This window comes from Lactuca sativa, chromosome 7, assembly GCF_002870075.4.
Source record: "Lactuca sativa cultivar Salinas chromosome 7, Lsat_Salinas_v11, whole genome shotgun sequence".
In the NCBI taxonomy this organism is placed as follows: Eukaryota; Viridiplantae; Streptophyta; class Magnoliopsida; order Asterales; family Asteraceae; genus Lactuca; species Lactuca sativa.
Genome location: NC_056629.2, coordinates 23,711,651 through 23,772,598, shown reverse-complemented (window position 1 = coordinate 23,772,598; position 60,948 = coordinate 23,711,651). Strand labels below are relative to the sequence as shown.

The following is a 60,948-nucleotide window of genomic DNA, read 5'->3' as shown; positions in this document are numbered from 1 at the left end:
GTAAAAGAAAGAATCAGATAAAATACCTACATGAGTGTGTTGAGAACATATTTACAAGATCTAGAAGATGCACCCATCAAGCTGAAGTCAAAAGTCTTTGCCACCTTTACCCTGGTTGTAAGTAACAGTCACTTCACCCTGGTTGTAAGTAACATTCACATATAATTAATTCATAATTCATAATATCATTCAACAACAATTTTATAGATATTATTTTTTTTGTTAAACCTGATGGCCCACAAAAGTTTTTACTCGTTGATTATCTCCAACTTTACAGACATAAATCAACATCAGTAGGAGCTGCAGTTTTTTTTAAGTTTAAATTAAATATAACAAAACAAAAATTATAAAATAAATAGAAAGAAACAATACCTGCGTGAAACTCAATTTGTTGTTTCCATTCTCCAGTCTTAATGTCCCATACAATTGTTGTTTTGTCTACACTGCCACTTAGAAGATAGTCTCTTTTCTTGTTCCATTTTAAAGAGAATATTGGCCCCTTATGTTTTGTTAATGTACTCATCAGCTCTCCTAAAATAATAAATAAACCTAACTTAATTTTATTTTAAAAAAGCATATTGAAAATGCAAAAAAGTAGCTTAATTTGCCATCTATACTCCATATTCTGGTTTGCCCATCATAAGAACCTGTTGCAAGTAGAGTTCCATCACCCTACATTACAAATTTCATTTATAAGTATAAGATGCAACAGTAAAAAGTAAAAAGTTGAAAAAAAATAAAAAAAGACTCACATTCCAGTCAAGTGTTGTTACATCTTTGCTCTTATCATTTGTATAGTGTTTCAAAACAGCAACATCTAAGGGGCCTTTTTGTAAATTTGAGCTACAAGGTCCATCACTAATTGACCAAATTCGAGCTGTGGAATCTCCAGACCTAAATATATAATAAATTCAAGTCAGAATCTCAAATGATACTATTAATATTTTAGTTATAACCATGGTAAATCATATTTCTCTAACACAAAGAATGCAAAATTACCTTCTGTAATCACATTTTCTTCAGGTTGGACTCGTATCTTATCCTCAAGATCCTCATTTTCTTCTCTTTCTCTTTCTGTTTACCCTTATCTCTTTCTCTTTCACTTTCTCTTTCCCTCTCTATCTTCTCTTTCTCCAACTCACGTTCTTTTTCCCTTTGTTGCTTTTCCTTCTCTTTTTCACTATGTTGTTCTTGCTCAATTCTCTTTTCTCTTTCTCTGTGTTTTCTTTCCTGTTCCTTTTCTTTTTCTCTAGAATGCCCTCATTCCCTTTCTCTTTCTCTAGCATTTTCTTATTCGTGTTCTTTCTCTCTTTCATTCACATGTTCTTTCTCCTTTTCTCTTGCATGTTCCTGCTCATGTTCTTTGTTTTTTTTTTCTCTATTTTTAGTTTTCTAAAGACTCTCTTTCTTCTCCTTTATCATTTTTGTAGTTCATAAACATCCTTTGTGATGAGAACATAAAGCCCCTCTAAATTTACAACATTTAATAGTATCCACGGCTGTTCGCAAATCTGATTCTGCCTAATCACAAGATAGAAGTTAGATGTTATGCTAATAATCCCTCAATCACAAATAATAATAATAATAATAATAATAATAATAATAATAATAATAATAAGTTTGCTTCAAAAGATAGTTATAAATAAGTTCTAGCAGCACTAAGCCATTAACATATTCCAATTAGCACAACCATCAAAATAAAGAGGATTGCAATTACAGAAATCTAAACATGGAATAACATATACCTGATTAGAATCAACCCCTCGACAAAAAGCAAAAAAAAAAAAAAAATGTAGACGAGTCCAAATATATTTCCCACCAACTGTAGCAACACAATACCATATCTTCTGAGCAATAGAGAGTCCAGGTCCCTCCAAATGAGAAACTTAAGGAAAGCATCAAGCTCAGCTTCGTACTAAAATAGCAATCCTAGCTAATCCCAAAAGGATAAGATTTGATAAGAAATTAAAGATGGAAACAAAAAGAAAGAACTAGATTATTTCATAATATACCTTCATTACAGAGAAAACCTTGTTTTCAACATCAAGTCTCGCAGTATCCACCTGGTTAACTCTTGATATCACAATTGGACTTGCAGACTGTAGAGAATTCACCAATGAATCAAGTAGCTCTCTGTTAAAAAGGAGAGGAGATAAGGAACCTTCATGAATATGAAAAACCACTTGTTTTCTCCTAGAAAGATGTTGATGAATGTATATGAGGTCCTTGAGCATTAAATTGCCTTGGCCTAGAATGGAGATGTTGAAAGGAATTGGTGTTCATATCTGTTAAAGACTTGAGCATAGAAACTTGTTTTAGGCTCTACAGTTTTCTTGGTTGTATGGGGGTCTGTGTTCACTTGTCTTTTAAGTTAGAGCCAACTACAATGCATGTTTCAAAGAGAGGGGAGATAGAGACACACACTCTTGTACTGTTTTAATAAGTTATGCAACCAAAAAAAGGGGAAACACTGAGAAGGAAAAAATAAGTGAGGGCAAATTTGTAAAATGTTAAGTTCTTTCTTCATTAACCCTATATATATAGCCATCAGAATACTAGATTAAGTCATGTCCATTAACTAAGTGAAAAAGAAATTGTAGTTGCCTGACATCAAGGTTTAAAAGAACGGAATCGCGCCTCGAGGCGTTTTCCCTTCGCCTCACGAGGCGTAAGCCTCGAGGCGGAGCGAGGCATAAGCCCGAGGCGGAATTAAAAAGTAAATATAAAAACTATATATCTTATAAAAAATAGAATACTAAACATATAATTGAAACTACAATAATATATAATTGAATCTCCAAGGATCTGAAATTCTTTGGCTTCCTAATGCACCTGATTGTCTTTGGTCATCATTCTCCTCACCAAGACCGATAAAGTTCTCTGGTGCTTCTATTTCAATATGCTCTACACGAAGTGTAGAATACGCAGAATAGAGTACTAGAAGGAATTGTAGAATACATGGAATAGGAATATAGGATAATAGGAATGTCACTTGAATCCATTAAAGTACCAGGCGAAACATCAAAGCATAAGACTAAGCATCAAAGCATAAGACTAGAATTTTAGTCGGCAATCAATTTCCCGTCAATCTCCAATTCATCATTCCAAAATCCAAATTGACGATCCCAATTGCAATTTGAAGCAATTCCGTTTGGTTAAAACACGTTCCAGTATTCAATTTGGCCATGGGATGGGATCGTCAAAATTAGACTAAATCAAAATAAGTCTAAATTAGACTAAAAATTCGAAGGCGTGCGCTTCTGAAAATCGTTCCGCCTAAACCGATTCCTATATGCTTCACTATTACGAGGCATACGCTTCTAAAAGTGCATAAGAAGCTTTTAAGGTTAATTAACCACAATAAATACAATAAACCATAAACTTGTACCATAATTTGATCACATGAAGTCGATTTCCTCGGTTTCAATATACCTTGCGTCGATGCCATTGTGGAATTCAACTAGAAGCTAGTACAATCAAATCAGTAATCACATAAATGCAATCTCCTCTCTTCTTTCAATGAATCGTATTTCCAATTGAACTAGATCCGAGGAAGAATAATAAGATAAAGATGAAGGGAAAGGTGAATGTGATGGATTGAGAGTGTAGAAGATTGTGGGCTTTCAAGTGTGGAGTTTATGGTTGCGTTGGAAGCGATGAGCTTCCATGAATGGCTGGAAAATGAAACCGCACCTTTTCCAATCTTTACATGGGAAGAAGAAGCTTTTGGAGTAAAAGAAAGCTAAATAAGGGGGAAGGGATTTGGGTTTGCTGCAGTCATGAAGAGGAAGCATGGAGGAGTTAATGGGTCGTTGGACAAGAAGGTAATAGCCACGCTCTGCGTAGGGTCAAGGAGCAGAATGACGAGAAGAGGGAGTACTTATTATATTACCTGCGTAGGGTCAAGGAGCAGAACGACGAGAAGAGGCGGCATGTATGATAATATGATGGGCACATATACCACGATGAAGGCGTAAGAGCCTAAGACGACGACGGTGAGCAGAGTGATGCGATAGAGGCGCGTTCGTGATAGAGAAAAGAAATAAGGATTCGGAATAACATACAACTAGGGAAGGAAGTATGTAAAAGCATATAAGGCAAGACCTAGGGTTCTGGTGGGTTTGCTAAAATTAAAGGGCTGGGTTGAGTGAATGAAGGTGAAGTGTGGATTGAGTTAAGGTTTAATGGCGATGGTGGCGGTGGTTTAGGGTTTACAGAGAGAAGGAAGGAGTGAATGAAAGGAGATACTGAGGATAGAGGGTAGACGTGGGGTTCTTCAAAATTTTAGAATTTCAGACAATTTCATTTTCCCCCTTTAAAAACGTGCGTTTAAGCAAAAAAAATATAAAGCGACATTTGAAGAGGACATACATTTAAGATAAGCGCCCTCCATGTTTGTATTTTTTTTCTTTTCTGACACTAGTTTCAGGGCACGCATAAATGCGCGTCCTTTATCCTTCAAATTTTAGAGGAGATGACATTATTTTTAGGGCGCACACTTTTGCGTATCGTAAATCACTGCGTGTCATTGTTTGCAAGTCGTAAAAGGCTGTTTTTCTAGTAGTAAATCCAAACAACATGTCATGACGAATAGGTTGTGTTGCTAAATGGTATACGTAGAATAAGTGACGATATATTTTTTTTGTCATTTGAGATTGTAGTTTTTTTGTTTTGTTATAGTCGATATTGCTTATTTTATTTTCAAGTTTTCCTATCCCCCACCATAATCCTACTTCTAGGAGTAGCCTTTGATATCCCACCAAATGTTAGTTCAAGACAAAAGTTGCATAATATTAAGATAAATACGTTTAAATGTAAATACAAAAAAATGAAATAAGACTTCTCAGGTTCATCCTTACTAGCATCCCACACAAATTATTTTCTTTTTATGGTATGGATTTTTTTAATCATGTTAGCAAAGGAGTGGACTTTCACCAAGTTATGTTGGTTCGATCCCCTTATATGTCACTGAGATTACTCCTTAGTTCTTAAAAGCTTAATTGTCTTCTTATGATTCAAAATAGAAAAGTATAACTCTTTCGCCTATAGGTAGTTAAAATCTAGAAAAAAAACTTGATCAAGGGTTTTGTGGTTTTCAAAAATTGGATTCCAACTAACACATTTGGGAACAAAAGACAGGCCCAATGAACTACCATTCATTATGATTCTTTTTGGAAAACTCAATGAGTTTGAAATCCCTCAAAGGACCTAATTGAGGCTTAATCAAGTCTTTATCCAACCTTTTCTTATCGGATGCATGTGTTGGGCCCGAAATATATATACTAAGTCGTCGAATGGTCTATGTTAATGAAGTTGATGTAGAATGGTAGTTAACAAACAAAAAGTGTTGTAAAAATCAAGAGAGTATGTAGTTATTGAATCAAATATGCCTCTTAATGCTTACATAAGGCTAGGGTTGTAAACGAACTGAATGAACACGAATGAAGGCTAGTTCATGTTTGTTCACATAAGTTAGTCAAACAAATGAACGAACATGAACAAATTAAAATTATACTCTATTAAGATACCTTATCTTTCACACAACTGAATTTGGTGTATAAGAACAAGTATTTCCACAAATTGCTATGACTAAATCGAAATGAAATCCACAATTTGACTTTTGTGTATTCTTCAAGCAGTCATTAATGTTAATATTCTACCTTAATTGATCAAACACAAAAATACAACATATTCAGATGCAGATGCATCGACAAAATATACCTTAATTACCAAACAAATGACCTAAACACACTCAATTTGATTTCTATAAACATCACACACAAAAAACAATTTTACAAGTGCTTTGCCCACTAAAAAGGTCATGACGGTTTCCCTTTGTTCGAATGTTAAGGTGCTCGTAACAAGTGTTATTTTACAAGATATGAATATTGTGAGATGAGTAGATGAAATAAAGTTATAAGTCACTTTGATTTGATTAATTTTATTTAGCAAAGGATAATTAAGGGATGTTATAGATCTTGTTGAGAGGTTCAGTGGATATAAATATCATCTAAAACGGAGTTCGTATGAGAAATTTATGACCATTTGAAGTTGAGACAAAAGTATGTTTCTATTTTGAGAAAGTCAACAGAAGTCAAAGTCAACGTTCAACTTTTGAATCCGATGAAGGGGATGAATGTTCATCACGAAGTGCATTGAGCATGTCACGACGTGACAATGAGCATGTCACGATGTGAAGAGTGATGGGTGATAAAAACCGTCAAGATTCATACATGTCAAAACAGGGTCTCTTGGTCACCACGACATGGTGCATATATGGCCACGACATGGCATGAGTTAGATCAACGAGACATGTGGCAGAAGAGTACAATACATGTCGAGATTGGAGTGTATTAGATCGTCATGATGTGAAACTTATAAGGCCACAACATGACATCCCAGGACGTAGTGATGCTGGAAGTTTCGCGGATCATTTAATGATCCCCACATCATGACATCTATTAGCCATGATGTGGCGACCCTCTATCATGAAAATCCTAATTTATTGAGTATTTAAAGGATAGTGGGGAGGCTAGGGTTGCCCATCTTCAGCCTCCATCATTCTCCAACCCCAGAAACCTAACCCTAACCCACCTAGAAGCTTTGAGCTCTTTTTCAAGACTTTTTAGTGATTTTGAATGAAGTAAAAGAAGATTGAGTGCAATAAGCAAGCAAACAACACTCTCCAATCTATGGAATCAATTTGCTAGATCATTCGTAAGGATATTTAATTTAGCTTTTCATCTTTTCTCTATGGATCTAGACTTATCTTGCATGATTGAACACTTTAATGGATTTTCAGTAAAACAAAGTGATAAAGTTTGCATCTTGATGACTCTTAGGAGTCCCAAGGACTGTATACATTGTAGATCTGAGAAATGGTTGTGGTTTGGGATCCTTGCATGATTTTAGGTCGCTTTTCTACTCTTTTCGACCAAGATTTGATGAAGGAAATGCATGGGGGCATGCATGTCCATAAAATTTAAATTTTTAGTAGAGGTGGCAATCGTGTCGGGTTCGTTTCATGTCGAAACACTAAATGGGTTGAAAGTGCTTGACCTTAACTCGACCCATTTAATTAACATATCGTGTTGTGTCAACCCCTTTATTTTCGTGTCGAGTTCGTGTTGGGTTTTGGGTTAGGTCTATACCTTGAAATATGACGTGTCATGTAAGGTTAAAAGATTATGCATGTTGAAAGAGTAGGAGTTTGGTAGGCGAAAATGAAAAACTAGTTGTTTTGAGGCAGAATAGATGAAGTCATAGCAAGTTTAGATGACCAAATTAAAAGAATGGGAGTTGGGGAGGCGGATGACAAGGTCATGAGGATGTGAGAGTGGTGAAAGAGACTGGGTAGTTTGGGAGAGAATGGAAAAACTTAAATGAAATCTTGATCTAGATGGCTAAGTCATTTCAACATTACAAAAAAATTTAATTCGAAGGTTTTCTTTTACTTATGCTTTTGGTTTTATATCTTTCTAGTTTATTTAAATAATTCAAAAAACTTGCATATAAATAAACGGGTCATTTTCGAGTCATATTCGAGTTGAAATTCTCAACCCTAACCTTACCCATTTAATTTTTGTGTCGTGTCGTGTCAACCCATTTATTTAAACGGGTTGAAATATCTTACCCAAACCCGTTTATTTTGTGTCGGGTTCGTGTTGGGTTTCGTGTCGTGTCAACTTTTGCCACCTCTAATTTTTAGGGATCAATAGGACTCTTAGATGATTTTTGGAAAGTTTGTGAAAAAGACTTTACGGATTAAGAACCTTGGAAAGAATTCTGCCTTCAGACGTTTTCCCACGACGTGGCAGTAGCGTGCCACGACATGGCGATGGGGTTTTCCACGACTGTTTTGAGACTGTATCTGCCATGACGTGGTGCTTTGGGCCCATGTAATGCATATTTATTTTGGTACAAATATGGAATTATCCGAAAACGGGTTCGAATCGGGTTGAACACATCGACCTCGGTGTGGCCGAAGGATGGCCACAACATGGAGGTCGACTGAGGTTGACTTTAACTTTAACTTTGACTTTGACTTTTTACTGTTGGCTTTAACCAAGTTCAAATTAGGGGCATTTTAGGTATTTTGAGTTTAGGTGACTATTTATTGTATAGGTGACTAGTAGAGTCAGCAGTTCGAGCATTGATATGTTCAGCTACATTTCAGGTTGTGAGGTGAGTCTTCCTCACTATACTCATAGGTCGAAGGCACCAATGCTAACCCATTAGGTTACGTATCCTAGTATGTAGGATGTTTATGTGTTGTAGTGACCTGTAGATATATATTATTATTTGTGTTGGTATATGTTTTATCTGTTACATATGTCAACATACTACGATATGGGTTGAGGTTTCACTGCTATGTGCATACGCCATCAGATTGGGGCATTGCAATCCAATAATTGATTAGGCCGAGGCAACCCAGTCTGATGACTATGGGTTGGGGGTAATCCAACCTGATGGTTGTAGATCCGAGGGTAATCCGGTCCGATGATTGTGGACCTAACATGCATGTTTGTATATGTTCTGTTATGTGGGGTATTTTGGGGGAAACTCACCACGTTTTGGCTTACAGTTTTAGTGTTATGTTTAGGTACTTCTGATGATCGTGGCAAGGTGAAGGTGTAATATCCCGTTTCCTATCATTTCTCAGCCATGGAACATAAGTCATTTGTGTAAAGTTTTGGGCCTTAAGGAGGCAAAGTTTAGTCCTTGTTGAAGGAGGTAATGATAGTTAAAAGATTTTACCCTTGAATTGTGTTTTGGGCCGAAGGGTAGAAAGGGAAAAGTCATAGGCTGGGTTCTTGCATGAAATATGTATTTTTTCTCAAGAAGTTTTTAGTCCAAGATATTTACATAATATTGTAGACGCCTTCAACACCTTTCCGTGGATATAGAGAACATAGAAAATGGAGTTGGAACGAAGAAGTTACGACTGTGTAAAGTTAGCATGATTTTTGGGTTAGCCGCGTATGCAGGGTGTACGGGGAGTACGTTGGGCGTACTAGGGAATCCCTAGTACGCTAGGTGTACCAGGTGTACACAAAGTGTACGTGATCAGTGCCCAAACCCTATTTTCATGGTTTGAGCCATATTTAAGCTCATTAACTTCCCTAAACCCATTCCATTCTCAGCCTCTACCTCTCCAACACCCTCTCTTGATACGCTATCCCTATATTGAGCCTTGTGAGCAAAAAGAAGGTGTTTTTAAGTGCTTTGGAGTGTTCTTGGTACACCTTGGAGAAGAAGGAACTCATTGAAGAAGTGTTGGTTGCATTGGAGCTTGTAGATCCAGACTTTGTTCACCTTGATCTTTCTTCTAGAGGTATAAAGTTTGAATCTTTATGATAAAATTGGTAGATCTAGCTAGTTTTGGGTGTTATGAGCTTTTGGTCACTTTAAGTGCATAAAGTTTTGATCTTGAAAGTTTGTTACCTTGTTATGGATAAAGTTGGAAACTTTATCCATCTAAACATCATTTTGATTCAAATATGAAGGTTGGAGGCTTGGACTTAATGGATTAAGTTGAAAAAGATGCACTTTTGTGTCCCATTGAGACTTAAAAACTAGATCTTGTTTGTTGGGGCTATTCTAATGGATAAAGTTGGAAACTTTATCCATTGGAGCTATTATTAACCATAAAAATGTGATCTTGGCCCTTCTATCCCTTCCACGCAAGAGTTGTGACGTCTTAATGGGTTAAGGAGTTAGGGCTTTTAGTTTTGAGCACTTCTTAGCCATTAAAAGTCATAAATTTGGAAACTTTATGACTTAAGATGATATTGGGGGCTAGATCAACATTTGGACGAAAATACTTAGTAGAATAAGCCCTTAAACGAAAGGATTTCATTAATCCAACGTACACTGGGCGTACATGAGCGTACGCCGCGCGTACACAATGAGAGCCCCAATTTTGGACCTTGTGTATGCTAATTGTACAAGATGAGTACACTGGTCGTACTCAGCTGAGTTGACTCGGTTGACTTTTTGACTTTTTGGACTTCGACCAGGATTTGACCAATTTTGACCAAAGGGTATTTTGATATTAAGTTAAGTTGGGCCATGATTTGAATAATAGGTGATAGGTAAAGTTGGTATTCGGTGAAGCGATTTATTCAACTATTTGTTTGGACTGAGAAGTGAGTTTTCCTCACCGTACCGTGGGTCGAAGGCACCAATACCGGTCCACTGGATTATGTATCCTAGTTATAGGATAGTGATAAGCTAGCATATGACTGATTGGTAGATTTGTATGATTATCTATATTTTTTGGTTCTGTGTTTATGTTAGTTTGTTATATATGTCGACATATTGTGGTTGAGTTGAGGCGCTCCTGCTTTGTGTTGTAGGCCAAGACACCTGGGGACGACTGCATAGGCTATAGGCCCTACGAGGCAGTCCAGTTAGGCCGATGGCCCGTAGAGCGGTTTAGATAGGCTGTAGGCCCTACGAAGTGGTCCAGTCATGCTGAAGGCTCATAGAGTGGTCCAGATAGGCTGTTGGTCCTGCGAGGCGGTCCAGTCAGGTTGGCTGCTCATATTGTATGCTTGTTTTCTATGTGGTGTGCTGGTACTTTAGAGGAACTCACTAAGCTTTGGCTTACAGTTTTAGTTTATTGTTTCATGTACTTCTGAGGATCATGGGAAAGAAAAGGCTTGATCGTGCACAACTTCCTCTTTTATGTCACTGGGTCGTGGGAAAACTCTGATTTTGAAATAATGTTTTTGAAACAATGACTCCTTTTGTAAACAATGTTGGTTAATGGTTGATTTTGGAAATTTTAAATTTCTTTTATTTCTAGAGTGTTACAAGTTGGTATCAGATCCTTGGTTTGAGAGAATTGGATGTACATTCGTGTGAATCCAGACTAGAGATGAGATTTAGAACCGGAAAACCAGACCGAAACCGGATTCAGACCGGAACCATAACCTTTAGAACCGAAATATATAGAACCGATTCTGGTTCCGGGTTTAAGAATTTGCTTTATCCGGGTTCCGGGTAATCTGGGTTTGGGTCCATCGGGTCCGGGTAAACCAGGTCTAAAAACCAGAACCGGTGTTAGGAACCAGGACCACTTTTAGGGCCAAAACCAGTTTTTGTGAAATGTTTAAAAGATGCATATTTCATTCGTCTCAACTCCGATTGACATGCGTTTTTTTTTTCCAACATGTATTTTAGAGTTTGTACATAATTTTAGACTATAAATTTGTCATTTTTAGTTTTATATTCATTGACTTACAGTGCCTCAAGGTCGAGATATGAAAGCTGAAAGTTTTTAGTTTTTTAGTTTTTTTGTATTCTATGAAAGTTTTAAAACATGTATATCTAATTTGTTTGAAGCCGGATTGACATGTGGTTTTTTCTAACTTGTAGTTTAGAGTTTGTTAGATTATAATTTTGTCATTTTTGGTTTAATATTCAATGATTTACAGTCCCCCGAAGTCGGGATATCAAAACTGAAAATTTTCAACATTTTAGTTATATGTTTTTGTACTTTGTATTATGTGAAAATGTTCACAAATGCATATCTCATTCGTTTAAAGTCGGATTGACATGCGGTTTTTTCCAAAGTGTAGTTTAGAGTAGATGAAATAAAGCTTCAGGTATTTTTAATTCGATAAATGATTTTTAACAAAGGATAGTTAATTGATGTTGTAGATCTTGTTGAGAGGTTTCTGCGGATATAAAGATCATCGAAAACGGAGTTCGTATGAGAAAGTCATGATTGTTTGAAGTTGAGACGAAAGTACGTTGCTATTTTGAGAAAGTCAATGGAAGTCAAAGTCAACGGTCAAATTTTGAATCCTACGACGTGGATGAATGTTCATCATGATGTGGAATTGAGTATGTCATGACATGATAGTGAGCATGTCACGACGTGAAGAGTGATGAGTCATCAGAATGTTCGAGATTCATACATATCAAAATCAAGGTCCCTTGGTCACCATGACGTGGTGTATATATAGCCACGACATAGCATGAGTCAGATCTTCGAGATACGTAGCACAAGAGTACAATACGTGTCGAGATCAGAGTGTGTTAGATCGTCACGACGTGACACTTATGGGGCCACGACGTGACATGTGTTTAGCTATAAATACAAGAGTCTTCGTGTTATTTGGGAGAGTTTGGGACACGGGGTAGGAGATGCTACTCGAGAGTCGTTTGCGGGAGATTACTATGGTGAAGTTATTCCCAAGTATTATTTTATTCTTTATTTTTGGGTGATTGTGAGGAGACTCGGCGAGTTGGAGTCCAAACTCGCCGAGTAGGATCGCGGTTTTGTACGCGGGTTCGTGTCAGGACTCGGCGAGTCCATGCTGTTTAATGAAACCCTAATTTCCAGGGTTTGAGACCTATTTAAAGGGGCTTATGGCCGTCATTTGCGGCCACCAACCCCAGAGAGAAACCCGAAAGAGATTTTGAGCGTTTTGGGAGAGAGAAGAGGCCATTGTTGACCTTTGAAGCTTTGTTTGGCAAGGCAAAGGAGATTCTAGCTAAGAGGAGGCAAGGGAGGTGGACATCCTTCGATTTTGGAGCTCAGAGCATCATCTTGGAGGTATATTTTGGCTTCCTTTTCTGTTGTCATGATAAACATGGGGGTTAGGGTTTCTTGACCCCCTTTGTTGGTTAGATTTGATGTCCACTTCGTCCCTATTGGAGATGAGGCTTGGGATGAGATCCATTGAGGTCCAGCAAAGCTTTATTCCTTAAGCTTTATGAGGATTCATGGGAGTTTTGACCTAGAGTTATGAGATATGGGGCTAAAACATCATCTAGGAGCAAATAGTTGTTGTTTGAGCACCAAGGGTTGGACTTTTTATGTGATTATCATGCCTGAGGAGGCCAGATCTATGATTGTATGGAACAGATCTGACCTTAGAAGTGAGTTTGAGTTATGCATGGCATGGACTTGCCGCGTCTGAAGAACAGGCTCGACGAGTAGCATGAAGTTTGCCTGTAACCACTCAGCGAGTGGTCTTGTCGAGTTGAGGGGTCGACTCAGTGAGTCAGGGAGAGTCAGGGGGGACTGAGTCAAGCCGGAACTCGCCGAGTTGTTCTTGAGACTCGGCGAGTTGAGTCGTGGTGGCCCCGCGATTTATGCCAGGAGAAACTCGTCGAGTCAGAGAAATACTCGACGTGTCAAGAGAGGATCCAAGGGAGTCAGTGGACACGTATAGACTCGCCAAGTCGCCCTAGTGCACTCGCCGAGTCCGGTCAAAGTTGACCGTTGACTTTTGTTGACTTTTAGGGTTTGGTCAGCGATGTGGCCTTTGGGCCAAGAGAGGGGTAAAATGGTCTTTTACCCTTAAGAGGGTGCCAAGAGAGGGTTGATTCTAGTCTCGAGAGTTATATTCATGAGAGTATTTTCCTTATGTGTTAGGCGGTGGCGAGTTCGAGATTCAAGTGTAGGGATATCTGCTTTCTGCTTGCCAGGTGAGTCTTCTCACTATACTTTACCTTGAGTAGGTAACCAGAGTTATGTGACAGAGTATTTGTATGCTATGTATGTGATGTATTGTACTGCATTATTTCTATGTGATTTATGCTGTGCATGTTTACAGAGTTAGAACCGGAAGGTTCACAGAGTTAGAACCAGAGGGTTCATAGAGTCGGGTCCACGGACCCACAAAGTTATAGCCTCGAGTGGCTAATATGTGTTATGTGTGGTATTTTGGGGAACTCACTAAGCTTCGTGCTTATAGTGTTTTGTGTTATGTGTTTCAGGTTTCTTTCAGGATCACGGGACGGCACCGGTTCGATTGTACACACCAGAGAAAGAGTCATGTTTTGGAGGATCCTGGTTTATTATGCAAGTGAAAATGAGGTTATGTTTTGTAATTCGATTATGAATGAGATTTTAAGCAAAGTGTTTTTAAGAATTAAACGATTATTTTTCAACAATTATTTTTCAATGAAAAATTGTTTTGAAATTTTCGGTGTTACATATACGAGTAATACAAGGGTCGATTTACGGGATACGTTGAGGTATCTTTTACCGGTTAAATTGTATTTACAATATGTGATTATTATTTAGATTTGATAGACCTAAGTATATTACATATATTCATGATACGATGTTACAAACCCTTTGGTAAGAGTTTGGTTAAATCTTATGATTTTAGATTTGTCGAGACTTTCGAGGTTATGCACCCCAATATTTGAGAATTACCCATTATGAGAGATTTAGTTAATGACTTACAGGTTAAGCCTATTAATTTTTATATTATGGGATTTGATTGTCATTATGTATAGTGGTTATAGAGTATACTTAGTAGTGAGTTGAGACTGTTTGTGAGGAACTTGTTATGTGATGACTAGGTGTTACCATGTGACGAACTGATAGGTAGATAGGCACTGAATGAAGGAATCTAATTAGTCTGTCGAGTGACAAGAATATGAGGAACTTTTGCGTCTTCTTCAAGCAATCATTAATGTTAATATTCTCGCCATACTTGATCAAGCACAAGAATACAACATATACAAATGCAGATGCACCGACAAGACATCCCTTATTTAACAAACAAATGTCTGAAACGCACTCAATATGCTTTCTATTAACATCACACACATAAAACAATTTTACAAGTACTTTGCCCACTGAAAAGGTCACGATAGTTGTTCAGGGTTTTGTGTATTTTATTGTAAAAGTACTCTATTAACATCACACACATAAAACATTAAGGTGCATTTTATTTACTTATTTTTATAGTTTAGTTTATATTTTTTTTAATTAATAATCAAGGGTATTTTTATTGTATTTATTCTATATCTATATCAAATACTTTCGAGTTTTCTGCTTATTTCAGATTTTTAAAAGACTCGATGCGGTACAGATTTGTTCAGCGTTGGTTGGGAGTTTCACGGACCTTTTATGGGCTCGAGAAGTTGAAGATTTAGACCTTAATTTGGGGTGGCGAGGGAGAGTTAGATGCTTGAAGAATGAAGATTTGGGCTAACTTTTGGTGGATAACTGGGCTAAAATTCGGGTCTTTAAGAAGCTGATGAAGAGGGAAAACATTACGTATCACGAAAAAACAAAGACTTATTAATCGAAATGATGAAAAGAACTAATGATTGTGTAAATAAAAGGATAAAGTAATCTATACTTCTCATAATATTACAATTTTTTTTTAATAAATTTTCTCTTTGATAAATCAAATATCCTCCTATTTTTTTGTACTTACTCATGGTTATATCATCAGATCAATGTAAGTGTCAAAATCAAAAGGGGATTAAAAAAAAGAATTAATAGATTATATATGTGATTATTTTAACAAAAAATAAAAAAACTTTTTTTTTTGAGCTTTATTTTTATTTAGTTAAGACATTGTAAATGGTATAAAAACGGAGCCTTCTTGAATTCAGCATTTCATTTCATTTTATAAGTCTCGAAAATGATGATGATGTTCATCATGTGATATGTTCACCAATATCTTCGATCAATAACAAATAATTCCATGTGTAAAGAATTTTTACTTTATTGTTTAAATTTCATTATATTCTCTGTTTGTCTTTTAAAAAACAACTAACTATTTGTGTTTTAAGTTGGATTTATCCTCTTATACCATATTATCATATGTTAGCAATATTAATGAAATTAAATATCTAATCAAATCTCATATTTTAATTTGCAAAAAAAAAAACAAAAAAAAAAACAACAAATTCGTTAATATCCCCTCCATAAATAACTAAGCGCCAGCTTCAACCCTTCCGTTTCGAGAGAATTCCATTCGACAATGGAATCAAGTTTCATAATTCCATGTCTTCTTCTACTTCTCTTGCAGTTTCTTTGTCTCGCCGCCGGCCAAGTAAACTATTTCCCCATTTTCCGATGCAGAGACGACGGCAATTTCACGAGAAACTCCACATACGAAACAAATCTCAAAACCGCCTTCGCTTCCCTCTCCGCCACCGCAGCAACAGGCTACGGCTTCTACAATACCTCCGCCGGCGTAAGTCCAAACGCAGTCACCGCCATCGCTCTCTGCCGCGGCGACGTTGGATCGGAAACCTGTAGGGATTGTATCAGAAACTCGATCGTCCTGCTAAGACAGAACTGTGCTAACCAGTTAGAAGCCTTAATTTGGAGCTCGAATTGTTCAGTACGCTATTCAAATCGTACTTATACTTCAGTTGTCGATGTTCGACCTAACGCCAGAGTGTCGAGCTCTATTAATGCATCCGACATCGACGTTTTCGATAAGGCGTTGAGAAATTTAGAAGGAAGATTACGGGTGGAAGCTGCCGGAGGAAATTCCCTTCGGAAGTTTGCAACCGGAGATGTTGGTTTCGGGCCAGATTCGTCGAAGATTTATGCTCTGATGCAATGTTCTCCGGATTTATCTTCTTTTGACTGCAATTCGTGCTTGTCGGTTGTATATAGGGAATCTCAAGGCTGCTGCGATGGCGAAATTGATGTCGGCGTTTTTTATCCGAGTTGTTCAGTTAGGTATTCGAATGCGTCGTTTTATAATGATCCTCCGGCAATCAAGCTGCCGTCTCCGCCTCCGTCTTCACCAGAATCGCCGGCAATTCCGGGTACGCATCGCATATTTCATCATGGCAAATTACACACACTAGAATAATATTTATGTTAAAATTTTTAATTAAATAAAATATTTGATTATTTGTTTGTATGCAAAATTAAAATTTAAATCTTACAACATAATTTACTAAAATTGGATTTTGATAATAAGTTTCTCACATAATTAACATCTATAAAATGTTAATAAATTAAATTTTAAGTGCAATATTCAAACGTATTATTTATATTTGATCCAGAAAGTAATAATTGCGACAATAGGATAACGAGCAATCTGTCAACTCGTCTTAGTGGAGTTAATAGCTTTTAAATAATTAACTGAGTTTTATTATATAGAGGATATAACAATAATAATGTATTCGGTCAATTTCTTAAGTTGTCTTATTAGGTGGAGTTGATAGGGTTTAAATAATTAATCGAGTTTTATCATGTAGAGGATAATAATAATAATGTATTAATTTGATATATGTTATAATAAAAACAAATTTTTTAATAATCTTTATTAATATTCTATAAGGACTATAAACAAACATCTCACGTAATGTACTTATTATATAAAATCATATTCCAAATGTTGAAAAGATAATAAATAAGTCACCAAAACATAAAAAAATAATAGTATTTTAAAAAAAATTACATATTTGTAGATAAAAATTTTATACAAATTAAATTCGTTGATATCAAGCAAACAACGCAAGAAATATTAATAATAGTATACAACATTTGTTTGTTGATAATTAAGTAATGTTGTTATGCATGCAGGAGGAACAGGAAATTCACGAAAGAGTATTTACGTCATCGTTCCTGTTGCATGTGTTTTGGGTGGGATACTCGTAATTATCGGGTTATGTTTATTTATAAAAAGAAGGCGAAAGAATAATATTAAAGATGCTGCCAAAAAAGAAAGTGGGACTGCGTTTTCGTCTCTAGTTATGAACGAAAACCAAAACAACAGCGCTAATTTAGCACAAGCTGGGTCAGGTAATACATTAATTATAATTTTACTGGAAGCTACAGGGGTAAAGATTTACATTTATTTATGATTAAATATATGGAAGTTATTGTTGCTCAATATATAATAATTGCATGTTATATATATATATATATATATATATATATATATATATATATATATATATATAAATGTAGCTGAAATGGAAATGGGTGCAGTAGGATCTTTACAATTCGATTTGTTCACCATTGAAGCAGCCACCAATAGTTTCTTTGATGGAAACAAAATTGGTCAAGGCGGGTTTGGTCCAGTTTATAAGGTACACTATATATTCTTTCGTATTTTGTAGTAGTCGATATAATATATTCTGTATGTTGTTCTTATATTAATATAATTAGATTTAATTAGCATGTATATTTTATCACATCTTATGTCTCGTTATATATTTCATTCAATGTCATAATAAGTAACCTTACTCCAAATGTTACCTCTTGCTTATATAATCTTGGTTATTGTTGTTTTCTAAAGAAATGTTATCACTATAACATTGCAGGGTGTTCTAGCCAATGGGATGGAGGTGGCAGTAAAGAGACTATCAAAATCATCTGGACAAGGTTCACAAGAGTTTATAAATGAAGTCATTTTAATGGCAAAGCTTCAACATCGAAATCTCGTGAGGCTTTTAGGGTTTTGCCTTGATGCTGATGAAAAATTACTCATCTATGAATACGTATCCAATAAAAGCCTCGACTACTTTCTCTTTAGTAAGCCAAAACACCAGATCCGATTTATTTTTTACAAACTTTTTTGTACGAATTTGTTTGTGTCTAATGTATATTTTTTTAATACAGATCCAAATAGACATGGGCAGTTAGATTGGCCGAAACGATATAAAATCATAGGAGGGATCACTAGAGGAATGCTTTATTTACATGAAGATTCAAGATTAAGAATCATTCATCGTGATTTGAAGGTTAGCAATATTTTGCTAGATTTTGATATGAACCCTAAGATTTCTGATTTTGGTCTAGCGAGGATTGTTGGAGTGGATCAAATTGAAGTAAACACCAATCGAATTGTTGGAACATAGTACGTTTTCAACTCCTTTGTTTTTGTTCGTAATTTTAGTGTTATCAAATATTAAAGGGGTTACAAAGTTGATTTCTAGCAAAAAAAAAAAAAAAAAAAAAAACAACTCTAACCCAACTTATTTAATTAAATGGGTTAAAAAATTTTGGTTTGAGTTCGTGTTAGATCACTTATGGTAGCTCTAGGTACATGGTTAATATTTTGAGGTGTCAAAAACTTTAGATACCGGTCTCCCTATTTAGGGTGTATTTGGTTGTGATTTTCTTTTTCAACTTTCAATGAAATTTTTTAAAATGTATTGATTGATTCAGTTTTTAAAAAATTTTATGTTTTTCAAATTGTATGTAATTAAATTAGATAAATGACTTTTATAGTTTTCCAAAGTTTCTTAATTTCTAAAATGGAAATGAAACTCCACCAGATTCAATTATACGCGTTTTCTGAAAACTAAAAATGAAAACTCCACTTTATTTTCAAAAACGTTTTCTAGAAAAATGAAAACATTTTTCCACAACCAAAAGCACCCTTAGTAAGAGATTCTTCTGTCCATATAATATTAGATTCTTTTGTAATGACAAATGTTTTTTCAGTGGTTACATGTCCCCTGAGTATGCGATGCATGGACATTTCTCTGTGAAGTCGGATGTATTTGCTTTTGGCATTGTGGTCCTTGAGATCATCACTGGGAAGAAATGTTCACGCTTTTATAATGAAGATGATCACCAAGATCTTTCACATTTTGTAAGTTTTACCATTCTTCCATGCCCTAATTTTCCTCCCATTAATCACTCCATGAAACTAAAAAGTCATATTCTCATGCTTTGTATAGGAAGGAAAAGGAGTAACATGAAATCATGAAACCTTGTTTTTTAGTTTCTTATGGATATATCTTTCATCTAGAACATGATTAAATATATAACTTTCCTTTCCTTTTTTTTTTCATCCGATTATCTTTAAAATCAAAGAAAACACAACGTTACATAGTACCTTTCTTATACAAAAAAAATTCATATCTTTATGTTTGATTATGTCCCTTGAAGGCTTGGAAAAGCTGGATTGAAGGAAGAGCAATGGAGCTTGTGGATCCAACAATTGTCGAAACTTGCTCTGAAGATGAAGTTATGCGATGCATCAACATTGCATTGCTATGTGTGCAAGAAGATGTGGATGCAAGGCCTTCAATGGCTTATGTTTTAAACATTCTCAACAATTACTCCATCGATCTTCCAACTCCCACAAGAACTCCACATTATCTTCCTAAAAGACATGACTCATATTCTTCAAATAGTAAGTCTGTTTCTAAGTCAACGGATGAATCACTGATCACTAATGTATATGCACGGTAACAATTACTTGCAAGTTTTTTACTATCAATTCATGCCATTCTTTATACTTTCATGTTTATTTTAATTACATAATCAGTATTCAATTATTACATCAAATCACATAACATCTTTTTGTTTTATACGGGTGGTTAGATGTGTTGCAGATTACAATTTTAATAAATCTAATTCTATTTATTAGGGAGAAAATAATTATTTACCAAAAAATAAATTAATAAGAGTTTTTTTTTTGAACAAATAGAAGAATATTAAAATCCCACAAACTAGGGAGAGCCTAGAAAACTAAGCAACACCAAACAGACCAACACCTAAACAAATCAATGCTAGAGAAACTAACATAAAAAGAGCAACAAATTTTACCTTTTTTTTTTTCATCAATAACCGAAACATACTTTAGTGTTATATCCATAATTGTAGCATACTTATTTTATCTATAATACATAATATTGTTGTATTTCTTAACCCAATATATACAATGCACTTTATGTTTTATCCATAAAAAGTTAAAAACACAATGCATCAATATTTTCCGTCATTATTTCATTTCAAAGCTAGTAATCTTTGACAAAGTTGCTAAATCAATTTCATTTCAAAGCGAGTAATCTTTGACAAAGTTGCAACAGATTTAGCGATGAAATTTTAGTCACTATTTTAGCAACCTTTTTTCATCCCATTGTATTTCAAGAAAAAATTAGCATCAAAATAGCTAATTGGTAAACTAATCATTCATTTTATGGTTCATTTTTCTTCTTCCCCTTGCTTCTTCTCTTTTTACTGTGAGTTGATTCTATGAATGATTGGCCATGCTAATTGTAATGGTCCTGAAAAGTAATGCAAGAAGTGCTTCAACTAAAATGAATGGATTCATACTATACTACTGATTCATTTTACAATGAAGTTCATTATCTCTTATACCATGAAAATCAATTTAACTTCAACCATTTTCATTACACAACTGTTTTGCGCGCTTCATTATGTTTCGCTTTATTTCCTCTACTATATTTTCCAAGTATTCAAACCAATAAATTGTCACATTGCCGAACCATCCGTTGGACATCTCTCTCATGTTTTCAAGTGATCAATGGAAGACATTGATATTTGAATTCTATTTGCATCTTGTTTGTTTGAAGTAGAACAGCTACAAAATATTTTTTGTACAAAGAACTACACATTCTCCTTGATCTTCGTTTTCTTCTTTGTCCTCTATTTCTTCAGTGGTTTGTTTTTAAGTTGGGAGGAAACATAAGAGATTATTGAGGGAGAACATAAAGTGAAGAAATATTCGTTTCAGAAATTACAGGGATATCATCTACTTATTCTCCTATTCATATAAAACAATGACACGTGAAATCCATTAATTCACTCTATGAATCTTCTTTTTTAATTTTGACACTTATTTTAATCTAACGAGTAGGAAGATGGATAGGAACAAAACTAAAAACATATTTGATTTTCAATGGATATACAAGAGGGAAAAAAATCATGGACAAAAATATCGATTAGCGATGGCATTAGCTATAAGATGTATTTGTCAATAATTTTGAGATATGTTGTCAATAATTTTGAGATATGTAGGACAACCGAAAATTTCCTTATGCAATAATAATAAAATCAACGCATTTTTTGATTGAAAAAATAAAAATAAAAAATAAAAATAACTTCCTACTCCTATCACCTTTGATTAAAGAATTAAATTCGTATACAAGTTATAATTTTATTTTGAGGTACCTAACCATTTATAAAAAATCAAATAAATATATTAATAATACGTATTCTACTTAAAGATGTGTTACGTTTGACAACGATTGATTCTAGTAATTTGGTGTATAAGAACAATAACCTCCACACATTAATCACTATCATCAACACAAACGGAAATGGAATTGATAAAAAACGTAAAGAACATATCAAATGACAACATCAATAGATCTTTTATTAGGAACAACAAGATTAGTTGGTTTGCAGAAACTTACAACTGAAACCAAGCCTACAAGAAATCACTCTCACTCAAATGAAAAATTAAAACAAAATAAGTACATAACTATGAACAAGATTTACAGAACAGAACAAAGAAATCCTAATCCGAATTGTAACTCTAAAACGAAGAAGACGAAAGAGAACAGGTGAGATGAGAGGGCGTATGTGTGTGTATTGATCTGAGAAGTCACCCTCTCACAACTGAACCAAACAATGTATACTCCGGGTTAAGAACCATGGATCAAATTCAGACTTTACCCGACTCAAACCTGTCTAAAAGGTCAGTGTGTTTTCTTAGTCTAACGAAAGCGAGCCTCGATCCCTTTAAAATAACAATAACCCTTCAAAATAAAAATAATACAAAACAAATCCAACACAACGAAAATCTCACACCATACTCTCAACAATACTTTTCCGTGTTTACAGATTATACCCCAAACTCGAAATTACTCTCAATGTTAATCTTGCAATAAATATTTTATATATTTTTAACACCCCCTCTCAAGATGAACATTTAGAGAGGAAACAAACTTATTCAACCTTAAATGGATCATACAAACTCAATTTAGAACATAAGAAATCATGTAGCTTTGTTGATAAAGATTTTGTAAAAATATATGCTCTTTGATTTTCTTTTTTGATGCAATTCTACTAATCTTCAAAATTCCTTTTGAAACTCTATCTCTCACAAAATGAAGATCCACTTCAAAGTCTTTAGTTTTCTCGTGAAAACAAGATTAAGTGCAAGTTTTATCGCAAAATCCATAAAGATAATTCAATTTAATTAATCTTATAATCAAATCCACAAGGATAATTTTTATAATTAAAAAATTATCTATCCCATGATTATCTCCTAGTATTTAGGGTTTTATATTTAATCATATAAGACATTCAAAATTTGTATTTCAGCAGAATGAAAACCAACCAATCACTAAAAATAAACCTACTAATTAGATTAGGCAAAAAATTCCCGAAAATCGAATTCAGGCGTCTGTCATGTGTCATGTCGTGGGAGTAGGCATGCCACGTCATGACAGATAAAAATAGATTTTTTTGTGTTCAATTCAACTCATGTGCAACCAATGTTAGACAAACCTATGCTCCGATACCACTGATGAGTTTTATAGGTTATAAAATAAATCTACATGCGGAAAAACACTTAACATTTAAGCACACATGCAACCTATAAGGATATATTTCACAACAATTTGAAGGTAACATACAATGAATATAAAAAACCCTACAAGAACCCTATAATATTCCAAATTAGTAGATCTAGGGTTACATACCTTTAAATTGTTATAGTAAACAATTCCTTGAATCCCTTCATTTGTTGGTGTTGGAAAGTAAGCACCAAAAGTATAATTTCTCTAATGGCTCACACACAAACCATAGAACCAGAAGACAATAGAGGAGAGAGAATGAGAGGTAGAGAAATTAGAATTCTCTAGGCAAAGGAGGTGGTCAAAAATCAAAGGGTTGCAACCCTTTACATAGCTGCTAGAAAACCCTAGAAACTTTAAATTTAAACATAAAATAATATTATTTCAAATTTAGTAATTATCTAGTTTCCTAATATGAAATAGAGGCTTCCAGAAACCTTAAAATAGGGAACCAAAAGTGTTCACCTCATGGGAGGTTCTAGATCCCCTCTTTTTTCAACTATTGAACAATTACAACTCAATCCTTGCACGTTTAATAGTAACACATGTTCCAGGTATTGATTAAGTTATATGATTTTTAGGGTTTTGTGCATGGACTACATGAGTTAGGGTGCTCCAACTCGTTGAGTAGAGAATATTATGAGGACGCAGGATTTGGGTTCTACTCGACGAGTCGGAAGGCCCCGATTCGACGAGTAGGAGCTGTAAAGAGAAACCCTAATTTTTAAGGTTTTCACCATATTTAATGAGCATAATCCACCTCTTGTGGCCTCCTTTATCACCCTATTAGCCAGAGAAAACCCAAATTCGACATTGTACATTCTTGAGTGAGAGTAAGAGCTTTTGTTAGCAATTTTGGGGTATTTGTAAAGGATTCTAGAGTTTGAAGAGGGAGGTACAAGGAGAGAAGCAATAGATCCGACATCTACTCTGTATTGGCCATCATCTTGAGGTATAAAGTCGTCACATTGATCTCTAGTTGATTAGATCCCTTTTCTTGGAAGTAAATGACCATTTTGGTGCAAAACGGAGTCAAACCTGGTTCTGGACTTATAACTGGGATATGGTTCTATATCTGAACCTCTCTAGGTCCCCAATTACATAAAGTTGCTCACTTTATATAGCTTAGCCCCTTTCCATGCACAAAAACTTGTAAGAAGCCTAGTTTCGATGTTATGGCCTTGTATGCACGTAAAGTTTGCAACTTACGTGGTATTTACACTAGGAGAGTTTAGATATGGAGTTTGGGGCCTTAGATCCCACGGAAAAGGGCTGTACATAAAAATGACTGAAGGAACTCGTCAAGTCCCTTAGTTGACTCGACGACTCGGGGTAGGATTTTCCCGTTTTTAGTTTCTGATTGAGTGCAGTGAAGGATTAGGGCTTTGGTCTGAATGGACTTTCGGCTTTTTAGACATTTGATGAACTCGACGAGTCACTAAGGTGACTCAGCGAGTTGACTCGGGATTCAGTGGAGTGGACTCGGGAGGAACTCGGCGAGTTGCTGGATGCACTCAACGAGTTGAGGCCAACATGAACTGTTGACCTTGACTGTTGACCCTGAATTTGACCAGGGTTGACTTAGAGGGTATTTTTGGTATTTCGGGATTGTAACAAGTTAATTACATGTCGATTATAGGTGGTTGAGTTAGAGCAGAGTGTGGGATATATCTGATCTTATCTTGTCAGTTCAACATTCGAGTGATGAGTCTCCTCACCATACCAATGGGTCTAAGGCACCAAGGCCGGCCCATTTTGTGATATGTGGTACACTTGTTGTTGTAGAGATATGTGATGCGATAGATAGATATGCTTAGTATTATGCTAGATATATGTGTGATATTTGTAGGGAAGACCATGGAAGGAGCCCATGGCACTCAGATGTGAGACCATGTAGATTTTCAAGTAAATACCATGGGAGGAGCCTTTGGCACTTGGATGTAAGACCGTGTGGGGGAGCCCATGGCTTTCCAGCTAAAGACCATGGGGGAACCCATGGCACTTAGGTGTAAGACCATGTAGGAGAGCCCATGGCATCCTGGAGTAAGACCTTGGGAGGAGCCCATGACATCCTTATATGCTTGTATGCATGGCTTATGTGATATATGTAGATTTTATAGCTAATATGATATGTGTTATGTGGATGGTGTGTGGGGTATGCTCTGGGGAACTTACTAAGCATTAGCTTACAATTTGTTGATTTGTTTCAGGTACATCTGAGCCTAAGGGCAAGGGCAAGGCTTGATAACGCGACATGCACTCTCCGACAATTGTTTTAATGGGACACTCTGACGTTTTGAATAAAAATGTAATATTATGAATTTTGAAAACAATGCTTGATATTACTTCACACTTTATGGGAATGTTGGTTAATTAAAAATGAAAAATTTATTTGAAAAAAATTTGGTCGTTACATTACTTAATTCTAATTAATCCCTAAATTAAATCTAATTAATTATGATTAAGTCTAAATTAATTCTTATTAATTTTGTATTAATTTATTAATCATATAAATTAACAAATCAATTATTTAATCATTGATCTCAAATTACTTTAACTCCAAAGATTGCTGAGAACCGCTGAAAGTGGGATGAAAGGAAAGAGTGTTGCCTCCACTCCTGCTGCTACTGCTCTTGTCTTAGCTATAGGGCAAGGGAAAGGAAAGAAGAGGAAAGCTCCCTCGAAACAGAATTGGAAAGGAAAGTCTCAAGCCGGGTCGTCAAGTAATGGCCTAAAAGCAAATCTAGTTCTGTAGCTACCCCTGCCTTTGATTCGTAGGAGACTACTTCTTTTACTTCCATGACAAGGTGCATTGGAAGAGAAGCTACCCTAAGTACTTGCAAGACATAAAGGAAAGCAATATTATGCCAACCTCAGCAGGTATATACACTATTCTATTAAAAACTCATCACATTTGAAATCTTGGGTTCTTGATACAGGGCGTGGTTTTCACATTTGCTCTGACTTGCAGGGACTAAGAATTAGTGAAGATGTGGAGCATAGGAAGATGAACCTAATTATGGGCAATAGGAGATCGTTGCCTGTTACAAAGATTGGCGTTTATTCTTTAGTGCTTAATAGTGGGTTATGTTTAGATTTAAATGATTGTCGCTACTCGTCAGAAATGACAAGAAATATTATTTCATTTCATGGTTTATATAGACAAGGTTTTAGATATTCTTTTGATAATGAGAATGATTCTATTCATAGTTATTATAAATAATGGCGTATTTTATTTTGAAGCATTACCTTGTGATGACATGTATGAAACTGTGATGGTTATAGACAATTTAGGAAATAGTGTGTTGCAAATTGATTAGTCTAATGGTTTAGACAAGGCATGCTTGTGGTATTGTCTTCTTGGACATGTTAACAAGAAACGTATTGCCCAACTCCAAAAGGATGGAGTGCTGGAATCATTTGACTTAAGGTCAGATGATACATGCGAGTCTTGTTTACTTGGAAAGATGACTAAATCACCTTTCATGAGTTCTTATGAAAGATGTGAAGGATTGTTGGATCTTATACACACGGATGTGTGTGGGCCCTTCAGATCCACCACAAGCGATGAAATTTGATTTTATGTGACTTTTACCGATGATTATAGCAGATATGGATATATCTACTTAATCAAGCATAAGTCAGAAACCTTTGAAAAGTTCAAAGAATTCAAACATGAAGTTTAAAATCAATTGGGCAGGAAGATCAAGATGCTCAGATCTGATAGAGGTGGTGAGTATCTTAGTATCGAGTTCCACGACTACCTCAAGGAATGTGGAATTGTTACACAATTGACACCTCCTAGGACACCACAACTTAATGGTGTGGCTGAGAGGCGTAATCGAACCTTGTTGGACATGGTTCGTTCCATGATGAGTCAAGCTTCACTACAAATCTCATTCTGGGGGTATGCCTTAGAGACTTCCGCCCATATTCTTAATCTTGTTCCAATAAAGAAGGTTGCCAAAACACATCACGAGATGTGGACATGGAAGGTTCCCTCGTTAGCACATATCAAGGTTTGGGGTTGTGAAGATTTGGTTAGACGAGAGACTCACGACAAGCTTGAACCTCGAAGTGAGAGATGTATTTTCATTGGCTATCCACATAAGTCCTTTGGATACTTGTGTTGGATTAATGTCTAAGTCCATAACTATAATTGGTAAGACTTGACCCGACCCGGCATGGTCCATTTGGGTTGCATACCATCATGCACTTGGATAGACTATAATGAGAGAAATAAGACACTTATGGTTATTAATATATTATAAGTTCTAGTATATTAATAATAAGAATAATAAGATTATTTAATTAGTATTGATCAAGAATTAATCTAGGATTAATTAAGTGATCAAAAGAAGACTAATTAAATATATGGGTTGATTGTGTAAATCATCCATACTTGTATAGTGGGCTAATGCTCCATGGATAATCAAGTTGGGCTAAAACCCATAGGATGGTCCATGGATGCTCCATGGTGTATTTGTACCCATGGATCATGGAAATGAAAGGCCATGTCAATTAGGGTTTACATGGTGTAACCCTAACTATATAAGCTTCTTATTCTTGACCAAAATTGGCCACTAGAGTGTATAGTGAAAGGGCTAGCCGATTTCATGAGTTGTAGAATTCTCTCAAGCTATTCTAAGTGTTTTGGTGATTGTGATTCCACTTGAGGCTTCCACACTATTGGGGCTAAGCTCTTAAAGCTTGAAGACATCAAGCTACATCAAAAGGTATGTATTCTATCTTGTTACATTCATTGATTTGTATGCTAGATTAGGATAATACCTTGGAAGTTCTTATTTGCATGTATAATAGAGAAAACATAGATCCAAGGTATTTAGGGTTGCATGTACACTTAGGAGTGTTAGAATGCTCAAAACCCAACAGTGGTATCAGAGCCTAGGCTTGTTTTCTTGTTATACCTGCAATAGAAGCTGAAAAAACGAATTTGTTGCTGTCTGATCATCAGACTCGGCGAGTCCATCAGGAGACTCGGCGAGTCCATGCCTAAAAAGTGATCAAATCGATCCAACTCGCCGAGTTGGTTCATGCACTCGACGAGTTGGACCCCCAGACAGCATATTTTCGAGTTTTTTTGGCTAGAAATGGACTAGGAACATTATCCTAAGTTGTTTTTGAACTTATAAACTTGTTTTTGATGTGGTAATGTTCATGCTAATCCATTTTCAAAGATAATTGTCAATAGATTCATGTCTTGTATTAGTTTAAGGTTTAGACTAATTACATGAAAAAGTTTGATTTGAATTATCTTGTTCTTATAAGTTGCTTAGATTAATAGAAATGTTGAGTGAAATAGTTGTTTTCAATCCATTTTAATCTAAGAGTTGAGTATAAAATGTGTTTGTGTAACTTGTCCTCAAGTTACATGAAGAGTCACATTAAAGACTCATAAAACTCATAAAAGTTGGCAATGGTTACAAAATGAAGAGTCTTGTGTCATTGAATAATTTTTATGACTCCATAACTTGTCCTCAAGTTATGGAAGTTCAAGAGTCACTTCATTAAAAGAAAAATATGTAACCATAATTAAATCCATAAGTTATAAAATAAAGAAAAAGTTAGTTCTTTTATTAGTTTAAAGTCTTCCATAACTTGTCCTCAAGTTATGGAACTTGAAGAGTTTTTGGATTAAAACTACTTTAAACACATAAGTTATGGAATTAATTAGTTTTGAATAGTTTCAAAACTTGCCCTCAAGTTTTGGAATTTGAAAAGTTTTCACTTATGAATACTTTAATTCCAAGTTAGCCCTTAGAATTTTAAAAGTTAAAATTCAACCCTTATACTTTATAATATTATAAGTTAATAATATATATATGTATAAGAGTAAAGTCAGTCTTACCGCTAGTACGCCTCATTCACGAAGCTGGTCTATAAGGTGGGTATAAGGTTGTTGCCTATAAAATGGCAACTTAATGGGTGTCCACTCTCACCCACCGCTTGCTTGACTGGTGGAGGGTCGTTAGCCGAACGGGTTTGACAGGACTAGAATTCTCCCTTCATTAAAAGTATTAATGATAATACTAAGTAACTAAACTCTTAATAATACCCAATCTTAGTTACTTAGGAAAAATGTGAATAAGGTGCTAACCCATGAAATTACACTTTACACTTTGTCTAAGTCGTTAGTGGAGTGTGTGTGGTTAACCGGCACACTAACTTGGAATTAACAAGGTAGGTAAAGGGTGACTTAATATTTATCATAGTATCGATGGAGCGTGTGTGGTTAACCGGCACATCGATTGAGGGGTAATTTATTAAGGGTACCAAGTGATTTGCATGGTTACTTCACACCTTGTTTTGTGATCCTCGGCATCCCAGTCACAAAACCTGAAGGGCACACTCGAGATTGAAACATGCCTTTGAAAAGTTCAATGAATCTCAAAGATCTAGGATTTTCAAAACCAATTAAAACCTAATAATACATTTTGTTTATCTTGGTGGAAATTGGTGAATCGTCATTCACCTACCTTCAAATATTTTATAGCTTGGATTACGGCATACCTCTTCTAAGTTATAAAATAGGTTGTTGGGTCCTAGCCTTAATATTTCATATTGGGTGTCATATTAAGGACTTTAAATCAACTATCTTGAATATCTCCCAAAAGATGTCTGTAATAGACACCTATGATCTTCCCAAATCTCTTGAAACAAGGTTTCCTAAATGAAGATGATGTCCCTTGGAAATCATACTTCTTTCTCCTCCTCCAACTATTCTCCCTAACCCACAAGTTCTTGAAAAGTTTAAGGTCACTCAAGCCCTATTGGCAAGGCAAGGTCTAGGTGTGGTCACATCTTGGAGATGTAGTCACATATTGACAAGCCGGGAGAGTTGGTTGTCAAAGTCTTGAGAAAGTTGGTGGTTCAATCACTTTCTAAGTCACATAGTGAGTTCCTTTGGGACACCTATGAAACAGACTATGACAAGACCCTTAATGATCTTATCTATTTGCTAAGATCAACTTCCTAAACTTTATGGACATTGATAATGATATCTAGTAAAGCTCTCTCTTCCCAGTGGAAAGGGATTGGCCATAGTCAACTCGGTTGACCAAATGGTAAAGAGAAAAGCTAAGTCTATGATAGTCTCGTGTACCATTATCAAAGGGTCCATATGTTTATATTGCCAAAGAAAGGGGCATTGGTTGCGAAGCTGCCAAAATTTACCTAAGGATGTTAAAGTCAATAAGTTTGACTCTACGTCAGGTAATGTCCACTATCTAACTCTGCTAAGTTTCTATTCTGAGATTCTTGATACATGATGTGACTGGGTCACATGGTGATGTTTTAAGAATCAAAGAAAAAGTGAAGAAACTTAAAGAAAGAATATGCTGAATCTGATCGCATAGATGGATTTCTATCACATAGTTTGAAAAAAATCGGATTCTTGAGCTACTTCTTAGGAGTTATGAGATATTGCTTAAGGAATAGATAACAACAAGTTTTCATATGGGTTGTAAGGACAAGTTTTTCCGCAAAGTTTTAAAATAAAAGAAAATTTTTGATTTTATTTATTTTAAAATATCCTTACAATTGCATTTGAGGAAAAATTGTTGCTTATATGATTCCATTAAGAGCAAGAGTGGAAATATAAAATTGATTCTTTCATTTGTGGTAATGTCTAGATTTACCAAATAAGGAAAGATTCTCATCACCCAAGTTTCAATTGGACCGGAACTTGGAATCATGCAAGTTGTATAGCATGATGAATGAGAACTTTCTATTATTGGAAAAATTAAGACTAATTACTCGTTCACATGGATGTGTGAGTCAAGTAATGGACTAAGGGATCGAGTACACATTCTTGTGCACTGGTCAAGTCCACCACAAAAAGATTGATAAAACTATTCGTCATAGTTTACTAAAGCACAGTAAATATGATTATACTTACAAGCTTAAGTGTAATTTTGAGACATTGGAAAAAAGGTTCCAATGTAAGGCAGAGCGAATAAGAAGAATCAAATTAGGCAGAAGGATAAAAGTTTCTCAAATCTGAAAAGGTGGGAGAGTACTTTAGTATCATTTTTGTGATCATCTTAATGATTAAGAAACCATATCAAATTAGTTCTCTAAGGAAAATCTTAGTGCATTTTTATGACTAAGAAAAGGAACTTGAATTGTTGAAATGGTTAAATCAAGAAGATGAGTCATACTTCATTCCAATACAAGTCTTAGAGTCCTACTCCAAGATTGTAACTTGAGTGACATGTCTTAAAGAAGGTTTAAAACACTTGTCAAATGTAAGAGTAAAAGTTTTCTACTCCTGTACATTTGAAATTGGTAAGTTGTGATGTTTTGGATAAAACAAAGACCAACTAAGGCCAATTGTGTGAAGTGTTTGTCTTGATTAGAATCCGCACTATATCTTGGATGTTTGACAAGGGAGTCTTATATGTCAAGAGGACAGTGGGAGTCTTAAAGGTCTTAAAAGTCTCAAGAACTAATCAAGAATAGAACCTGAAGTTCTTCACTAGCACAGGACTTGCGGTTTATAACCTATCGTGTTGACATATTCTGTGCCCATTCCAGTTAAAGTTGGCTTTTCATATGAGTTCTTAGAGTTCTCAATTAGTTGCACAACAACTTGGAAGCAATGGCAGGCCCTTGAGCTGCCAGGTGGCAAGAAAGTTAGATTGAGTTCAGTCCATATGAGTTTGGATTTGTCATTATCCTTGTCTTGTGATTATGGTTTTGACAAATTCATATGGGTAGGAACTCATACACCATATAAATCTAAGTGTCATAAGGTTTCTCTCCGATTCATGAAAATGATGGTGAGGAAACACTTTCACTAAGTAGATTTTAGCTAGATAGCAATTGTGATATTTGCATTCTCAAAGTCGTTAGTGGAGCGTGTGTGGTTTACTGGCACACTAACCTGGACTTGTGAGAAGTGGCAAAAAGGTCTAACCATTATGATTACGGCATACCTCTTCATAATTGTTTAGACACACAAGTGTGCTATCTAAGGGAAGGTGTATGTTTTTGATAAGGTCTTATCAAAACAATCTAGTATCAGAAATCTGAACTTTGGAAGAAAGTCAGCTGATTTCTGAATACATGTCAGAGCTAGTGGGAGCATAAGTGTTATGCTAATAATCATCATGTTAGTGGGAGCATGATAATTATGATAAGTATTGCAAGATTAGCAATGTTAATTATAGAAAACAAAAGGTTTCAATTGGGAAAAGTTGTTTTGCTATAATTAAGGGAGAGGAAATTATACTTCATCTCAAATCTATAAGCTTAGATCGTGAGGTTTTAATCATTTAGTCAAGGATATATATATATATATATATATATATATATATATATATATATATATATATATATATATATGAATTTCATGTTGGAATGGCTCAACATAAGGAAATTCTATATATGGGTCCATTATTTGCGTTCTAAAATTTGATTATGATTACGGCATACCTTTTCATAATCTGAATTATGAGAACTTGGCAAATTGAAATGGAAATGTTATAGCAAAAGACTGGTTTAGTCTTTATGTGAGACATCATGAATCGATTCCCATATGCTTCGTATATAGGATCGATTACATGTGCTATATTCATCCTTTCTAAAATTTTCCAAATGCCTAGGGCATTAAGAAGGGAAAAGGTTTAGAACTGGATATGACTAAAAGGATTAAACAATTGTCGATGACAATCTAAGGTTTACCAAAGATTGGTTGCTCAAGGACAGTTGGAAGTATAGTGATAATTCTGGAAGGACCATATTGACATAATTTGGAAGGAGGCAACTCTTGTTCAGAAGTGATAGTCAAAATGGATTCTGGAAATGTTTCAAAGTTAGAATTTTCAATCTGTGTAAGATTAAGGAAACTTAATGCAAGAAGGATGTTTCCAAGGAGCTGATCTCCTTTGGAATACTCTGTAATGTTTGTGGTCAAGTCTTTATGACTTTGTGCATAATCATTACAAGAGGATCAATGCATATAAGTTTAGAATCTAACAGATTTCAGTAAATGGCATGAATTTGGAATTCTTGCATTTGCAGTAAGGATTTGGGAGTGTGAAAAGAGAATCATTGAAGTTATGTTCAATTGATCTAGTTCACAAAGTAAAGATCATAGACAAACATAGTATGCATACTTGGTGTGTGGCATGACTAGTGTTTAAGAAAACATAGTGTACATGCTTGGAGCATGGGACAACTATTGTTTTAAATTCAAGAATAAAGTTGATAGCTGAAACAGTATACAATGAATAATGTGTAATCATATGGTGATAAATAAAAGGTGTTTTATTTATGTTCAAAGGGTTGATACCATATTGGATTCAATTATTATTGTGTTTCATTTTGCATGTTTTGACTTCCCGAATAAACTGGGTTATTCTTCCGGAATGACTAAGTTATTCAAACCATCCACAGTTGGTCATATGTTGGAAGTAGATATGAATTAAGACTGTCATGATGGGTTGTAGAGGTCTAAGGTGTTGGACAAGGCTACAACAATCATGAGTGCTCATAAGTTCTGAGTATTGGATTCAACCCGCGCTCATTGGAATCACTTCATGGATTTTATCACGAGTGATCATGAGACGATAATATCTTATATTCTTCAAACCTAGAGATATGAGTTGTTACTATGAGTTGATAGTACATTGATTGCACGTAAATGCATACGGTAAATCGGTGTTATAAAACGTGCCTTTGTGTATGATTCAACAAGTAGTAGAACATGCCATATGAGTCGAAGTTTATCCGTTCCTTTTACCTTCGGGATAAAAGCGATATCTGTGGGCCCCTCGATGATTTGATGATGACAAATAGAAGTGCTCGGCCGGGCCAGGACTGATTTGATTTGTTCAATTAGTCAGTCGTCATAAATCGGAAATCGGGAAACAACAAATGGACAGAGAGAATGATTATAATCTATGTATCAGTCCATATGATATCTAGAATGGAGGAATATATGATCCCTTATCTAATGGACAAGTCACTGACAAAGGTCAGAGTTCATCTACAAGGTCAGAGTTTGACAGAAGCTTTTGAGAGCTACGATTGCCGGTTGGTGCCTGAAGTCATACGCAATAATAGTTTTAGACTTATCCAAGTGGGAGACTGTTGGATTAATGTCTAAGTCCATAACTATAATTGGTAAGACTTGACCCGACCTGGCATGGTCCATTTGGGTTGCATACCATCATGCACTTGGATAGACTATAATGAGAGAAATAAGACACTTATGGTTATTAATATATTATAAGTTCTAGTATATTAATAATAAGAATAATAAGATTATTTAATTAGTATTGATCAAGAATTAATCTAGGATTAATTAAGTGATCAAAAGAAGACTAATTAAATATATGGGTTGATTGTGTAAATCATCCATACTTGTATAGTGGGCTAATGCTCCATGGATAATCAAGTTGGGCTAAAACCCATAGGATGGTCCATGGATGCTCCATGGTGTATTTGTACCCATGGATTATGGAAATGAAAGGCCATGTCAATTAGGGTTTACATGGTGTAACCCTAACTATATAAGCTTCTGATTCTTGACCAAAATCGGCCACTAGAGTGTATAGTGAAAGGGCTAGCCGATTTCATGAGTTGTAGAATTCTCTCAAGCTATTCTAAGTGTTTTGGTGATTGTGATTCCACTTGAGGCTTCCACACTATTGGGGCTAAGCTCTTAAAGCTTGAAGACATCAAGCTACATCAAAAGGTATGTATTCTATCTTGTTACATTCATTGATTTGTATGCTAGATTAGGATAATACCTTGGAAGTTCTTATTTGCATGTATAATAGAGAAAACATAGATCCAAGGTATTTAGGGTTGCATGTACACTTAGGAGTGTTAGAATGCTCAAAACCCAACAACTTGTTCTACAGACCTAGTAAGAATGTGGTATTCGAGTAAGAGAGCTCATATGCAAAGAGGACAGTGGGAGTGTAATTGATCTTGAAGAAATTCAAGAGCCAAGCGATGAAGGAACCTCTAAAACTAGCACTCAACTCGAGGAAGAAATTCCTGTTGAACCTATTGATGAATTATTACCTCTGAGACGTTCCACTCGAGTTAGAATGACACCAGAGTTTTATGGTTTCCATATAACTACAGATGGTGATACATTTATCAGTGATAGTACACTGGTAAATTTGGACGAACCTTCTAACTACAAGTAAGCCATGGCGGGCCCTGAGTCTGCTAAATGAAAAGAGGCAATGGACAACAAGATCCAGTCCATGCATGACAATCAAGTTTGGAACTTGGTTGACAATGTACCAGGTCGCAAGACAGTTGGGTGCAAATGGATGTTAAAGAAGAAGACCGACATGGATGGAAAGGTGCACACCTTCAAGGCTCGACTGGTTGTGAAGGTCTTTACTCAAACCCTAGGGGTTGAGTATGATGAGACCTTCCCACCGGTAGCCACGATTAAATCTATTAGGGTTATGTTAGCCATAGTTGCATTTTGTGACTATGGAATTTGGCAGATGGATGTCAAAACCGCTTTCCTAAATGGAAAGTTGGCGGATGATGTTTACATGAATCAGCCAGAGGGGTTTGTAGATGCTAAATACCCCAATAGAGTGTGTAAGCTTGAGAAAACAATATATGGATTGAAACAAGATTCTTGCAGATGGAATCTTTGCTTTGATGAGAAATTCAAAGAGTTTGGTTTCTCTACAAGTGAAGATGAGTCTAATGTGTATGTCAAAGCTAGTGGGAGTATAGTCACGTTCTTGGTACTGTATGTTGATGACATACTACTTATAGGAAACGACATTCCAACCTTGCAGGAAGTTAAGTCCTGGCTTGGAAAGTGTTTTGGTATGAAGGATCTGGGATAGGGTGCTTATATTATAGGAATAAGGATTTTGAGAAATAGGAGTAGATAATTAATAGGACTTAGTCAAAGTACATTTTTGGATAAGATGCTAAAGCGTTTTAGCATGGAGAATTCAAATAAAGGGGAGTTACCTATCCAAAGTAATACCAAGTTGAGTAAGACTCAGAGTCCGAGTACCAATGTAGAGATAACATGGTTAGTCGATATCAGGGAAATCCAGGTAAAGCTCATTGGATAGTGGTTAAAAATATACTTAAGTATCTACGAAGAACTAAGGACTGGGTCCTTGTGCTTGGTGGCAGTGATGACTTAAGGGTTACTGGGTATAGTGACGCCAGCTTTCAGACAGATAGAGACGAGTTCGGTTCTCAGTCAGGTTGGGTGTTTACCCTTAATGGAGGAGTAGTAACTTGGAAAAGTTCCAAGCAGGAGACTGTAGCTGATTCTACTTGTAAATCAGAGTATATTGTCGCAAGCGATTAAGGAGCCGATGGAAATTTTCTACGATAACGAAGGAGCCGATGAAAATTTTATGCGATAACGAAGGACGGTTTCCTTAACCAAGGAACTAAGAGATCATGGTAGATCTAGGCATATCGCCAGAAAATATCACTTTGTCAGACATCATGTAGAACAAGGAAGCCTCATTGTTAAGAGGGTATCATCATAAGAGAATCCTAGAGATCCCATCACAAAGAGTCTGAGTAGGATTAAGCATATTCATCATACAAGGAGCATTGGTCTGAAGGATGATATTAGTTTTAGTGATTAGATAGTTATTTATAAACTTGTAACAAATAAATGTAATTGACATTTGATGATTAAATAATAAAGATTTATTTATGAGTATCGTTTACTATCTTTTGTCAATTATTTATCATTGTGTTTCTTTCGCATGTTTTACTTCCCGAATAATTGAATTATTCAAATATCTACAGTCGATCATACTTTGGAAGTAAGCAGTGAATTAAGGCTGTCATGAATAATTCAATGGTTTGTTGTATCATTCATGAATGACTTTTGAAATGGGGATTTAAGTATTGGTTTAACCCACACTCAGTGAATTACTTCATGGAATTTATCTAGAGTAATTCTGAGATGATAATAGCATATAATCCTTAAATCGAGATATATGAGTTGTTGTTTACGAGTTGGTTGTGCATTGATAATGCGTAAACACATCAGTAACTTGATGTTATAAAACATATTGTTGTGCATGATTTGATGAGTAAATAGTACAAGCATATGAATCAAAGTTTATCTGTTCCTTTTTCCCTAAGGGGGACATGCGATATCTTGGGCCCCTTGATGATTTGGTGTTGACTTATGTGCCAGACCCGGTCATAACTAAATTGATGTGTTTGATTGAGTTCTTTGTCATTACAAATCAGAAATCGGGAAAAAAAATTGTTGGACAATGAGAATGATATTATTCCATGTCATTTGTTCACATGATATCTTGCAGAATGGAGGATTATATGTGTTGGGATTTGAGCAATCTAACACTCCTAAGGTGTTCATGCAACCCTAAAACCTTGGATCTATGTTTTACTAAGAATACATGCAACTTTGTTTTTCCAAGGTTCATAACCTATCTACCATGGCATGGGGAACATTAAACGTAATGGCTAGAAGAATTACATACCTTTCAATTTGTGGGTTGATTCCTTGGAGTTTGAGAGCCTAGCACCAATAATGTGGATGCCTCAAATGGAAATCACAAATCACCACAAACTTGGAAAAACCTTATAAGAGTGTATGTAGCTTATAGAAATCGGCCACCACTTTTTACACACACAACTAGTGCAACTTCAATCATCACAAGCTCCTATATATATATAGTATGGAGGATTAGGGTTACATCCATGTAAACCCTAATACCCATGACTCTTTCTTTCCAAGGATCCATGGGTTAAAAGATCCATGGACTATCCATGGACTCCCATGCATGCCAAGCCCATTCCAAATGAGTATTAGCCCATACTTATATAAATACAAGAGCCCATATTTAATTAGTCACTTTTTTGATCACCAAATTAATTCTAAATTAATTTATGATCAATACTAATTAAATAATATGATTTCATATTAATATATTATAACTTATAATATATTAACAAATTATAAACATACAATTCTCAAAGGTTTAACCACAAATAGTTCGGGTGAAGTGCAACCCAAATGGACCATTCCGGGTCGAGTCAAGTATATACCAAATAAAGTTATGGACTTAGATACCTTATCCAACAGTCTCCCACTTGGATAAGTGTAATAACTATATTTTCCTATATTACTTCAGGAACCAATCAACAATCGTAGCTCTCAAAACTCTGTTGAACTATGAAGCACCATTTTAGATAAGTGATCATATAATCCTCTGTTCTAGATATCAGCTGGACAAATACATGGAACAATGTCTTACTTATTGTCCAGTAGTTTGTTTCTCGATTTTCTCGATTTATTTGACATAGAACTTAATTGAACACATCAACTTAGTTCTGACCGGGCCCGGTACATGGGTCAACACAAAATCATCGAGGGGCCCAGATATTGTTTCTAATCCAAGAAGAAACAGATAAAATTCAACTCATATGCTTGTTCTACTACTTATTGAATTATACACAAAGGCACGTTTTATAACATCGAGTTACGAATGCGTTTATGTACAATCAATGTATAACTAACTCATAGGCAATAAGTCATATCTCTAGGTTTGAAGACTTATATGATATTATCGTCTCATGATCAGTCGAGATAAATTCCATGAAGTGATGACAGTGAGCATGGGTTTATTCCAATACTCAGAACTTATGAGCACTGATGAATGTTGTAGCAACCATTGGTATGGCTAAACACTTTTAGTCATCTACAAGCCTTATTCATGACAGTCTTCATTCATACCTACTTTCGACGTATGGCTGACTGTGGAAGTTTGAATAAAGTAATTTATTCTGGAAGTCAAAACTTGCAAAGCTGAAACAATAGTAAATAATTGACAAAAGACAGTAACACCTTACTCATAAATAAATACACCTTTTATTCATCATCAAATGTCGATTACATTTTACAAGTTTCAAAATAACTATCTAATCTGTAAAACTAATATCATCTTTCAGCCCTATGCGTCCCGCATGCTGTAAGTGCCTAACCCTCGTCAGTCCCTTCGTAAGGGAATCTTCATGATTCTCTTATGATGATACCCTCTTTACCACAAGGAGTCCTTCTTCTATATTGTGTCTTATGAAGTGATATTTTCTGTCAATGTGTCTGGATCTGCCATGATCTCTCGGTTCCTTGGCTAAGGCAACCGCACTATTGCTGTCACAGAAAATCTCCATAGGCTCCTTAATAGCTGGTACAACTCTAAGGTCTCCGATGAAGTTCTTCAGCCATATCGCCTCCTCTGCCGCTTCACTTACTGCTATGTACTCTGATTCACAAGTCAAATCAGCTATCGTCTCCTGCTTGGAACTCTTCCAAGTGATTGCCCCTCCATTTAGGGTAAAGACCCAGCCAGACTGAGAGTGGAAGTTATCCCTATCAGTTTGGAAACTAGCATCACTATACCCTACTACTCTCAAGTCATTACTCCTACCAAGGGTAAGAATCCAATCCTTAGTCCTTCATAGGTACTTGAGAATATTCTTTACCGTAGTTCAATGAGCCTTGCCAGGGTTCCCCTGATATCTACTGACCATGCTCAAAGCAAAGGCCACATCAGGGCGGGTACAACTCATAGCATACATGATCGAGCCAACAGCAGAAGCATATGGAAGTCGACTCATCTCGGCTATCTCAGCCTCTGTACTTGGGCTCTGAGCGTTGCTCAGTTTGGCATTGCTTTGGATCGGTAACTCTCATTTCTTGGAATTTGGCATGTTGAACCTTTTCAACACCTTATCCAAGTAGGTACTCTGACTAAGTCCAATTAGTCTTTTACTCCTGTCTCTTAGTATCCTTATCCCTAGGATATAGGCAGCCTCTCCAAGGTCCTTCATAGCAAAACACTTCCCAAGCCAGGACTTCACCTCCTACAAAGTTGAGATGTCGTTTGCTATGAGTAGTATGTCATCCACATACAACACCAAGAAGCTAAATAAACTCCCACTAGCTCTGACATATAGACATGACTCATCTTCACTTCTCGAAAAGCTAAACTCTTTGACTTTCTCATCGAAACAAAGATTCCATCTACGAGGTGCTTGTTTCAATCCATACATGGCTTTCTCAAGATTACACACTCTATTCGGGTGCTTTGTACTGACAAAACCCTCTGGACGACTCATGTAAACATCCTCATCCAACTTCCCATTAAGGAAAGCGGTTTTGACATCTATTTGCCATATTTCATAGTCATGAAATGCAGCAATAGATAACATAACCCTAATAGACTTAATCTTTGCTACTGGTGAAAAGGTCTCATCATATCCAACTCTCAGATTTTGAGAAAAGCCTTTTGTAACCAGTCGGGCCTTATAAGTGTGTACATTACCATCCTTGTCGGTCTTCTTCTTGAAGATCCATTTGCACCCAACTGTCTTACGACCTGGTACATTGTCAACGAAGTTCCAAACTTGATTGTCATACATGGACTGTATCTCGCTGTCCATAGCCTCTTTCCATTTAGCAGCCTCAGGGCCTACCATGGCTTCCGTGTAGCTATTAGGTTCATCCATATTTACCAGTGTACTATCACTGATAAGTATATCACCTTCCATAGTAATATAGAAACCATATTAATGCTCAGGTGCAATCCTAACTCTCGTGGAATGCCTTAGAGGTACAGACTCGTCAGTCGGATCAAAAGGAGTTTCCTCCTCAGGTTGATCGCTAGGATTTGAGGTTCCTTCACCACTTGACTCTTGAAGTTCTTCAAGGTCAATTTGCCTCCCATTGTTTTCTTGGCTCATGAACTCTCTTTCACGAAAGACCCATATCCTTTCCATAAAGACCACATTCTCACTGGGTTTGTAGAAGAGGTAACCAAAGGATTTCTATGGGTAGCCGATGAAAATACACCTCTCACTTCAAGATTCGAGCTTATCGTGAGTCTTGCGTCTCATAAAATCCTCGCAACCCCAAATCTTGATGTGGTCCAAGTTGGGAACTTTCCCAGTCCACATCTCATGAAGTGTTTTGGCAACCTTCTTTGTAAGGACTAAATTAAGGATATGGGCGGCAGTCTCTAAGGCATACCCCCAAAAAGATATTGGTAGCGAAGCTACACTCATCATGGAGTGAACCATGTCCAACAAGGTCCGATTCTGCCTCTCAGCCATACCATTAAGTTGTGGTGTCCTAGGAGGTGTCAATTGTGAGACAATCCCACACTCCTTGAGATAGTCAATGAACTCTATGCTAAGATACTCACCACCTAGATCGGATCGAAGCATCTTAACGTTGCTGCCCAATTGATTTTCCAATTCATGTTTAAACTCTTTAAGCCTTTCAAAAGTTTCTGACTTATTCTTGATTAAGTAGATATAACCATATCTACTAAAATCATCAGTAAAAGTTAGGTAATAGTGATTAGCATCCCTTGTGGTGGTTTTGAAGGGTCCACATACATCAGTATGTATAAGGTCCAACAAACCCTCACCCCTTTTAGAAGAACAAGTGAAGGGCGATTTTGTCATTTTCCCAAGCAAACAAGATTCACAACTATCATCTGAATTTAGGTCAAATGACTCCAAGTCTCCATCCTTTTGGAGTTGGCCTATGCGTTTCTTGTTTACATGTCCAAGACGACAATGACACAATGATGCTTTATCCAATCTAGTAGAAGAATCAATACACAACACATTATTTCCTAGTTTATCTACAACTGACACAGTTTCATACACACCATCATAAGATAATGCTTTAAAATAAAGAATATTATTAAAGAAAACATTAATACTACCAACTTCATTATCAAAAGAAAAGGTAAACCCTTGTTTGTACAAACTATGAAAGGAAATAATATTCCTTGTCATTTCAGACGAGTAAACACATTTATTCAAATCTAACTTTAACCCACTACTTAGCAACAAAGTATAAAATCCAATCTTGGTAACAAGTGAATCCTTCCTATTCCCCATGATTTAGTTTATCTTCCCGTGCTCCACATCCTCACTTCTTCTTAGGCCCTACAAATCACAACATATGTGAATACCACAACCTGTATCAAGGACCCAAGAGTTAGAATATGGTGAGTTATTAGAGAATATAATGTAAATACCTCTGCATGGGATGGTTTTACTTTCCCATCCTTGATATCTTGCAAGTACTTTGGGCATTTTCGTTTCTAGTGCCCCTTATTCTGGAAATAGAAGCATTCAACATCCTTAGGGATGGCAAAAGGAGTAGCAGAACCACCTTTGGTTTCACTTGATGAGGAGCTATCAAGAGACTTTCCCTTGGTACCCTTCGAACGAGTCTTCCTCTCCTTCCATTTTCCTTGCCTGATAGCCAAAACAGGGGTAGCTGTAGGAGTAGGAGTAGTGACAACCGACTTACCTTTAAGACCACTTTCGACGGTCTTCAGAAGTCCTTGAAGCTTGCTGAGTGTGACTTCTTCCATGTTCATGTGGTATGTCATGCGGAATTGATCATAAAACGAAGGTAAGGAGTGCAAAATGATGTCAATTGCCAACTCCTCAGGGAAGTTCACATTCAATTTCTAAAAACGGTCCACATACCTTTGCATTTTCTGCATGTGGCCTGTGATGGGTTCACCATCCTTCATTTGGGTAGTTATCAAGGAGGAGATGATTTCATATCGCTCTTGATGAGCACTCTGATAGTAGTGGTCCATCAAATCCTGGTGCATCTCAAAGGATAGTAGTCCTCATAGGACTTTTGGAGCTCGACTGTCATAGTGGCCAACATGATGCATGCCACTTTGGTAGCATCTCTTTCATGTTCCTCATATGCAGCGATCTCCTCAGGAGTAGCAGTCGGCTCAAGATCCTTAAGCTCCTTGTTGAGGACATATTCCTTGTCCTCATAGCAAGTGACCATCATGATGTTCTGGATCCAATCCATAAAGTTGGAACCATCGAAGATGACTCCCACAAAGGTTCATGAGAGAGAAGGAGCCAATAGGGTTAGAACCCGAAGCATTGTTGGAAGACATCTGAAAAGAAGAAAAATAAGTTTAGATTAGATATATAGAGTCCTCAATAAGAAACCCAAATGTAATATTAAGGCTAGGACCCAACACAATATATTATAACTTGGAAGAGGGATGCCGTAATCTAAGCTATAACATATTTGAAGGTAGGTGAATGACGATTCACTAATTTCCACCATGAAAACGAAATGAATTATTAGGTTTAATTGGTTTGAAATTCCTAGATTCTTTTGAGATTCATTGAACTATTCAATGGCATGTTTCAATCTCGAGTGTGCCCTTCAAGTTTTGTGACTGGGATGCCGAGGATCACAAAACGAGGTGTGAATAACCATGGAAATTCACTTGGTACTCTTAATATTATCACCTAATCGATGTGCCGGTGAACCACACACGCTCTGCCGATATATGATAAACATTAAGTCACCCTTTGTTATTCTTACTAGTCCAAGTTAGTGTGACGGTTAACCACACACGCTCCACCAACGACTTGGTAAGGTACAAAGTGTAAATTTCATGGGTTAGCACCATTTCACATTTTCCTAAAGTAACTAAGATTGGGAATTTATAAAACATTTAGTTACTTTATAATAATCATTATACTTTTAATGAAAATTAAAGTCATTGTCCTACCCGTTCGGCTAACGACCGTCCACCGATCAAGGAAGCGGTGGGTGAGAGTGGACATCCATTAAGCTGCCATTTTATAGACAACAACCTTATACCCCCTTATAGACCGGCTTCGTGAATGAGTCCTACTAATGGCAAAACGACTTGATCTTATACATATATATAAATACTAACCATTAATCTTGTAATAGTATAAGGGTTGAATTTTAACTTTTAAACTCCTAAGGGTTGGAATTTAAAGTGTGTATGTCTATACAAATTCCAAAAATTGAGGGCAAGTTTTGAAACTCTTCAAAACTTTTCATTTCATAACTTATGAGTTAAGGGTTCATAAAAGTGAAGACTCTTCATTTTTATGTAACTTATGTGTTTAAATGTTCATTAAAAGAGGTGACCTTTGGAAATCCATAACTTGAGGACAAATTATGGATTCCATTAAAACACATAATTGATCATGAATTAATCATTAAACAATTTAGCAAGTAAATCCTATGATCTGACAATTACTCATAAGAACATGAATATCCATATCAAAATTTCAAGAACATATGCACACATATAAACATGGAATTTTGATATTATCCATTGTAAATGAAATAGAACAACCATTACACCATCTAAAACTGATTTTAAAACATCAAAACAATTTAGGGTAATGTTTCTAGTGCATTTCCAACAGCAAAAGTCAAAAAACTGCATTTTGTGTCTCCTACTCATCGAGTGCATGAACCTACTTGATGAGTAGGATGAATTTGTGCTTGGACTTGTCGAGTCCCCCCATGGGTGAGTCCACTGCCCAGACAACTCAATTTTGTGACTTTTCAATAGTTTACATCAAGTATTCAAGAAAACAATCCTAGTCTCTGATACCACTGTTGGGATTTGAGCAATCTACCACTCCTAAGGTGTTCATGCAACCCTAAAACCTTGGATCTATGTTTTACTAAGAATACATGCAACTTTGTTTTTTCAAGGTTCATAACCTATCTAGCATGGCATGGGGAACATTAAACATAATGGCTAGAAGAATTACATACCTTTCAATTTGTGAGTTGATTGGTTGGAGTTTGAGAGCCTAGAACCAATAATGTGGATGCCTCAAATGGAAATCACAAATCACCACAAACTTGGAAAAACCTTATAAGAATGTATGTAACTTATAGAAATCGGCCACCACTTTTTACGCACACAACTAATGCAATTCAAATCATCACAAGCTCCCACTACTAGAAAAACAGCCTTTAATGACGCGCAAACAATGACACGCAGTGATTTACGATACGCAAAAGCATGCGTCCAAAAATTAATGTCATCTCTTATAAAATTTGAAGGATAGAAGACATGCATTTGTGCGTGCCCTGAAATTAGTGTTAGAAAAGAAAAAAAAAGAAATACGGAGGACGCCTATTATAAAATGTGTGTCAAGTAAGTGTGTCGCTTTATATTTTTTTAATGAAACACGCGTTTTGAGCGGGAAATGAAATCCCCAAAAATTAAAACCCCGTCTTTGTGAAAAAATAACCCCCCCTCCCAATCAGCAAGAAAGAAGCCTAGGTCTTCGTCTTCCTTTCTCTCTCTCTAACCTAAAACTCATCTTCTTCGTTGTAGCCACCACCATGCCGCTCTATCTCCCTCCGTTTCTCACCCGCCTATTGGATCCCCAAAATTAAAACCCCCGCCTCTTCCAATTAGCAAGAAAAAGCCCTAGGCCTTCGTCTTCATAGCATAATTGCTCTTGATTTTATGATCAAATGCATCGAGACGACGATGATAACGATCTGCATAAAGAATCCAAATATGTGAAATAGAGGCAAGGGACGATTCTACTTCTTTTTTCAAGAACCCTATTCAACATATGCCGACTCTCACACACGCATAGACTTATCACTATCTTTATCTCTATCGTAGTTTTTTTTTTATGTGTGGCGGTGGTTCCTCTGTCCGATAATACCATATAAGAACCCTAATTCTATTTCTTAATGAGCTATATATCACATGTTGGTGAAGAGATCCAATGGCCTTTGGCGAGACACGAGGCTTGCGTTAAGTTAGACCAGTCTCATTATTTCTTCTCGTTACGCGCTCCGAAGGAGAAAGAACACGAAGCTATGATGTTAAATTACAGACTGACATTTGCTTCAAAAGGACAAGAGAAGTTGTTGAAAGAAATGGATGAGTTATTAGAGCATTGCAGTAGTTTCTCGGTGCAGAAAGAGGAGGAGAAGAGCGGCGCTTTGGATTTAACAATGGCGGAATGAATGAGTCCATCAGAATTGTAAATGGAAGCAAATAAGGAACAGATGGAGCATATTTGTAGAGATTATTGGACAACATTAGCCCCAAATGTGGAGGATTACAGTACAAAGGCTGCAAAATTAATTGTTGCGGGTTCAGGGCAACTTGTTAAAGGGATTCTCTGGTGTGGAGATGTTACAGTGTATAGATTGATCAAGGGTAATGAGATTTTGAAGCTAAAGATCGGACCTGCTAGCAACAAAGCAGCTAAAGAAGAAGAAAGGCGAAAGGAGGAAGAGTCACATATTAAGTTAGAAGAAGAGCAAGTGAGACTGTTTATACGTTATAGTTTATAAACTTTGTTATAAATGACCATTTTTCCTTATTTCAGGAAATCGACAAATTACAGGTACAATGTTTGCAAATTTACAATTTTACCCTTTTGTCTCATTATTCATCAATATCACATTAAAAATAACTACTATAGTATTTTACTTTTTTAGTCTGATTTTCATAACCTTTTTGATCCTTATTCCAAGTAAAATGACTCTCCATAAATAAGGACTAAAATTGCAAAATTCAAATATACTCAGGGACCAATATTTAACCAACTATCAATTTACACTGTTACTTATGTTGGGGGTAATCCTTTACCTACATTCTTTCCATCTCTAATTTTTAACCAACTATCAATTTACATTGTTATTGTTATGGTAAAGTTTAATAGATATCACCAAATCATAACATTTTTTTTTAAATTATAGGTCCACCACTTTCAGCCTCTCACGTGCGAAATCACACAAACTACTACCAGGTATCTCTCTCTCTGTCTCTCTCTCTCTCTCTCACACACACACATACACAAACGGTGAAATGATTGAATATTGGTGGTTTACTTTTTTTGTTTGATAAATGCAGGGTGGTGGTGGGAGTTACAGTGGAGGTGGTTACAGGGAAGACTTTGACAGGGAAGACAATAAAGTTGGAGGTGGAGAGCTCAAAGAACATTGATACTGTGAAGTCAAAGATTCAGGACATAGAGGGGATTCCACTGCATCAGCAAATGTCTTCTGCCTATTCTTTCCTCTAAATGGTGTACCACCATACAACATCTCATATAATAAAATACATGAAATAAAAAAAAGAATATAATAAAAAATTAGTTAAAGTATTGAAATGGGTAAAAGAAGGTAATTCAAATAAATGGTGTATATTTTAAAGAAAAATTTTAATTCATGAAAATTAATAAGCTTACCCACTGCCCACCAATCAATAGCACTGGAGTGGCCAGCTCCTGTTATGACTTCCTGAAATATCATCATAATTTCAAAGGGTAAAATAAAGAGACCATAAATAAGTGAAATTACGTAAATGCCCTTTGAGTACTTTTCATACCAGAGGTGGTGGTGAGCCCTCCTTTTGTGTTTCTTACCTCTGTTAAAAGTGAATTGAGGCCTGAAATCCAAGTTGCAGCTCAAAATTGTTGGGTTAAGAAGGGTGGTGCATTCACCGGTGAGGTTAGGTATGTTTCAAAGTGTCATTTATCAAATTACCATCTTTTTTTTTTTCTAAAACTTTTCAATTTCCTATGTCTGATTTCTTCTTCTTGGTTCTTACTAAATACTGAAGTTGGTTTTCTATATTTACAGTGCTGAGATGCTTGCCAATTTGGGTGTCCCTTGGGTCATCCTAGGTCACTCTGAAAGGAGAGCCCTATTGAATGAAACTAATGAGGTACCCTTTTCCTTGTGTAGATTTTACTCAGCCTATTCAAATCAATTCACACTTTTCCTTGTGAACATCTTAATCAGTGTTGTATGCAAGTTACTGAAAAAGTTTTTTTTTCTTTTTCTTGTTTCATTCAGTTTGTTGGAGACAAGGTTGCATACGCACTATCTCAAGGTTTGAAGGTTATTGCTTGTGTTGGGGAGACTCTTGAGCAACGAGAAGCTGGAACCACCATGGAAGTTGTTGCTGCACAAACCAAAGCAATTGCTGGTAATTATTTTAAAACTAAACTTACTTCTACTGTATGTCAAAAATCAAAAATCTTGTTTTATCTTTGATATAATAAGTAACTTGCACACAAAAGTTATGATTTTGGTGTTTAATGCAAGAAATCACAATATGCCTTTTCTATGTGATTCTGATTTTGGTAATTTTTTGTTGCAAGAGGAAAAGAGGTAAAGAAAGCTCAAGCCGAAAGAGATAAGATGCTGCAAATGCAAGTGTTGCATTCTTCATTTCAATTGTTAGTATGAAACACAGAGTAGATGGGCCAATGTACACTTCTTATCCATATAACATCTGTTTGGAGCATTAGTCTTAAAGAATTATGAAAGGCAAGATGCAACTTTACTTAGTTGGAATTTGATGTAGAGAGTAGATTAGATGCAAATTTAGATATTGTAAAAAATAAAATTGTATGACATTAAATTTTATACAATGGATTGTATTTTTTGTATATGATATTTTATTTCTATTATGAGACATTAAATGCAAATTTAATTTAAAAATTAATAAATATATAAATATTTTTTTAGAACATGTAAAATTATGATACGCAAAAATGTGTGTCAGCTTCATTTATGACATGGCCTTTCTTGACAGGGGCTTCCTTGATACGCATTGCGTGTCATAAACATGTGCGTCGTAAGGTTATGACACGCAAATGCGTGTCGTCTTCCTTTATGACAGAGCCTTCCTTGATACGCATTGCGTGTCATAACCGCGCGTCGTAAATGCGCGTCGTAAATGCGCGTCATAAATGCGCGTCGTCTATAGACGACGCGCAAAAGCGCGTCGTCTCTCTTTATGATAGGGCCTTCCTTGACACGCATTTGCGCGTCGTCTGAGCGTTTTACGACGCGCAATGAGCGTCGTAAAAGGCCTTTTTTCTAGTAGTGTCCTTTATATGGCTTGGAGGATTAGGGTTACATCCATGTAAACCCTAATACCGATGACTCTTCCTTTCCAAGATCCATGGGTTAAAAGCTCCGTGGACTATCCATGGACTCCCATGCATGCCAAGCCCATTCCAAATGAGTATTAGCCCACACTTATATAAATACAAGAGCCCATAGTTAACTAGTCACCTTTTTATCACCAAATTAATTCTAAATTAATTTATGATCAATACTAATTAAATAATATGATTTCATATTAATATATTATAACTTATAATATATTAACAAATCATAAACATACAATTCTCAAAGGTTTAACCATAAACAGTTTGTGTGAAGTGCAACCCAAATGGACCATGTCGGGTCGGGTCAAGTATATACCAAATAAAGTTATGGACTTATACACCTTATCCAACAATATGATCTCTTATCTTAGGACATGCACTGACTAGGTCAGAGTTCGACAAAAGCTTTGAGAGCTGCAATTGCTTATCAGTGCTTGAAGTCATACTTGAAATTATAGTTATTAGAGTTATCCAAGTGGGAGACTGTTGGATTAGGTGTCTAATCCGATAACTATAATTGATATGTACTTGAATTGATAGTGGCATGGTCCTTTTGGGTTGCCTTCACACGTGCAACTAGACAGGATGATTAATTGAGAAAGAGGAAGAATTTATTAATTGATTAATAAATTGGAATAAATGATTTATTAATATGTTATAGAAATAATATATTAATTAGTAATCATATTGTTAACTAATATTTAATCAAAAATTAATTTACTTTTAGGATTAAAGGAATTAATTAAAACTGCAGGGACTAAAAGTGAAATTGTTCAATAGTTGAACAAAAGGGTCCAGAACCTTCCTAGGGGAAGGGTGGACGGTTTTTAATGTGTACATGTAAGAATATTTTATAGTTTCTAGAATATCTTATCATATATGGATCACCAAAGGAGGTGGATTAATTACCATATTTGAGATTAGGCTTATCCATAGCATCCTTGGTGCACTATAAATAGAACCCTTAAGACTATGATTTTCGGCCACTCTTTGGAAGAAGAAATAGCCGAAAATTTACTCTTCTCCTCTCTCATATAATTCTCTTTTATTGTGTGTTTGTGAACCATTAGAGGTGTTACACTTGTGACACTAAGTTCTCAAGCTACAAGATCTACAAGGGAATCATTGTTATTACAATATAACAATCAATGTATGTAACCTAACCCTAGTTTTATACGAATTTCAAAATTTTAGACACTTCCTAGGGTTTCTCCTTTTGTGTTCAAGTTTGCATGTTCAATTAGAGAAAACCTAGATCCAAAGCATTAGGGTTGCATGCACACTTAGGAATTGTTTTTATGCTCAAAACCCATTAGTCCCGACTTCCCATGGTACACTTTTTGAAGAGTAGCGGGTCCAAAATTGTTAGCATAATGGAATGGGAAGCTTTTATGGATGAAAGAACACAAGGTGCATGTCCCAACTGAAGTCAACTAGTCATGGATGGAGCAAGTTGGTTTTTCAGAAGCTATTGAACCATTTTTGGTTATCCTTTGATGGCATGCAAGGGAAGTTCTTATGTATGGCATGGAGGAGATTATTTTAGATTCAAGAAACAGTTTGCAAGGAGTTGGTGGTTGAGTTCTAGGCAACAGTTGTGTTCCAGAGACAAATTGCATCCATGACCTAAAGAACATTACATTTTGTTTGGTAGGAGCGAGGTGCTAATTGAGCTTGTCCGAATTTGCAATGAGGATGGAACTTTAATTACCATCTGAAGTTCATACCGAGTCATATATTGAGTTTATCTCTAGTTGTATCCGAACCACTAAGGGTTTCAAAGATGACACTTATTGGCCAAATATTGCAAATGGTACTTACAATGACGGGACCGTGCAAGAAAGTGAGATCCGGTGACAATTACACTGCTTCCTTCACAGATTGATCACCAAGACCATAAACCCAAGACAGGAGGGGGAAAAAGTCCCAACATTGGATGCCTTTTTCTATGGGCCCTCATCATATTGAAGATCTGTATTGACATTCCATATCTTGTGGCAGAATTTTTGGCAATTCGGGCAGGCAAGGATCGACGTGGATCACCTTTTTATAGTGGGATGTTGATCACTTGTTTGGCATAGTCCTTTGGAATCCTCGAAAAATGTGAAGCCACTTTCTTGACAATCGAGCTTGACAAATATTTTTCTCCTCTTTTGTACAACCATTCCGGTATTGTCATTGACAACGGGTATGGTAATTTCTCCATTCTTGATGATACACTGAGAAACAAACGCAGGTGGCGGGTGAGACAAAGAGTTGGCGATGCGGGTAATGATGAACCACCCGTAATTCCACCCGAAGACAAGCTTCCTATGGACCCTTATAATGTTGCTCAAAGGAGGTATCAGGATAACTTGGGACGAGGTATTAATTACACTAACATGCATTTGGATCTCCTTATGAAACATATGAACCTTCAGAGACCCAATTCTTATACAGTCACATTCCCGTACATACCAAGTTGGGACGATTTGTGGCGTGGACAACAAGGTAAAGCAAGTGGAAGTGGAGGTGGAGCCAATGATGATGATGTGGAGTGATTGATTTTTATCCTTTTATTTGGAAGCGAATTTAAGACAATTTCTTTTCGTTTTGTTTGTTTGGTTTGTTTTGTTTGGTTTGTGTGTTTTGGATAATTGTAACTTTGGATTTGGTTGCTTTTATTTGTTTCCTTGTTTTATCATTTTTCTTGTCTCTAGATTCCCAAGAAATCTAAGTTCAAGTGAGGAGTTATTTTCGAGAGAGATTGATGCATTTTAGAGAAATATTAGAAAAGCGGAGAGAGATGCGAGATTTGAGCATATCAAGCACTATTTTGACCCACCGAGTGAAGAGTCTCGTTTCTAGTGTAACGGCCCAATTTTCAGAAAATTTATAAACTTTTAATTTCATAAACATCATCATAAGAAGTACAAAAATCTCATTACATATCCATATTATTTTAGAATTCAGAGTACAAAAAACTAAATGTGAAAACACTGGAGAATGCACGTCACGCCATGAAGTCGGGCCCTTGCCCTTATCAATAGAAGTAACTGAAACATTAAATAAAACTACAAGAACAAGCGTAGTGAGTTTCCCAAACACACAAATCATATAATCACATAATTCCATGCACACACATATACATACAAGTTTACCATGGACTCCCTCCATGGTCTTCAATGGAATGCCCCAGGCTACCCCATGGATGGTCTTGCCAAGTGCCATGGGCCTCCCCCATGGTCTGCACATAATTCCACATATAATTCCACTAACAAACGATTACATATTACCATACGAAACATTTCATAATCAGTAATGGGCCGGCCTTGGTGCCTTTGACCCATGAATGTGGTGAGAAGGCTCACCTCAATACTAAACGGTAGCTGACTAGGTCTCGACTTCGAATATCAGCTCCACTCGACCCCTAAATAGAAAACGTCCTTAAATAAAACTCCAAATGCCCTAAAACCCCTTAAAAGTCAAACTTGATCAAGGACTAAAGTGAAAGGTCAAAGTTAATGGTCCAAGTTGACCCAACTCGCCGAGTTGTCCTTCAACTCGTCAAGTTTCTCCATTAATTGCAGAGATCGAGAAAATTCGCATCAACTTGCCGAGTTGGCCAGTAATCAAACAACTTAATGCATTAAGCCGTTTCCATCGAATCTAGAAGCTTCCATTCTCAGATCTCCTCCCAAATGATGTCTTGAAGGGTAAAGTTTCCAACTTTATCCTTGAAAACCACCACAATGAACCCAAACCTGGATCCTTGACTTAATATAGTGAGGGTTAACCCACTAAGCCCTTAAACTCTCAAAACATAGTCCCAAAACACAGATATGGCATCCCAAGGCTGGATTATCACATGAAGTTTCCAATTTTACGTCCATGCATGCAAGAAAGGAATCCTAGGGCCCAAAATGCCTTAATAAAGGACTTAATGCATGGATGGGACTTAGGACTTAGAAAATCTTGCAACTTTATGCCAAGAGAGGTCATAAAAGGGTCAGATCTAACATAATAACCCATAGAACCCTTAACCTTTTGGACAACCTAACCATAATCCAAAAATCAAGCTAAAACATCCAACAAAGAGATCTAGAAGATAACAACACAAGATATCGACTTTATACCTCAAAAGAACTGCAACAAATGGAGAGTTTCTGGATCCAATGCCTTCCTTCCAAACTAAGCACCTTCAATCTTCAAACTCCTTCCAAAGAACACCAAAAACCAACTGTCCAAGCTCACCACAAGCTCACATACTCAACCTTGATGGATAATACATGAAATTAGGGTTTCTGGACAGACGAGGCTGGTAAGGAGGCCAGCCAAGGGAGTTAAGGTCTTTAAATAGGATGGAAAACCCTAAAATTAGGGTTTTCTTCACAGCCGCCAACTCGCTGAGTTGGACCAAAAATGTCTGCGGCCAAAACGCCCCTTGACATGACGGGTTGGAGCCTCCAACTCGTCGAGTCCCCATAGAAAATACGATAAATAAGGGTGTTTAACTAATACTAATTCCAAGAGTTACATCTAGAAATGCATATCTTTGTTGGTGACCAATGACTGAAGAAATATGCTACAGATTGTAAATATTTTTGCATTTTTACTCCCACCATGACGTAGTATCCCTTACCACCACGTGATGTTGCGAACAAAATACAATTTTTTTTGCACCCATTCACCTCAACGTGATACCTCTTACCACAAGGTGGTGCTTTCTCAAGTATGATTTTCGAGTCTTATCCTATACATTACAAAGTATAAGTGTCCAATTGCTAAAGTCAAGTTCTCTAGCGGTTAACCACTTTCGTTTTCACACTTATGGACGAGCAATCCTTGTAACAACCCGTTTATTAAATAAATAAATAAACAAATTAATGAATGAATAGTAGCCCTAAAATCCATAATTATATAGCAAGGTGTTGGTATCGAGGAGCTAACTGTCACAATTTTAGAAGCCGACGGTTAAAATTGTAAGTTTCGGATTGGTTTCGTAAATATTTATGAAGGTAGGAACTACTTGGTAACTTCTGGGACTTCATTTGAAGAGATTTTGGTGACTAAGGGGTCATTTGGTAAATTATGGATCGAATTTGAGAGGAATTATGGAAGCTGGGGTGTAAGTGGTAAATACTGGAGCTAAATTGGAAACACTTTGGGGAGGAGGGACTGATCTTGTCATTATGGAATAAAGTTTGAAGGAGCCGGTATATAACTCCCATTCCTGAAACCCTAAACCTAGCAAAAACCATGTCTAGTCATCACCCTCCTTATACCTCCCACCTCTTCCGGCCGCCGCCACCATTCACCTCGTTCGTTCTCAAGCCACCAAGCGCCATCGAGCCGTCCTTGTCTTAGAGATTATTGAAGACCAACGATGAGTGGTGGGCAGCCTCCAGGCGCCGCTATTTCATCACTCGCCATTAATAACCACCGTTGCCGAACCCTTGCCGCCTTGCTGCTGCCGACGCTGTCATTTTCGACGAGAAGAGAAGTCGGGAATCGGAGCTGGACGATAAGGAGGTTACTGTGGCATTCATTCCATCAGAGAGGGTGACTCCTTCTCTTCCTTTCTTGGTTGTGGTTATGATGACTCCAACCGCCGCCGTTAGCCACCATTGTGACCACTAGGACTGTTGCTGCCGTCATCATGCACAACAAAGTGGTGGTTGCGTCCAGATTACCAAGCAAGGGCTTACTGGTGTGCGTTGCTGCTTGACCGGGAAACAAAAGAAATCACCACCACCACCGTGAGGTGGTGACTGCCATCACTAAATCATCGCTGTCTCCGCCGTGAGCCACCAGGTGGGTGGCCGAAGTGTATTTTGCAATATTGAGTGTGTGGCTCTCTGTGTGTGTGTGTCTTTTGTGGCTAGAAAACCAAGGAAGTCACCACCACCACCGTGAGGTGGTGGCTACCACCATGTGCCACCGCTGATCACCACAAGGGTGTGTGTGTGTGTGTGTGTGTTTATCCATTAGTGTGTGTGTGTGTGTTTATTTTTGGGGTTTTGCTTTGTAATATTGTATTCAGTGCTAGAATAATGAAAAGAAACTCATAACACCACCGTGAGGTGGTGGCTGCCGCCTCCTGCCACCACCAGCCACCGTGTTGGGTGGCGGTGTGCTTTTGCTTATGTTTAGTTGCTTTTTTGGATGCTTGGAAAAAATGGACTAGAAACCATAACCACCACTGTGAGGTGGTGGCCGCCGCCGTAAGCCGCCGTTGACCACCAGTATCCGAGGTGGTAGCGGGTGGTGCCCGACTAGCGAAACCCTAATGGGCCTAGTGAAACCCTAATGGGCCTAATGAAACCCTAATCGATCTAAGGACTTATATTTTGGGCCTATTAGGTTGGGATTAGGTTGGAAACCCTAATTAGGGTTTAGAAACCCTAATTTTGGATATATTGGTTTGGACTTATCCAGACCCGCATTTTCGGCCATTGGAATGGAATTGTGAATTACACCCAATCACACCATATGATTTATCTAGTAGAGTGATGGAATTAATGGATTAAGTCCTTAATGGGTTAAGTAAGAAACAGTTAACCCTAATCGCCATTTTATTTGAAAACCCTAATTTCACATGGGCCTAAATTGGGCCTTCTTATTAGGCCTTGGCAATTAGGCTAATGATGGGCCATCTAAGAATAATCATATGGACTAGAATATTTAGATGGGCTTTAGGGTAAGGCCTATATGAGGGGTTGGGCCCAATTTGGAAAATTGGGCAATTAGTGGGCCATATTTGGGCCTTTATGATTATGAGATATTAGGCCATTAGAAATGCCAAATGTTTGGACTAGACTAAATGGTTGGGACGTAGAATAAGACCATGTAAAGGACTGGGCCCAATTTGGAAAATTTGGGCCATATGTTGTGCTTTGACTCATAGTTAACTTTTGGGCCTTTGAATTGGGCCTTGGGCTTGAATCAAGATATGATATGGGTAAAGCAGTCTTTTACCCCCAAGCATTGAGTTATGGGTATATGTTGGGACCCAATTTTTGATTGGGTGTTATTTTGATGATTGACAGTTCGAGAAACTGTCATCTAACAACTAGAGTTTTGTCTACGGGACTTCAACAGTGTGAGGTGAGTTACCTTCTAATAGAAGTGGGTCTAAGGCACCAAGGCCGACCCACTAGTAAGAGTTATAGTAGAGATAATCGTATTCGTGATGATTATTTGGTATGTTGTTATGATTATGTGCTAGCATGATATGATGTTATGTGATAGTAGGTAGTAGGGGGAATAGTCCCCGTCTTACAGTTGTAAGGATCAAAGGGTAGGTCGGGCACCCCAGATATGCCTGACAGTATGTTTAGGCTATGTTATTATGTGGTAGTTGTAGGGGTGAAATAGTCCCCATCGTCGGTTGAGATAAACCGGAGGGTAGGTTGGCACCCTAGAATTGCCAGACAGGGTAGGTCGGCACTCCAGAATTGCCAGACAGGGTAGGTCGGCACCTCAAAATGGCTAGACAGAGTAGGTCGGGCACCCCAGAATTGTCTGGCAGTATGTTGGTTATGTGGTATGTGGTATGATGGGGGAATTGACTAAGATTCATGCTTACGGTTTTCAGTGGTACTTCGTTTTCAAAGGAAAGGAGCCGGCGATCGCAGTGCATCACACTATGTTTTCCGCACATGAGATCTTTGGGGATTACACTGTGATATTGTTTTATGATAACATGTTTTGATTATTGACACTTTGGTTTTGACATGGGATGTTATTATGGATATTTTCTTATACTGTTGGTTTTATAATAACTTAATTAAAAATGAAATTTTTGGCCTTGAATTTTGGGATGTTACAAGTTGATATCAGAGCCTTAGTTTGAGGGATTCGGGCACACTCTTGGGGTGTGTCTGAACTCAAACTATAGACTTGGTATGAAAATTTTCTAAAGTAAAGTCATTTTATAAAAAGGAGTTTGAAAAGAATTTGAAAAGAGAAAATAACTTTGAAAAAAACAAGGTGTGTGATGCGTGTAATTAGCCGAGCTCAAGTATGTTTTCCCCCAGATACTTATACATGTTATGTTATGATATGATATGATTATGAGAACTGCATGCTAGATTAGGGCTAAGGATCTAGGAAGGATGAGTTATATGCCTACTGTATGTGCTTGTAGATCTACATGTTAGTACTGATTAGCCAGTGATATGATAGCCTATTTAGGTTATGCCTGATTGTATGCGCCTTTGAATTACATGCTAGTACATATTCCTGATTAGAGGATAGAATGGTTTGATGGGAGTATGATGGTTAGATTTTCCATTGTCTGAATGATGTTTGCTTTGTGCTTTGTGGGACTCTTAGTGATGTGATTTAGCTACTAAGTGAATATGTTAAGTCACATGGGACATAGGCCGGATAATCTCAGTGTGATGGACTACACGCTATTGCGCAGCTCTTGTCTAAGTCCAACTGTTCTAGGGATGGGTCTTTTACTCGAAGGATTATCTGATCTATGTTGCATGTGGCTATATTCATGGGGTAGATGTTGGTTTTTGAGAATTCTAACACTCCTATGGTGTACATGCAACCCTAGAATCCTTAGATCTATGTTTTCTCTATTATACATGCAAATTTGATTTTTCCAAGGTTCTCAAACTAACTATCATGTTATGGGGTACTTGTAACATAAAACTTTAGTAGAATAACACCTTTTTCTTGTGGTTGATTTCTTGGAGTCTTGAGAGGCTAGCACCAATAATGTGGACGCCTCAAGTGGAATCACAAATCACCAAACCAACTTGGAAAACCTTGAGAGAATAGTATGCACTTAGTAGAAATCGGCCCACCTTTGTTCTCACACACGCTAGTGCCATTTCATGTGCCAAAGACCTCTTTATATAGTATGGTGGATTAGTGTTACATCCATGTAAACCCTAATGCCTATGACTTTTCATTTCCATAGGATCCATGGGTTAAAAGCTCCATGGACTATCCATGCAAGCTTAGCCCATCCTAAATGAACCCATTCTATATATATATAGAGTCCATATTTAATTAGTCTCTTTTGATCACTAAATTAATTCCAAATTAATTCTTGATCAATACTAATTAAATAATATGATTTCATATTAATATATTATAACTTATAATATATTAGTAAATCATAAATATATTATTCTCAAAAGATTATCCATACAAATTGTTTCGGTGAAGTGCAACCCAAATGGACCATGCCGGGTTGGGTCAAGTATATACCAAATATAGTTACAGACTTAGACACCTTATCCAACAGTCTCCCACTTGGATAAGTCTGATAACTACAGTTGCAAGTATGACTTCAGGAACCGACCAACAATCGTAGCTCTTAAAACTCTGTTGAACTGTGAAGTGCCATTTTAGATAAGTGATCATATAATCCTCTGTTCTAGATATCAACTGGACAAATACATGGAACAATATCATACTTATTGTCCAACAGTTTGTTTCCCGATTTTCGATTTGTTTAACATAGAACTAAACAGAACACATCGATATGGTTCTGACCGGTCCCGACACATAGGTCAAAATTGAATCAACAAGGGGCCCATATATCACTTTTAATCCTCTAAGGATTAAAAGGAACACATAAACTTCGACTCATATGCTTGTACTAACTACTTGTTGAATCATACACAAAGGCACATTTTATAACATCAAGTTACTGATGCGTTTTTGTGCAATGAATGCACAACCAACTCATAGTCAACAACTTATATCTTTAGGTTTGAAGACTTATATGATATTACCGACTCACGATCACTCGAGACAAATTCCATGAAGTGATACAAGTGAGCGTGGGTTTAATCCAATACTCAGAACTTATGAGCAATCATGAATGTTGTAGCAACTTTTTCTATGTCTAACATGTTGGGTTTTGAGCATTCTAACAGTCCTATGGTGTACATGCAACCCTAGAAACCTTGGATATATGTTTTATCTATGATACATGCAATATTGATTTTCCAAGGTTCCTGAACCTATCTAGCATACATGGGGAACTTTGAAACATAAAAGATAGTAAGAAATACATACCTTTAGTTGCTTGGATTCCTTGAGAACCTTGTGAGCCTAGCACCTCAAGTGTGATGCCTCAAATGTCTCACACAAGACCAAGTAAACTTGGAATAACCTTAAGAGAAATGGAACACTTCTAAAACCGGCTATGCTCTCTTGTTCTCACACTAGTGCCGATTTTGGTCTACAACATGATGCTTATATAGTGTGTCATAATTAGGGTTACACCATGTAAACCCTAACTTGACATGGCTCTTCATTTCCATGATCCATGGGTCGAAAGACACCATGGAGCACCCATGGATCATCCTATGGGTTTTAGCGCAACTTGATAATCCATGGAGCATTAGCCCACTATACATCCCAGAAATAGTTATAAACTTAGACACCTAATCCAACAGTCTCCCACTTGGATAAGTCTAATAACTATATCTACAAGAATAACTTCATGAATCGATCAACAATCATAGCTCTTTCAAGGTCTCGCAGAACTAAGATGATGATGATATGCCATTTTAGATAAGTGATCATATAATCCTCTGTTCTAGATATCAGCCGGACAAATACATGGAACAATGTCTTACTTATTGTCCAGTAGTTTGTTTCCCGATTTCTGATTTGTTTCACATAGAACTTAAGTGAACAGATCAACTTAGTTCTGATCGGGCCCGGTACATGGGTCAACACAAAATCATCGAGGGGCTCAGATATCGTTTCTAATCCAAGAAGGAACAGATAAACTTCGACTCATATGCTTGTTCTACTACTTGTTGAATCATACACAAAGGCACGCTTTATAACATCGAGTTACCAATGCGTTTACGTACAATCAATGTATAAACAATTCGTAGGCAACAACTTATATCTCTAGGTTTGAAGACTTATATGATATTACCGTCTCACAATCACTCGATATAAATTCCATGAAGTCATACCAGTAAGCGTGGGTTGAATCCAATACTCAGAACTTATTAGCCCTCATGAGTGCTGTGGGACCACTTTGTCCAACATCTTAGACCTCTACAAGCCAACCCATGACAGTCTTGATTCATATCAACTTCCAAAATATGACCGACTGTGGATGGTTTGAATAACTTAGTTATTCTGGAAGAGCGACTTAGTTATTCTGGAAGTCAAAACATGCAAAGTGAAACACAAGAATAATCGAATCAATTTTGGTCTCAGAACTTATGAATATAAATAAAAATACCTTTTATTTATCACCATATTGATTACACATTATTCATTGTATATAGTTTCAAACTATCAACTTTATACTTGAATAAAAACAGTAGTTGTCCCATGCTCTGAGCACGTACACTATGTTTTCTAAACACTAGTCATGCCATACACCAAGTATGCACACTATGTTTGTATAAACATTAGTCATGCCATACACCAAGTATGCACACTAAGTTTGTCTATGATCTTTACTTTGTGAAATAGATCGACTGAACATTAATTCCAATGATACTCATTTCACAATCCCAACTCCTTACCGCAAATGCACGAATCCCAGATACCTGCCATTTACTTAAATCTGTTAGATTATAAACTTATATGCATTGGTCCTCTTGTAATGATTATGCACAAAGTCATAAAGACTTGTCAACAGACATTACAGAGTACTCCAATAGAGACCAACTCCATGGAAACGAAGTCTCATATTCAAAGTTCAATGCTTTGAACATTCTTCTTGCATTAAGTTTCCTAATCTTAAACAGATTTAATGAATAAATTCCACCTATGGGAATATTTCCATATTCTCATTTTGACTATCACTTCTAAACAAGAGTTGTCTCTTTTCAGAATATGTCATATGGTCCTTCCAAAATTAACACTATACTTCTAAATGTCCCTGAGCAACCAATCTTTGGTAAATCTTAGATTGTCCTCGATGATTAGTTAATCAAATTAGTCATATCAAGTTCTACTACTTCCCCTCTTAATGCTCTAGGAATTTTGGAAAAATTTAGAACAAATGAATATTATAGCACATGCATGCGATCCTATATCCGAAACATATAGGACACGATTCATAAATACATCATACTAGAC

At 36.6% G+C, this 60,948-nt stretch overlaps 2 protein-coding genes and 1 pseudogene across 4 annotated transcripts; 2 read left to right on the top strand and 1 right to left on the bottom strand.

Moving 5' to 3' along the window:
* Positions 1–222: 222 nt before the first annotated feature.
* On the bottom strand, positions 223–2,234 carry LOC111907204 (WD40 repeat-containing protein HOS15-like; annotated as a pseudogene).
* A 13,371-nt stretch (positions 2,235–15,605) lies between these two features.
* On the top strand, positions 15,606–19,994 carry LOC111907176 (cysteine-rich receptor-like protein kinase 10). 3 transcript variants are annotated; one of them, XM_023902983.3, is made up of 7 exons: positions 15,619–16,551; positions 17,318–17,536; positions 17,705–17,826; positions 18,061–18,271; positions 18,359–18,596; positions 19,187–19,337; positions 19,637–19,994. In XM_023902983.3, the coding sequence occupies exons 1-7, from the start codon at positions 15,750–15,752 to the stop codon at positions 19,940–19,942; spliced, it is 2,049 nt and encodes a 682-aa protein (XP_023758751.1). In that variant the 5' UTR covers positions 15,619–15,749; the 3' UTR covers positions 19,943–19,994. The 3 variants fall into 3 exon arrangements, with proteins under 3 accessions (XP_042752393.1, XP_023758746.1, XP_023758751.1); XM_042896459.2 differs by having other exon boundaries at positions 15,606–16,551; positions 17,726–17,826; positions 18,061–18,596; XM_023902978.3 differs by having other exon boundaries at positions 15,611–16,551; positions 18,061–18,596.
* A 27,093-nt stretch (positions 19,995–47,087) lies between these two features.
* On the top strand, positions 47,088–47,992 carry LOC111875957 (triosephosphate isomerase, cytosolic-like). The gene is made up of 4 exons (XM_052765634.1): positions 47,088–47,091; positions 47,310–47,433; positions 47,561–47,645; positions 47,777–47,992. Exons 1-4 carry the CDS (start codon positions 47,088–47,090, stop codon positions 47,975–47,977), a joined length of 414 nt encoding a protein of 137 aa, XP_052621594.1. The 3' UTR covers positions 47,978–47,992.
* The last annotated feature ends 12,956 nt before the right edge of the window (positions 47,993–60,948 follow it).

What these genes read in the sequence shown, in the direction of transcription:
- LOC111907176 (XM_023902978.3), top strand. Translation starts at nt 15,750, where the DNA reads ATGGAATCAAGTTTCATAATTCCATGTCTTCTTCTACTTCTCTTGCAG. An exon ending in AGAATCGCCGGCAATTCCGG is followed by an intron (nt 16,552 to 17,317) that starts GTACGCATCGCA and finishes TTATGCATGCAG; the next exon opens with GAGGAACAGGAAATTCACGA. An exon ending in TTTAGCACAAGCTGGGTCAG is followed by an intron (nt 17,537 to 17,704) that starts GTAATACATTAA and finishes ATATAAATGTAG; the next exon opens with CTGAAATGGAAATGGGTGCA.
- LOC111875957 (XM_052765634.1), top strand. An exon ending in GCATTCACCGGTGAGGTTAG is followed by an intron (nt 47,434 to 47,560) that starts GTATGTTTCAAA and finishes CTATATTTACAG; the next exon opens with TGCTGAGATGCTTGCCAATT. An exon ending in TATTGAATGAAACTAATGAG is followed by an intron (nt 47,646 to 47,776) that starts GTACCCTTTTCC and finishes TGTTTCATTCAG; the next exon opens with TTTGTTGGAGACAAGGTTGC.